Below are 72,089 nucleotides of genomic sequence, written 5' to 3'. Positions count from 1 at the left end.
ATATTCCTTTTCAGGCAAACATGTCCACCGTAAGATGAACCTAAGTAGGCTAGAATGGGGTTGCTAGGTGTAAGAATGTACAGTAGGCTTCTATGTTGTTAGCAAAACATCATCATGGGTGTTGCGGAGGATGAGAAACATTAGTTTCTCATCCTCCGCAACACCCATTCTCATACACCGCTATACTTTTAAGTATGTTGCAGTAGAGAACGTCATCATTTTGGACCATGGGCTATAGCCCATATCGTACGGCATACTATAGCACGCCGTTTTTCATCATTTTTGAGGAGTTGAAAAAAATGAAAAAATGAAAAAATCGATGGGTTATAGCCCATCGTTTTTTTAATTTTAGATTTTATTTTTTTATCCTCGTTTTTCATCATTTTGGACCATGGGCTATAGCCCATATCGTACGGCATACTATAACACGCCGTTTTTCATCATTTTTGAGGATTTGAAAAAAATTAAAAAATTAAAAAAACGATGGGTTATAGCCCATCGTTTTTTGAATTGTATTTATCCTCGTTTTTCATCATTTTGTATGTAGGACTAGTAGCATGCCAAAGATTGTGCTATTGCCATAGAGAATGCATTGGGCGTTTAAGTTAAATAACTCAGAAACTATAAAACATTTCAAAGTAAAAAAGTTCCAGCATGTGTCTCCACAGTAAGCTGAATAATAAAAAGTGTGAATGGAGTTTCTAGGTGAAAGTGATTTTTGACGTGCCAATGTCTGCCATTGAGCCCCATTGTAAATTTGAAAGCACTATATTTCTAAAACTATGAAACATTTCAAATATTCCTTTTCAGGCAAACATGTCCACCGTAAGATGAACCTAAGTAGGCTAGAATGGGGTTGCTAGGTGTAAGAATGTAGGCTTCTATGTTGTTAGCAAAACATCATCATGGGTGTTGCGGAGGAAGAGAAACATTAGTTTCTCATCCTCCGCAACACCCATTCTCATACACCGCTATATACTTTTAAGTATGTTGCGGTAGAGAACGTCATCATTTTGGACCATGGGCCCATATCGTACGGCATACTATAGCACGCCGTTTTTCATCATTTTTGAGGATTTGAAAAAAATGAAAAAAAACGATGGGTTATAGCCCATCGTTTTTTTTATTTTTGAAAAAAAAAAATCCTCGTTTTTCATCATTTTGGACCATGGGCTATAGCCCATATCGTACGGCATACTATAGCACGCCGTTTTGTATAGGACTAGTAGCATGCCAAAGTTTGTCCTATTGCCATAGAGAATGCATTGTGCGTTTAAGTTAAATAACTCAGAAACTATAAAACATTTCAAAGTAAAAAGTGTGTCTCCACAGTAAGCTGAATTATAAAAAGTTTGAATAAGACTTGAGACACCCGCTCATCTCTCTCACCACACCCCTTCCTCTCTCTCCTTGTATTAATATTTCAGACAGATCTGGATTTTTGTTTCATGGCCACCTCATTTTATTGTCCGAAACGCCCGGGGGGCACCATCGCCTACTCCCATATCCTTACTACTTACTGCGCAAGGATCATGGTCAACTGGTGGGATCAGGACATGTTAGTTAGTAGCATTATTCTTGAACCTGCGAGTGGTTCGCCCCACCACGATGCATACTTTGAAGTCAGGTGGACAGGGTTCTTTCAGACATAAGCCCCAACTGTTACATCTCGGGAAACAGGGGAAGAGAGCGCCCCTCCCGATGGTCCTCCAGCAACTTGATGACATGGGACTTGAACCTGCCAACTGTCCGTAGCAGAGGCAACCGATCAAGCGCAACACACCATTGAGCCAAGGCACCTTAGGGCATTCAGCAGATGTCTCCTCATGCTTTTGAGGGGGGGGGTTTTGAGCCTTGAAAAGTTCAAATTACTGCAGCTTTGAGCTGTAGGAGGAATGGGACTTGAACATGGAAGGTCTGTACTTAAAGCCTGATCATTAGACCACTGCGCCATCAGTCAGACACTCTCAGCCAAACTCTCCTGGTAATTTTGAAGTGATCTTTTGTTTGTTAGACTTCAGTTAGTAAGGTTAAAATAACACATACCGGTAATAATATTAATCAGGTCTATGTTTCTTAGCGCTGTTGAGGTCTTCTTTTGTATGTTAGTGTAACAGCCGGGAATCGAACCCTGGTCTCCCACGTGGAAAGCCAACATCCTAACCACTAAGACAAGTCATAGGCAATTGCTTATGACTCAGGGGAGTTATTAGAGTTTTGAGGTCGTCAGGCTGAGGCTATGAGCCGCTGCTAGAATAGCCTTCATTTAATAAAGCTGAATAACTCTAGCATTAGACTTTAGAGAGACTGGGATTTGAACAGTCTGTGCTGAGATTCTGTCTGATCATCAGACCCTACTGCACCATCACTCAGTAACAACTGCCTCTTCGTACTGTTGAAGCGATCTTTTGTATGTTAGCCTTCAGTTAGTATAAAGTTGAAAGCATCAAGTCTTGAATTGGGATTTGAACACAGAATCACATTCATCAAAGACTTTGAGAGGTGTTAAAGAGCTGTTTTGTAAGGCCTTGGCCGTGGCTCAGCGGTCCAGGCACCCTGACCGGTAGCCTGGGCCGTGGCTCAGCGGTCCAGGCACCCTGGCCGGTAGCCTGGGCCGTGGCTCAGCGGTCCAGGCACCCTGGCCGGTAGCCTGGGCCGTGGCTCAGCGGTCCAGGCACCCTGGCCGGTAGCCCGAGCCTCCAGGCACCCTGGCCGGTAGCTCGAGCCTGGCAGCGTGACTCCCTTCACTGCATCTCTCTCCCCCATTTCCTGTCAGCCTACTGTCTGTCCCTCTATAAAAAATATAAAATAAAGGTGAAAGCCACAAAAAAAAAACATTAAAGAGTTGTTTTGTACGTTAGTGTAAGACCCGGGAATCGAACCCTGGTCACCCTCACAGAAGGCCAACATCTTAACCATTTCCATTTGCACACACACACATAAATCACGTGTATATGTCAGTATAACAATCAATAAGAATGAATGAGTTGTTTTTTTAAACCATTTTATTAGATTTATTTTTCCACCAATTAGATATTTACAATCACAAACCATGAGTTTAACCAGCATCGAAAACAGATACGGTAATTGGCGACGTAACAACATTCAACTAAAGCTATTCCATTGGAGAAATAAAATAATCAGGAAACCGAGATTAACATTGAACTGTAACAAAGGAGAGGAGAGAAATTAAAAAAGAAAACACACAAAAAATTCGCTGATCAGCTGTGTGTGCGTGTGTGCGCGCGGTGTGTGTGTGTGTGTGTGTGTGTGTGTGTGTTTATCGCAGTAGTTGCCTGTGAGCCGTGATCCCGTTGTGAGCTTGTAGATCAGCTATTTCACTACTTTAATTTATTTTTAAATTTATGGAATTTCTTGAAATTACTGAAAAATCCATTGAATTTCATGAAAAGTATTGCTTTTTTGGGGAATGTTTTTTTTTCTAATGTTTTGAAATAATAATAATTAAAAACAAAATATGCACAAACCAGAAATGAAGGGACTCATTTAAATAAAAATGTGTCCCAGGTGGCGAACCCACAAATGGGTCCCGACCGACCCAGTGTTTGTGGGAAACAGTGTAGTTTAGCGGACAGGCGCCTTCAGGGCCTCGTTCACCTCCTCCTCCTGCTGCAGCATGTGCCACTGGGCCACCGGACGCCTCGGGTTGGCCAGCATGTCCGCCCAATGGCGGAGGCCGACGCCCGAGGCGCCGAAGCCGATCCAGGCCTTGCCGATGGCGTCGTTGCTGCCCAGCTTGTCGTAGTCGTACACGGTGATCAGCACCTGCACCTTCTGCATGGGGAGAGCGAGAGAGAGAGAATAACTGCGGCTTGCGTTTAAATACGGCAATCGTGCAACGGTTTCCTTTGCCAGGAAGAACTGATCTGTTTAAGCAGTGGTGGAAGTACGGGTACTTAAGTACAATTTTTTCAGTCCACTATATCTCTGAAGTATTTTACTTTTACTCCACTAAAACTTTAGTACTACGTAGTTACTTTGTAGATTTGGATTATTATTACAAAACATATACATTACCCACTTCACCCCGAGCAACACTGCCACACTACACTACAGGGCAATACCCCCGTAGTGTGGCAGTGTTGCTCGGGCTGAAGACCTGAGGTAATGGTTCTCAAAGATGTTAGTACCAAGGACCCCCATCATCATCCTTCGAGTGCCCTCGAGATCTGCGACACAAGCTGGTTCCACTGGTCTCTGTTGCTCATTAACACGCCAAGTTCATTCACAGTCAGTCCTGTGTCCCTACTCACATCTGTGTCCCTAAATGTGAGAGGTCTTGTTCCTCTTGATGGGCAGGGTAGTCTCCACAGACGAATATCCGAAATGACCTGGTCTTCCACAACAACTGAGATGTGGGGGGGGGGGGGGAGGGGGGGGGGGGGGGGGGAGGGTGCCTCCATAAATCTGAGCTTCAGTGGGATGGTCCTTCCATGAGAGGTTCTGGACACGCATGAGGAGTCCTGTGTATGTTCCGTCAAGACGATCCCGAAACTCTTGATCTTGGTAGCTCTGGAGATGTCTGACTGCCATATAAAGATGTAGCTTATTGCAAGCGCTCCAGGCCAGTCCTTTCCTTGTCAGGAAGTCCTTTCTGCTACTGACTACATATGATCCAAGATATTTGAAATCCTCAGTTTCTTTGATACGACAAGATCAAAGACGCCCAACTTGATATATATTTGACTGTTTGGACCAGAATCTGAAAAGGATTTGTGCCATGGGCTCACGTCTTTGTGCCACGCTGCGAGGTTGTACATCTGCTATTTTCGAACATCTTTGAAAAATCTTACACTTTTTATCACACAGTATCAATTGTCTAATGTAATCCTGGGTGCTACACTCCCTCTGTCAACCTGGGGAGAGCAACAGACTGACCTCATGCTTCCTCCAATGAATGAGGAGTCCCAAGCCGGACTGACCTCATGCTTCCCTCATTGCACGAGGAGGAGTCCCAAGCCGGACTGACCAGGTGGAGGCAGTATAGAGCGTCATGACGACGCCAGGCCCAGGAAATCATTCCCAATGCATTTTTCCCATAGACATTTCAAAAAGTATTTATTTAAAGACCTTTTAAGCGTCGTACGAAGCCAACTCGAGTTGTGACAAATCATGACAATAAACACAATATTTTGAACCAAACAAATAATTACAAAGAAGAAAAACAAGAAAAAAAGTGCCCGAAAGTTTTTGTTTGTTGTCATGATTTCTCACAACTCGAGTTGGCTTTGTACGAGGCTTAAAAGGTCTTTAAATAAATACTTTTTGAAATGTCTATGAGGAAAATGAACAGGGAATCATTTCCTGGGGGTGGCGGGACTGAGACGCTCTATAGACTATTCACTATTGCAGGGCCCAACCATAGGACTACTGCATTTTTTTGTGAGGGTACCTATCCTAGGGGACACGGGGAGAACATGCAAACTCCACAAAGAAAGGCCCCTTTTGAAAATTCTTTCAAGTGTATTTTTCTTACCACACTGGGGGGGGGGGTCCCTGGCACAAAACATTTTCAGATTCTGGTGCGTGGCCAAATATATATATCAATCTTTGGCACAGATGCTTTCCCGGTTTTAACCCATTCTGACCTGAGATCAGATTTATACGAGGTTTCCGCCGGACACACACTGGTCCGATGAACCCATTCTGACCTGAGATCAGATTCTAGAAATGTCAGTCGCTCTTCGATTTTTCAAAAATAGCAGACCTACAAGCTCGTATCACGCCACTCGGTGGCGCGATATGAGCTTGTAGATCTGCTATTTTTCAATAGCTAAAGCATAACATGATCCTGACACCAAAATGGGTGCCCGTTCAGAATGGGTTGGACTATTATGGGGTATTACTATGAGGTATTACGTTTGGAAGGAATTGTATAGGGGTCATAGAATACTGTAGAACCCTGGCTGGCTGGCATGCTTACCTGTATCTGGGAGAAGGGGATCTCGAAGCTGAAGCTCTCGTTGAAGTACGGGTTTAGAGTGTTCGGCTTGACCGTTGTCTTCTTCTTCTTAAGACGCTTCCCGTTGTGCTGCAACACCACCTTAACAAATGGATCTGGACACAGAAAGAGAGAGAGAGAGAGAGAGAGAGAGAGAGACCAGGGACAGAGGGAAGGACGGAGAGAAAGAGTGGAATAATTTAAATGAGGCTATGAATATGCATGCAGATTGTGTGTGTGTGTGTGTGTGTGTGTGTGTGTGTGTGTGTGTGTGTGTGTGTGTGTGTGTGTGTGTGTGTGTGTGCGTGCGTGCGTGCGTGCGTGCGTGCGTGCGTGCGTGCGTGCGTGCGTGCGTGCGTGTGTGCGTGCGTGTTCTAACCTGACAGTCCACCGACATCCATCTTTTTGAGGTTCTTGGCCTCCATGATGTTGATGGTCAGTTTTCCAGCCGTCGGAACGTAGCGCAGAGAGATACAGATGTCCCCTAACTTCTCTTGCTGTTAGGGACGGACAGACACAGACACAGACAGACAGACAGACAGACAGACAGACAGACATACAGACAGACAGACAGACAGACAGACAGACAGACAGTATATCACTTGAAATTTTTCACAATTAGAAGCTTGCAAAGTCATGGCATGAACCCAGTCAATAAATGATAGGGGAAACGTTAAAGTCTAGCATCTGTGGAAAAGCAATGGCACACATCTAAATAACATTCATAGAATTATGCTGTAACCCATTTTTATTTCATCTTTTATTTTGCAACCAACATACAGTACAACTGGATGTCATCATGAGCAACATGTTCTGTTCTAAAAAACTATTTTGCGGTATTTGTACTTTACTTGAGTATTTCCAATACATCTCAGAGTCAAATATTATACTTAAATATTGTACATTGAAGACCTGAGGCTGATTCTACAAATGTCAAAAACTATCAAATCCTAACAGTTTCCTGAAAACCCTATGGTGCTCAAACCCTTTCATGTCAAGGACACCCAAAATGATGTATTTGGCCGGAAAGTATTTTGTTCCAGGGATGCCCAGAAGCAAAGATTTGAGCAAAAAAATATTCACTTCATTTAATACCATCTACAAGCAAAGTGGCACATGTATATCTGCTATTTTTGAATAGCATAAGTATAAAGTAATGGTTGGTGGCTTGAACTGGTTTGAAATGGGTTAAAGCTCTTCCCCTCCGTACCTCCTCCTTCTCTCCTCCATCCAGATCCTTCCATTCATGGATGGCCTGAGCCAGGTCGATGGAATTCATCGGGATCCTGATCTCACCGATGACATCGTGTTTACCAAAACGGTCAAAGTCGAACACCGCCAGCACCAGAGTCTTACCTCCCAGCTCGATGTAGGGGATCTGGAGAGAGAGAGACCAATAAGTAAAGACAAGCAGACAGCAAGGAACGTAAAGATGTAATGACGAATGGTATCATGGTATCATTATAAGCGTCAATGAGTCATAACTTATGACTCATAAGTAACTTATATACAACTGTACCAGTGTTGCCAGATAGGAAATGTTAAATGATAGAACCGGAGGCTTAAAATGATCGTATTTGAATGAAAACTACCATACACAGCAATAAAAAGGAGAAATTTCACTAAGAATAGCGTATTTAGTGTAAGAAAATACCTTGTTTGAGACAAGAATGTGACAAAATCGCATCAGATATGCTGTATGGACCTTACACAAATAAAAGCCATGAACTGGACTTGAAAGATGCGACCAGTGTTTTTAATGCCTCCAAATAGCCTACAGATCTAGGGTCAGATTATGGGAAAGACCAAACCAGATCCCGAATCAGCAGGCAGGGAATTTAGAAATTTCACAAAGATTGGGCATTACAATGTTTGTAATTATTGATCATACATTGTATAGAGGGTACAATTATCGTACAAATACGCTAATTATCACGCATCTGGCAACACTGAGCTGAACAGACCTTAAAGGTGAAGCTCTCGTTCCAGACAGGGCTGAGGTTCTTGCGCTGGATCTTGGTCTCAAACTTCTTCTTCTTCTCCGGCATCAGGTATACTTTGACGTAGGGGTCAGAGGTGCCTCCGATGTCCATGGCCGGCAGGTTCTCTGCCTGCAGGATACCTACTACCAGCTGGAGTGTGTGAGAGAGAGAGAGAGAGAGAGAGAGAGAGAGAGAGAGAGAGAGAGATTTAACACATTAGGACCTGAGGCCGATTGTACCCTGAATGTAAAAAATAAAAAATAAAAAAGTACAGTATGTTGCTATATCAGTGGTGCTTAAAACTTAAAACATTTCAAAGACCCCCAAAATTATACGTATTTGTCCGTCGACCCCTCCTCCCCCCCCCAACCCTGTGTGTGTGTGTGTGTGTGTGTGTGTGTGTGTGTGTGTGTGTGTGTGTGTGTGTGTGTGTGTGCCTGTACGTGCGCACCTGATTATCAGTGAAGCTATAATCCAGGGTGTACTCCAGTCTGCCCAACTGCTCCTTCTCTTCTTCCTCCTTCCCTTCCTCGCCTTCCTGTAGCGTGTGATGATTGATATAACAAAACAAAATTAAAATACAAATAAAATGACATAACGCGAGACATCTCTAACCGACCCATGATCTAATTCACTCTCCTTGGCCCTAGTGTTTATTTTGATTGTGTTTAGTTCAGATTTAAGTAATCTGAAATGTTTTAGTGTCAGTGTATAGTTTCAGTCGAGTAAATATCAGAAGATTTTAGTAGACTAAATCTACACTTGACTTAGTCGATTAAAATGGATTTTGGCAGGCCTCGGTGGTGTTGTAACGGCTGAAAATAGCAGATCTGCTATTTTCAGGGACCATACCCGAGCACAACCAAACACAAAATGACTTGTCTTTTAGTTCTACCGGATGTCTTCTTCACTAGTCCCTCCCTGACATTTGAGTCTAGTTTTAAGTTGACAAAATTGTCAGCAGTCTTAGTCTTAGTCATCATAGCTTAGTAAAAAAGGTATAGTCGACGAACATTTATTTCGCCGTAGTTTTAGCCCGACAAAATCAACACTGCTTGGCCCTCTTTTTGTTCACCTTTCCTTCACCCTCTTCTCCCTCCTTGTCCTTCTTCCGGCGCCCTCGGCCGCCCTTCCTCTCGCGGACCTTCTTGGGTTTCTTGGTCTTGTTGATGCACTTCTTGTAGATACAGAAGCCCATGCAGCCCACCAGGGCTAGGACCACCACCACGATGGCCCCTATGGCCCACATGGGCACTAAGAGGGGGGACGGGGACGCACATACAATATGGTCAGTTAAAGAAGACATTTTTAACCACTTAAATCCGTGGTTTTCAACCAGTGGTCCCCAGCTAAATGATGACGAGTTGGCATAACCAAATCGACCCCTTATTAGATCTTTAACCCGTGAAATGGACCCGTATGGTCTCTCAAGAGTTACATTAAGTTTAGTACTTAATTTGCAAGTCTACACGATTAGAGAAGGTAGAAGAATTGTTATTTTGATCAATGTTTGCCTGTTATCTCTCCTATGCAGCATGGAAATGTGGACAAAATCGCATCTAACGACAACAAAATATCATTGGGTCTTATCTGAGAGGCTGAATCTCATCAAATGGTGGCCCGTGGCTCAAATGCTAAAACAATTATGGATAATGAAAAGGGTTCAAAATCACTGACTTGTTGTTGTGTTATAGAAAATGACAGATCTATACAAGCTCAAATCGGCAAGCGACACAATCGTACGGCAAAGTATACTATAGGGTTTAAGTGAACTTATTGAAGGTAGAATGAGAAGAACTTACTTCTGAGTTTATGATCTTCATGAGGCACAAGCCAGGTGGCAAGATGACGGGGGAAATGAAGAAATGAGACAACGTATACAAATAAGACAATGAAATGACAACATTATGGTATAGAGAGTATATGCGCGTGGCATCATCATCAAACCGGTTAAAGTTATGCAGGAATGCCTACTGTGTGGCAAAAACTACTTTCTGGCCTTGACAGCCCCATACATCCAAACAGAAAAGTCCTGTCTGATTGCATTAAACATGTTAAACTCACTTTGCCTGTTGCTTTGCCACTCGATGTGCCCTTCACTTTAAGCATGCGCATACCCTCTATTGGTAGAAGATGGATATTTAATGACAAGGGTGCCGTCTATGAGTATGTCACGCGCACACACATGCATGTGTGTGTGTGCGTGCGTGCGTGTTTGTGTACTAGTATTACTATATGGAATAGAAAATCCTCACGAGAGAAATAGTTGTTTTACGTTCAAGAAGATTGAAGTTGGGGTTATATAGGATTAGATATTAGATATTATGCCTGATTTATACATATTTACACGTGGGGTTCACACATCGTAAATAGCCGATCTACACGTTCACAAAGTGTTGCAGTACAATGCGTTGATAACTTGTAGATCAGCTATTTTCGGCTATAGCTATATGTATTTTTCCAGTTTTTCATGTGTCTATGAGGTGACAGTACTTCATTAGACACCCTGGAGTAGTTTGTATGTGCAATGGTGTATTAACTTTGTATTTAGAGTTTCTACCTGGAGGCTGAACCCTTGACAGTCAAACGGGCCAATGAAATAAACAGTAATATCAGCCCCTCCCCTAACCCCTCCCCCTTTATCATACAACTACAGCTGTGGGATCACCACCCATCACCACCCATCAGGCAAACCAGGCATACTTAATGAACTGGTGGGCGTGTCCACATAAACACATTTTGGAAAATGTTCTTCCTCCATCCATTATAATAATACCTGATGATCATGTTTTAGGGTGGGAAAAAAAACCTCCATCTTTAAAAAATGTGTATACGTGTATGTGCACTCACTTGGCAGGTGTGTGAGCTCATTGAAGAACTTGGTCTTCATGTTGTTGTACTGGTGGTGGTTCATGTGGGGGGGGAGTAGGGGGGGGCTCCCTTTTCTCCTTTTCCTCCTCTCCTCCGCTGCCCTGCGGAGCCGCGCCCCCGCCGTGCCGACCAATCGCATTGCTGCGCTGCAACCACAAAGAGGAGGAGACAAAGAAACTGTCAGAAGCGCCACTATAGAGGGTATGCGCGTGACATCATCATCAAACCCGGAAGTTATGCAGGAATACCTACTGAGTGGCAAAAAACTACTTTCTGGCCTTGACAGCCCATACATCCAAACAGAAAACTCCTATCTGATTGCATTAAACAACGTTAAACAATGTTAAACTCACTTTGCATGTTGCTTTGCCACTCGATTTGCCACTCGATGTGCCAGTCACTTTAAGCATGCGCATACCCTCTATAGATATTTACAAAAGTAACTTCTGCTTTAATCATTTCTGTTTTGGATATGAAGCAATGATGAAAATAATTTTTCATGAACACAAATCCCGCACTCTGCTCTTGTTCAGCAGCATCAGTTTTATTCAAATTGACCTTTATCAAGAGTGTTTTACAGCAACGATACCAACATCTACTCATATATAGAGCCCTTCTGTGTTCACAAACAAACAAGCAATGTGGCACATATTGACAAAAACACATACCGGTATCTACATACACATAGACTCATGTTCATACAATCCTTTTGATGAACCTCTGTCTCTCGTTTCAAGGCCCAGACCTTAAACTGAGCCTATATTTCTAACCTGCATGTGCCCTAATGTGAAAACATTGACCTGAACATGATGTGGTCTTAAAATGTGTTAATCTCTGTATATACTGTAGAGTGCATGTGGACCTCACTAGTAGAGTCAGATATTGGCATGCACACACGCATGCACGCTCACACGCGCACACACACGCACACACACACACACACACACACACACACACACACACACACACACACACACACACACACACACACACACACACACACTACAGTATACTGTACACCCCACGGGGGTTCTCTCTGTCACTCGCTGTAGAGATTTAACACGTTTAATTGCCAAAGGTAATCCAGATAATCCCCGGATTAACCAAACAGAGGGCAGCTTGCCACCAGAAGGCTCCTCCCCTTTCTCCTCCCTCCTCTCATTGTGCTTTCACACATACTCCTCCCCTCTTTCCCATCCAACATATGACCCTCCTCCCATTAGTTCACTTCCCTTTATTCCTCATCATCACCGTCGCTCGCTCCCATCTCACCCCTCCCCTGAGCTCTGTGTCCACCTTCTCATGTGTGTTATTATGACCTTCAATGATAGCAGGTATAACCCACGCAAGCACACACACACACACACACACACACACACACACACACACACACACACACACACACACACACACACACACACACGTGCGTACGTGACCAAAGACAATGCTAGTGAAAAACTATGAGGAAATACACAATACAAGTATAGAAAAGAGAGGTTCTATCTGGTAACGGTATAAAGAAAGACAGACAGGGACAGGGAGACAGACAAGACAACAGAAGACTACAGAGCAGTGGCCATGTGTATGTATGGCTAATAGGCTTCTGACATCACTATAGGCAAGGTCAAAGGTGTGTGTGTGTGTGTGTGTGTGTGTGTGTGTGTGTGTGTGTGTGTGTGTGTGTGTGTGTGTGTGTGTGTGTGTGTGTGTGTGTGTGTGTGTGTGTGTGTGTGTGTGTGTGTGTGTGTGTGTTTATGTTTGTGTGTTGGCAGCAGTATAGTGTGACCTTTCACTCCTTCCCTCTATGCCAAAGCTAAGCTCTTCTGCAGATACACAATATTGAATCTATAGCCTAAATGTCCAGGTTATTCATAGCTTTGTTATTTCTCTGTCTCAACCCCCCCGTCTGTCTGTCTGTCTGTCTGTCTGTCTGTCTGTCTGTCTGTCTGTCTCTCTCTCTCTGTCTCTCTCTCTCTCTCTCTCTCTCTCTCTCTCTCTCTCTCTCTCTCTCTCTCTCTCTCGCTCTCTCTCTCTCTCTCTCTCCCCCTTCATTAAGCTGGTGAGGCACCACAACAGGATCTGAATCACACCGGACCACCCCGAAACAACACCTCAATAACCAGAAGGTGGGTTCCCCTGGACCCCACCTTTGAGGGGAAGCTCGTCAAATCCTTCAACATTGATCTATTCACCATGTGAAACTCCGTAAACAGTTCAATAGGCTAACAAATAAGGTAACTGCCATGACCAGATCTGCACACAAAAAATACTTCGATGGTAAAGTTGACGACAACATGAACAAACCACATGAGCTTTGGAAATTACACAAAAACCAACCAGGCTGCAGTCAGAAACTGAAAACCAGATTTTCAAACAACAATATTAATGCAGACAACACTCTCATATATACAGACAAGCTGAGATGTGGCTAATTGCCTAAACATCTTGTTTTTTACAACCATATAGCCACATCAATGGTTAACAAACTGCCCTCTCACTCTGGGCTTTATGGTTTCCATTCCATTCTACAAAAGTTTCTCAGAGACTCAGCCGCCTCCATTGCTCTGGGGTGCATATTGGTTAGATATACTAACAGTCTGACAGGCATTAATCTGACAACACTGTTGCTCCCAACATGCATGCAGTTACAACTAACCTGTGGCAGGTTAAAACTAGCCCGTGGCAGGTTAAAACTAACATGAGGCTCCCGACATGCGTGGCAGATTCAAACTAACCCGTGGCTCCCGACATGCGTGGCAGATTCTAACTAACCCGTGGCTCCCGACATGCGTGGCAGATTCTAACTAACCTGTGGCTTCCAGTGAGGTTAGGTTTAGGGTTTAGGGTTTTGGGTAGGGTGTTGGGTTAATGCCTGTCGGACTGTTAGTACGTTGGACCAAACAAATGCACAATCATTGCCCACATAATAAACCTCTCCATCAAACAGGGATGCATCTCCCAAGATTTAAAACTAGCAAGAGTAACCTCCCTGTACAAAAAAGCAAGTTAGACCCTGGCAACTACCACCCTATTTCTACTCTTAGTTCCCTCTTGAAAGTTATGGAAATAAATATATGAACATTTACGGAGCTTGCTAACAAAAAACGAAAGTACAAATTCCAATGTGGTTTAGAACATCCCATTCCACTGACACATGCCTTCTCATCAGCACATCAGTGAGCTGGATGCAATCCTGTCTGCAGGAGGGGAGAGAACAGGTGGTGGGGGTGAATGGAACCCTTTCCGCCCTCTCTCTCAGTGAGCTGTGCGTTCCACAAGGAAGCATACTAGGGCCTTTACTGTTCCTATATATTAACGACATGTCATCATCATGTGACTGCAATTTTTTCCTGACTCGCCTCTGCTGTTCTCGGACAAAGACAAATTGCAGGTTGAAAAAGCCCTCACCTCTGAACTCGGTATCTGCACCTGGCTCGCTGATAACAAACTATCATTACACCTGGGTAAAACTGAATCCATTCTTTTTGGATCACAAATAAAAGTCTGCATGGTCGACAGCTTCACAGTAAAAGTGGGTGAGACAATGTGATGACAAGAAAAGAGCTTTCCAGTGAAAAAATGGCTTCTAAAGTAATCAAAAAAGTCAAGTATAAAGAACAATATTTTTGTACAGGATCTCCTTACTGGTATAAATAAGAATAGACTGAGTACTCTTGCAGGAGTCACTTTGCATGTACCTCATACATGGTACCACAGCACCACAAAGGCCTTAAAAACAAGGGTCCTATTTACATCAAAATTAAAGGGTAAAAAAGAAAAAAGAATTTGAAGCAAAAGCCTACAACAATATCACCTAACTGTGTTTAGTAGGGCAGGCACTTTACTGTTGCTTGTGTAAAAATCACCCAATTGAGCCAATGCGTTTTCTAATGTATTTTTTGTCTCAAGAAAGTGGATTTGTTCAGATACAACCCAACCACTCTACAGAAGTCATATTTTCTTTCTTTTTTTTTATTGGTGTTTAGGCCTACATGTCTGTTCATTAAGGGATTTGTCGATAAGTGCTCACGACATGAAATCTATCTTACAAAAACACAAACTAAACATAAAACTACTGACTTATTTCAAGTAGATTATAACTCACCCTTTACGGTCTCTTCTTCTCTCTTAAGTTCAGCTTTTTAATATTATTGTTATTATTTATTTTCCATATTCTGGACACATGCACAGAGGAGTTGGAGTTGCGCACAGCATAAGCACTAGCCTACTTCCCCGTCCCTATCTGTTAATCTCTGGAAGATCCCTGTATGCCAACTACTCACACAATCCACCTACTTACTGATCCTCCTGCCTTACTCTCGGATAGGCCCTAGCTGCCCTACAGTATGGTCCTATAGAAAGTCACGGGATTTTGTCATCAGAACCCTGGACAGCGACGGAGATATTTTACTATGGCATTGTGCATTTTACCGCATGCATCTTGTCCAACGTCTGTCCGACTGACCATAGCAACGCAAACTTTTGATGTCACATACGTCGTGGCGTTGTCCTATATTGATTGCACTCCATTTCTATGAAAATAACGTTTTTGTTCCTTTTTAGTGTTGTCAACTTGTCACGACTTTAGTTTGGGGAATTGGGGGTCATTCAATGGGGGAACAACTTAGAGTCGTTTATTAACACACTAGTGTACGGGGTAGCCAAAATGCTCGCTTCACGCCTGGATAGATAAAACTCATAATTGATCTCCATGTAGATATGCAACGTTTGATGCGACAGAAAATGTCTCCACCTTGTGGTTCGTAACGGAAACGCAACCAAATTGAAAAAGCTTTCCCATGGAATCAGAAAGGACTGGATTTCACGTCACATGTTTACAGGTGTAAAGAGGTGGGTGATTATTTTTTCCGTACAAGCCCTTTAGTTTACAGGGAAGTTTGGTAGACATAAGATAAAGAGAATGGTAAAAACAAGGGGCATTCCTTAACCACCTGCCTGGCAATATGGTTGGCAGGCTTTAGATGCATTTCTGCCTTCAACTTCGCTTTGCAGACAGCATCTTTTGTTTGAGACACAGCTAGAGTAGACAATACTGTGAGAATGGGCTCAAGCTTTGTAAAGAAATAGGATGTAGTACAAATTATCTGGATGTTTATGAATCAATAGCCCAGAGATGTTGCAGCTTAACCTGAGCAAAAGGCCTTCCGTGTTTGTTACAATATTTTACATAGAGAATCTTATTGCACAGCCACAAACAAAACCTACAGCACTTGTAAGTAATTTCTACAAGAATTTTCAGAGCCAAACAGACATTAAGACTCCAGCACAAAAGGTTTATTCAGACTGTTCAGAAACATTAATTCACAACCTCTTTAAGTATTAGAGAATTGGACAGTCCAAAGCAACAGAACCCCAGCCATACAACTTCTCTTCACACAATATCTTTAACCACAATATGACGGTGCCTGAACAATCATGATAATCTCAAATGCAAGACGTCATTATGAGAGAATGTGAATTCAAAACAGTGAATATCAGCATATGCAAGGTTGAGGCCAGATGTTGGGTAAGATCTTGTTTTGTTTTTCTTCTCTCCGGAGCGCGTTGCTGGCCCTGGGTTTAGCTCTTTCCTCCCAGTGTGTGCTTGTCGAACAGGTACTCTGACATCTTGTTGTTTGTGGCGTCCATGCGGGTGAGGTTGGTGACGTAGTCGCCAAGTTTCTTGATGGACTCCACCTGCTCGTTCAGATAGTGAGTCTCCAGGAAGTCGCAGAGCTGCCGGAGACAAGCAGACAATGTAACAGTTAGCCAACAGTTTTCCCGCGCTACCATCGCAAAAAGATGCCTGGGGGGGTGGGGGGAAATCAGGTCTCTGCAAAGTCATGTTGTGTTTTGGAACTATAATAAAATTGAATTTAACGTTTTAATCGGGTAAACAAAGAGCATTTTGTCAAACTCTACGTACATGTGGGTCTCCTTGCTCAGAAGCCAGTTTGTGCAGCTCCAGCAGAGCCAGGTTGACCTCTTTCTCCAGCTGCATGGCCATCTGCATGGCCTCCAGTCCACTGCCCCACTCATCACGCTGAGGCTTCTAAAAAAATAAAGAAAGGGCAACACAGTTAATTACTAAGTATATAGTGGAATAAATGGTCAGCTTTGCATGGACATTTTATATATTAATGTTAACAGGTGTTGTTGTGATCCCAAAGTGTGATTACAAAGAACGCAAGATAGTCAAATGCTAGGTTATCCTGTGATTTGGGCTGTGGCTCAATACTGCATTTGTTTTCATCTTCATTATTATTATTATTGATAAAATAGCTGGGGGAGGGGGGGGTACAGACGTTACAGCCAAAGGCTCAACACACTGGGGGTGCTTTAAGGACACAGACCTTGACGTCCTGAAAGACGATGCGTCCTCCTCGCTTGTTCTGGAAGGACAACAGTTTCTCAGCATGCTCCCTCTCCTCGTGGCTGTTTTCCTTGAAGAAACTGGAAAATCCTGGCAGGGCCACATCGTCACGGTCGAAATACATGGCCTGAGAAGGAGACCGAAAGGAAAGGCCAAGCAAATACAGGAGGCAGGAAGTTGGAAGATTGGGATGGAAGGAAGGAGGGGAAGAGCACAAAAACAATGATTAAGAAACGGTACCCGTCATTATTTGGCAAAGACGAAGCAGCTGAGCTGTGACACAAACGGTGGTTAAAACCTCGAGCAGTGGTCAAAACACGGGTCACTGTGTGAGTGTCTGACTAAATCCAGTAGTTCTTAGTCAAGCGCTAAACAATAACATGAATGCATGACACAACAGGGTGTGTACTGTGCATTGCCGTTTAGCGTCTAGTCTAGCTATGGCAGCCTACATTGATGCCGTTTCATTGTCAACAAATGGCGTCACATGCGGACGACCAGCCAAGACATTTAATTTGTTGTAAAATGCAATGAAAAGATAAAACTTCGGCCTTATTTTCACTTTGGGCTGGATTGTGTGCACCTAGTCTAGTAGAGTTTTGCTGTCCTGTCCGCAGATAAACGTACACGTCGTTACATGCTCATAATTCACGTTTTAATTATTATTATTAATTCCTTACCATTGAGGTGTAGTTGTAGGAGGCAAACAGCTCCATGTTGACCATACGGTTGATGGCAGCCTCGCAATTCTGGCTGTAGTTCTGGCGCACTTGGGAGGTCTCCATTTTGGCTGGCGTTTTCCTGGGTTTTCTTATAGAAATTCTTGTAGAAAAATATAGCTTAAATACAGCTTAATTGCAGCGGTCTTCTTGTATATGGTTTTTCAAACAACTCCGGAATGTAGGTAAATATAACGGGAGGAAGGAAGAAGTTCCGTTCAAACACTGTTGAAGCAAGAACTCCGTGAAGATTCTCCCCTTTCGTTGATGTGAAGCTGAACGGCGTCGCTGGCTGTATTTATAAGCCCACAATGCACCTTGTGACCATGCTTGTGACTGACATGACGCTGCAATAAACCATGAGCCACACATATGGTCGAGTTGGGCAGGAAGTAGGCGGGCTGTTTGTGTGAGTTGGCCAATCACACTGAGTCCGTCCTCATGAATTATGTTGCAAACATTGAACCAATGTTACATGTTTTCAGGTTGGTTTAATAGTTATCATTTTCACATTCGTTACATTTTATATAAATAAAATAAAACGCAATTATTTTCTATTTTGAAACGATAATTTGGTGCATAGGCTAATGTAATTTGGAGCTATAAAGGTTGGATCACATAAAACAGTGGTGAATCAGCAATCTTCTAATCTATGTCACTGTGGTTCTGGTGGAAAATTCTAGAAAAGTTGAGTCATTATTTTTGGGCTTGTTTATACCTTTATGAGTGGACAGTAGGCTGACAGGAAATGTGCACAGAGAGAGATGGGGATTGGGGAGCGATACTCTTTGAGTATATATGAGTGATAGGCCTACTATACGCAGCAAAGGCCGTCTGGGATCGGGACTCGAACCTGTGGCACGCCGTCAGCCTAGGTGCCCAAATGTTTCCATTATTTTAACAGATTCTCCAAAGCACCTATGCAGCAACAGAACTGGCCTCCCAGGGCCAGGCTATAAATGTAGGTATTTTTTACCTGCAAAACCTCACACCTCTGTAAACTGCTGATGAGCTGTTTCTAGTCCACACACAGTGGTTTTTATGGTATTACGCAATACCTTATGACTGTACTGTGTCTGACCAACCATTTTCCCATAGCACACCTAACTTTACCGATATTTAGGGGCCAGAAACCTCTTATATCATGGGTGTCCAAATGCGGCCCAGGGAATAATTTTATGCAGCCCGCGGCTTCATACCTGAATTATTATACATATTATAATTAATGTATTATTATATGAATGGCTAGCTCGCCCAACAGTATGGTAACAGTATAATTAGTCAGGATCCCTTTGTTCCTTCAAGGAACAAAGGAATCCTGACTAATTATACTCGGGTGAATAAAAACCCCTTGTCTCATTCTGAAGGGCTCAAAGGCTATTTTATTTCATTTTTTACCTTGCACGTCTGGTTATATTTGGTAATGTAGTTGGCCCTTGTATTGTGTGTTTTAATATTTTCTAATATGGACCCCCCTGCCTTATATGAACTATAACTACAGCTGTGCCATGGTGGCCATGCCACATGAATTATTGTATTAATTATGTAACAGAAAACAAGTAGAACCAAGCTGCCCTTATTATTGGAGCCAACCTTTAATTCATAACATAAAAAGCCTTATTGAATGTATTAATATGGTTGAAACCAACTGATAAAGTATGATTTCAAATTACAAGGCTGTTACCATAAGTATTTGTGGGTATGATTACAGGGATGTTTTAGGACTGTACACACAATACAGTAATGTTGCAAGACTACAGGGAGATTGGGAAAAACAGCCCTTGGTTATATTGTTCCTTCAGATCTATTGTCTATAACAGTGATGATTGTTTTACTATATTTAAAAGCTGTGGGCTTATAAACAATAAGTTCTTGTATACCTGAGTATTGTTGGGCAAGCTCCTCTAGTCTAGTGCAAGCTGCCTCTAACATGTAATTAAAACATTTTCTGAAACATCTGGGACTCATTCATGATGGCAAGGGCTGTTGCCCCCTGCCATGGGCACCATGAATAATCGTTTTTTCCTGCTTTATGGACAGGTTTTCTCAAGATGTTAAGGTGAATAATTGCATATGAATTATGCAATTCTGTTTAAGACACGAGAATAAATTATTGAAATGCAGTCTTGGTGTGTGCGACCCATTACCGTTATATTTTCTTGATATGATTTGAACGGGTAACGCACTTAAAAGTCAGTGCGTGGTGGTCACATGAGTAGAATGTTGAAACAGAATGTTGAATATCTACACTACATGTGCAATCTGAGATATTTATTAATTTGATGATTTCGATTCAATACTGCTTTGATACCTTACCTATTTCAGTGTGTGAAAGAACGAATGAGTTGGACAATGTGTGTGGGGATGGAATGTCTGCAGTGTCTGAATAGTTACAGATGCCTTTTGATTGCCACTGTGCTGTGTGACTAGTTGGTGCATTGTCCTCTTGAATAACAGACCAAAGACATACGAGAAAGAAATGTATCAGACGAGATTGGCATTATTATTCAGTAATTGTGGTATATTACCTGTAGTACACTTTCAGGGGTAATCTGCGTTGTCATCGTTAGGACTTGTGATTCTGACTTGTGGTCAGTTACATTCTTTCATATGACTGAGGAAAGAGGAAATAATGTTACACTATGAAACCATGAAACATTTTATGCTGTTGGAAAAGGAACATTTTATAATGTGAGACAAAAACATTGAGATGCTCCCAACTCATATGAACTGAACTGTGTTCATGCGTTGAGACTAATGTAGATTCAATATATCTAATGTAGATTCAATATAAACAGCAGGGCAGAGCTGTAGAATAAAATTAATTGTATTTAAAAACAAAAAACGAGTTATGTTCATGATTGTTCGTATGGCAACACGAGGCCCACTAGAACTTTAATCTGACATCAATAATATCCCCATGGACCAACTTAATTTAAAGCATACTTATATTTAACACAAAAAAACACTTGATGAAGATCAGGTTTTGTTTGATTGAATATTTTATTAGACAGAACACAAAAAAGTCCAATGGACTTGTTTCCATTGAGGTCCTATACAAGGTTTTATGGTATCTGTAAGTTAAATGTTTATTCTTCTTCTGTGTTTTCAGGCCGTCTCATTCTAGAACAAGTTCATTTAGGGTAAATAATGGTTGCAATATTGTTTAATGATCAACTGAAGTTGAACTTTACTGTGTTCAAAGTAAGAAAATAACTGTCACCAGTTATAAACCTGGAGATAAATAGTGTCTGTGACTGTTTTGTCATTCCTTCACTGTCATTGCGATACACTTTGTACTTCTGGTTCCATAAAAAAACAAAGGGAAATGAGATTAAATGTTCTGTATGTGTAGGTTATACAAGCACATTTCTGTTCAGAACTGCTCATTGAATATGCTCTTCAATCTTCAAACTCAACACAAAAAGGTGACTGCAGTTTAAAAGGCGATATCCTTCCCATCTGCAATAATCCTGTGCTTTGTCACAAGTTCGTCTGACTCATCGTCATACATTTCTGCACAGATGTCGAGTCAAGCTTTGCCCGCCCAAAGGATTTTGCTGTGTCATTGCCATGACTCAGCATTCTGTAGTTCCTATTTGTTTTTTCCTTTTTTTCCGCCTTTTTAATCTGCGAGTTTAGGCTTCCTTAAAGAAGGAAGAGGAACAAAGACCAGAAACTTAAAATGTATGTGAGATAACATCTGATCATTACCATTAACACCATTAAAACATTTATGCTTAGGCTACAGGAGAGAAAGAATTAATAAAGTGACTCATCATTTTAATTCGAGATTTTAGACATTTATATACCCATCCAGGTCACCATTATTTTATTCCACATCTAAGGTTTTTAAACAAAACATGGACTTTTACTACTTCCCAAATGGAATCTGGTACATTCTGGTATAGGAATGTTAATACTAAGGAATTTAACAACAAATACAGTATCACATTGCACACCTTTAAGTATGGCAGGATTAACTTAATACTTTATTATTATTATTATTATTTTACAGATATGTAAAGTCATTCCACAATGGAAGTAAGGCGTAAAAGGTTGTGGCACTGTATAGTGGAAAACATGTTTCGCAGTATAACATTTAACTTGGCTTTACGTTGGACTGAAACACCATTCTGGCAATCCCAGGTGGTCATGGTTTTTGTATATACCATTCTGTTAACCAGTTATCTGAGCACAAAGGATGATTGTGTTTAATTGTAAATCAAACAATAAGGATCTTAGGGTTAGGAAAAGACCCAAATCTGGTCTCATGACCAAGCTGACAGTAAGAAAAGAACAGTAGGAAGAGGTAGCTTTTATACAGATGTTTTGATTCCGTTTTGTTTTTGCTCTGTTGGGACTTGACAAACATGACCTCATAGAGACATCTTAAAGAGCGCAAAGACTGCCTTCATGTCGTCACCCAAGGGAGAAAAAATAAAGAAATCACCTGAGAACCTGAAAATACTAACTGAGCTGTTTAAGCTTCACACATTTCAATTCTGTTTTGGGTTGATTTTAGATGAAACATCCTTAATCGTGAGTATATTAGAAAATCCCCCCAAATCCGAAGTCTGCCTGCCCGTCTGAGTGAGTTAAGTGCACTGTGTAAGCACCCCCTCCCCCCACACACGTGCATACACCCATGCACAGTATATAAAGAATGACCTTGAATGGCTTCTCCAACAGTACTCCTGCCCAAACCCCCAATTAAATCAATACACCAAATCTCTTCCTCTCTCAATCTTTCCTTTGTGGTTTAATGTTCTCCGTTTTCAATAATTCCCTAACCGACTGCATGTAACGCCACTATATCCGCTCTGCCTCTTTTCTGTAGTTCCCTCCCAAATTCTCAAATGTACAGTAAGTATCCTTCTGATCCTGTCTACCACTGAATTGTTTACAGTATATCTATCAGTATTAAATGCATGTCTTGAATCTGTAATTGTCTTATTCTAGACATTCCAGCAATAGTATTAGATCTCCTGGTCCCTTCCTCTGCTCTCTCCGTCCATCTCACCCACCATACAGTATTTGACGCTCTACCACTCTCTCTTCATCCCTCCTTCCTTTCTAGGCAGTAGGGATCCAGACACTCTTCCACTGGACGGCATTTCTCCACATCTCCTCCAGTAGCGAGGGACGGGGGTGAGCCCAGTCCATCCCTCCATCCTTCTCATCTTTCTGGCAGTGGAGCCACAGGGTCTTCATAGGGTTGGTGCATGTGTACTGGAGGTACTGACAGCCCTGGAGGGTGGGGGAGGACGGACAGACGGACAGACAGACGAGGCAAATGAATAAAAGATAGAATGAGAGAAAAGAGAATGAGTGTGAGAAGAGAGAAATAAAGACTAAAGAGCAAACCAGAAACCAACATAAAAAGACTATCACTTGAGTGAGAAACAATACAATGTGAAATAGGATGCAGACCAAGCAGGAGAATATACATTTGAACCTGAGTCTTTACAATTTGAATTAAAAGTAACAAATTAAGGTAGGCGTGTGTGTGCGTGTGTGCGTGTGTGTGTGTGTGTGTGTGTGTGTGTTTGTGTGTGTATTCATTCAGATTTCTATTCAATTATTTAACCAGGTAAATTCCCATAACAAACTAGAACTAAACTGTGTGTACGTGTACACAGTGTGTATCTACCTATTCATTATCACTGTAGTGTATAATTACCTCCATGTGACCCCAGTACCAGATGGACTTGATGACACTATGATTGGCCAGAGCCGCAGTCAGCTGATCTTTATTTCCTGTTATGATGTTTACCAAGCCTGCAGGCAGGTCTGCAGACTGAAGCACCTGGAGGAGAGCACAGGAGAGGAAGATTGAGTAGACGAGTAAGCCAGCGATCAACACAACCATTTCAATCAGATTTTAATTTGTGAAATTGAACCACTTGAACCCTAGTATAGAGGGCATAGTAGTGGATGTGGTTTCCTGGTTCCACTCAAGGACTATCTAAAAAGGACGAGACGCGAAGACCGTACGGGCGACTTCATGTTGCTCCATGGAAGGAAAGAAACATGCGCAGTTGAGACCAGGAAGTTGTACATGCCCAAATGTGTTTCCATTTAGATTTCATCAGTGAAAAAAGGTAGTCGACGAACATTTTCCGTCATAGTATTAGTCGATGAAATCAACACTGCGGTGTGAGGTGTTATTTCAGGACATGGTGTAACTGCTAACCCTAGCCTTGTGGCAAAGAGCCTCACCTGGATGAAGTGCAAAGCGGGCAGAGGGTACCTCTGACTGGGTACCATCACTACAGCGTTGCCCATGGAGACGGCCGCCCCGAGCAGTGTCACCAGGGAGAGGAGGGGCTTGTTATCAGGGAGGACAACGCCCACCACTCCCAGAGCCCCGGGCAAGGAGAGGGCGGAGCCAGTCTGAGGGACGGGCTGGAGGAGAAGAAGAGGTATTTTTACATTCTCATACATACGCCTTTCCAAAGCCAGAGCACAGAAGTCCCAAAATGGCAATCACAACATACTTGATCCATGTAGCGATTACAAAAGAAAAGACGTAAATTTCTCATCTGGAAATACTGTCATCTCGTGAATATCATGCATCCCGTTTGTTCCCACATCAAAGGAATGAGATAATAATAATGAATTGCATTTTATAGCGCTTTTCATTCATTCATACATTGTAGGGATGCACCGAAAGGGAAATTCTTGGCCGAAACCGAATACCGAATATAGGAAACAGTTGGCCGAAAACCGAATACCGAATAGCCGAATACATATTTGTTGTAAAGCTACCTGATTATGGCAAAAGACATGATTATGGCAAAACCTAACTTAAATAAGGATCTGCCTGTGCATTGAAGCATTCCGTGACTGCTGCGACGTGTGTTGTGACTGCTGGCTGCTGCCTGCTGAGCTGATGCATAGTTAATGAGCGTCATAAGCATGCGCCCTTCCTGCGCTGAAAGTAGCAGATCTACAAGCTATCTACCCGTCGCAATGCACAGCGCGTTGGGCTTGTACATCTTTGTTTTTCCCGCAGTTTAGTTCGATTCACAACTTTAGGACCACTACTACTATTCAGTGATATTTTTCGGCTTATTTGAGCCGAAACCGAATAGGCCGAAAATACATTTTTAGCCATTTTCGGCCGAATATTTTCGGTGGCCGAATTTTCGGTGCATCCCTAATACATTGGGAGGTGAAGCGGCGAACAGTTGACGCCAGCGTCCTCACTTCCCACATTCACACACCAATGTTGGCAAGCCTCACACCGACCAACTCATTGGAGGCAATGTAGGTTTCAGTGTCTTGCCCAAGGACACTTCAACATGTGGACAGGAGGAGCCGGGATTCGAACCGCCGACCCATGGATCATTGGACGACCTGCTCTACCTCCTGAGCCACAGCCGGCTGTTTGGCTCCATCGCCTGTTTATATCCATAATCCGACCGGCTAGTTGGTCTGTTAACCAACTAGCATTCTCAAAATGCACACCTAGTTACATACAAACTATCGTTAACTAAAGATTGTCCACGAGATTGTGTGCATTTCTTTTTTTTTCTCTATAATTTTTATCCCACGATTTTGTAACCCATTTTTCACCCCTGTGTCAATTATCTAATGTGATCCTGGGCTCTACACACCCTCCGCTAACCTAGTCCCCATATATGGGGGTCATGGGGAGAGCAACGGACTTGAACTCATACTTCCTTCATGCCTGAGTGTCCAAGTTGCTCCTTTACACCTGACAGGGGGGAGTTTCCCTGGTTAGACGTAGCACGTGGAAGGAACATGTTATTCCGACCAGTTTCTTTCTCCTCCATCAGGCGCCCCGGCTGGCCAGGGGGAGGCAGTTTAGAGACCAGGATTACTGCATGTTTTTTTGTGAGGGTACCTACCCTAGGGGACACGGGGAGAACATGCAAACTCCACACAGAAAGGCCCTTTCGCCAACCCCGCCTCGGGTATGGGCACTGATGACGCGGAGGACGAAACACGCCGCCAGCGCCCACAGCGTCTCAGCGGGAATCAAACCCAGGACCTTCTAGCTGTGAGGCGACAGCACTACCAACTGTGCCACCGTGCCCCAATTGTGTGCATTTCTTCCCTGCAATCTTTGAATTGTGTGGAAAAAACACTCAATTTTGACATGCAAAAACAGTATTGTGAGACAAGTTTACTTGGAGAAGAGTAATTACACCAACTACCCCAAGACCAAACCTATTCATTGCTTTTGTAGAATAATCACACAAAAATCCTTACCGGAGCACCACCCAGGGCCTTATCGCAACGTGCGGCCCAATCAAAGAGCCTGGCGATGCTAAGCTCCACCTCCATGTCAGCCTCCTCCAATGCGAGGCCGGTTTGGGCAGTGATTGATGCGGACATGTCCCTCCTCTTTGCCTCCAGTCCCTTGGCCAGAGCATAGAGGGACTGAGCGCGTGCAGAAGGGTTTTTCTTCATCCAGCTGTAAAAGAGGAGAGTTTTAACTAGAGGAGGGTCATTAAACACATTGTGTTCCAAAAATACAATCGCATCATCCCAATAAGATTTTACATAGAATTCACAAAACCCAAACTGATGCACCGAATCAGACGATTGTACATTTTACAATGACAAATTCTTTAATGATTTCAAACAGCTTCTAATTTATGGTTTAATGACATTTTGCAGCAGAGGATGACAGGCAGAACTGCACAATGAATCTGACAAACTTGAAGAACAAACCTAAAAGTAAACGAACAGCCTTTTTTGTGCAAGCATTCGGGGACTAATGTCTTGAACAAATTCATAGAAAGTAATAGCATATTTATTAAAGACTGTTTTAATTGGGACTATGACTTTCAAGTTGCCATATATAATAACCCTTTTATAAAAGCAATGACTCACTCAAGTCAAGACCATATTGTCATTAGCCGATTCTGAGGAAGGCCAACAGGCCGAATCGTTCAAATAAATCTCTGCATATGGAACCAGAGTGTGCAAAACTTTTTTCTTCTTTTGAAAAAAAGAAGTCAGCACCTCACCTTTGGTGTGTGTTAACATTTCTGCTATATTGTCAACGGCCATAGGAGAAAATGGGTAGAGGCTGCCTGGGAAACTGGGTCCTGGGTTCAATTCCCAGCCCTGGCAATCATGTGTTGAGGTCTCCCTGAACAAGACACTTGGGGCCCTCTCTTCCCTTACGCCTTATGTCTAAACTTGGTAGGCATTTTAAAATAGTGAAAATCAATAGTATCAGTCAGATACTGTCGACAACGCTGCAATAATCGAGCTGGTGATCAGCTGATTAATGATCAGCTGCAGAGAATGACAGAGAAGATTATGTCAAGGTTGCGGACATGGGAGGGCGTGCCCATACGTGATTTATTGATTCCAAGAGTAATAACATATTGGTTAATAATTAACGACAAGGTGGCCTTACACCTGCACATGATATACTCTATAATGCATGTCTGACACAGTAGCCTATATACCCTATAGTACTAGAGACGAAGAATTGTATGTTTATCATATAGACACGTTGGACTTTGATAGCTGCCTACTTCTTATTGCAAAAGATTGTCTCCTTCTGTCTGGACAATACATGTGCAGTGCATCTGTATGCGTGCACGACTGCACGTATGCATGTACCTCTAATTCTACCCTTGAACGTCTCCATCGCAACAGAAAACGCCTAAACAACAGTAAACACATAATTTTACTAAACCTTACAACTAAAAGGCTTCATTTTGGGATAGTGTTTAGGTACAGGGTCAGGGTTAGAATTAAGGTTTTGTCAAACTCATGGTTAAGTTTGCGTAGGATTCGGACGGTAGGGTCAGCCTAAGGATAAACAGTTAAGAGAAAATGGAATTCTGTATTAGGTCCTCAAGATGTCCTCACAGACATCGTGTGTGTGTGTGTGTGTGTGTGTGTGTGTGTGTGTGTGTTTAGCATTCTTGATCTTATCTGACAACAGTTATGTATCATGTCATGTGTTTAGGGGCATTTTAAGGGCGGCAGTGGCTCATCGGTAGAGTGGCCGTTAAAGTAGCCGGATGGGAACCGCAAGGTTCCCAGTTCGATCCCGGGCTCCCCCAGAGTTAGTGTCGAAGTGTCCTTGAGCAAGACACTGAACCCCTAATTGCTCCCGGTGTGCTGGTTGGTGCCTTGCATGGTTTCCTCTGCCATCGGTGTACGAATGGGTGAATGTAACGCACAATCTATGTGAAGCACTTTGGATAAAAGAGCCATATAAATGCACCATTTACCATTTCACCTCAACTTGGACTTGAGACTCTGCCTGGCAGGAATATGTTTATATATGTCATTCCAGGTGACGATATGGTTTGAGATTACTAGCTGTGGCTGTCTGTGCAACAACTGTTTCTATTATGCAACCTTTTAACCCAGGAGTTCTCAGTGAACCCTTTCTGTCTCAAAGGTTCAACTGAAGCACCTCGTATGCTTACCTGTAAATGTTTTTGCTCAATTGGAACAAATGTTTTAATTGCAGGTTATACATGAATACTGTTTAACTCCTGCTACTATTATATTTATATATCACTACAACCGAATAATTAAAATAATAATAATAAAAAAGGTAATCTTACATTACTGGCAAGCACCCCTAGGATTTCACAAACCGAACCCCTGGTTGAAAACCCCTATTTTAATCAATTCTTCAGCAGCAACAACGCTTTATACAACTTTCTGTAAACCAATTCATATATCTGGTTATACTTTAAAATCAAAGTAGACCAACATTTCGTACGATGGAACGTCACTCTAAAACATATGCCATTATTTCACTGACTCTCATATCTCATCACCTCAGTGGAGTTTTACCAGCTCTCCACCACCACACGCCATTTTCTGGAACTCTGCAATTATTGCATCTCATCTATAATAATATAAGATGTTATGTATTGTCAATGTGTTCAGAATACATGTGATTGTAATTCTACCGGTTAAACCAAAACCAAAATTCTAAAGATTTATTATTCTTATTATTATATGTTCCACTCACTTGGAGTTGTGTGTATTGGGGTACAGTGACAGTCACAAATGAATCACCACAGAATAAGGTCTATTTCTGGGCATGTCATAACATTTGACCAGAATAGCTGATCTACATGCTCAAACCATGCCGCAACACATTGTGAGCTTGTTAATCTATTTTCGACAAAGAAATTTGGTGTAGACTCTACTGTAGAGGGACAAAAGAGGGGACCAAGTTAAGTATACAGAAGTAAGCTTAAGTATATACAGGGTTTAAATAATATAAATATTAGTCTTCTGTTCACTTCCATTCTTTGTGAGTGAAGGGGTGGAGCATATTTCCACGTCCTGCTTTGCGTGGAATGCAACTTTATAGAATGTAGACCTTTGAACGGACATCAAACAATAACAAAGAAGTGTGTGGCGTTGACCCCACTTGGCAGCTCATTTTTGTGACCAACTACCACATCCACTCAAAAGGAATGAGTGGACTCAAATCAGCAAATTAATTTCTGTGTGCATCACATTCTGCACTGCCCACGGTCAGCTCGACAAGATATCGGCAGGCGATGGTCGTTTGCATGAGCGTGTGACTGACTGTTCCTTTACAATATTGAAAAGATTCTCAAACATTTTCATGTCAAAGTAAGCCTTGCCGAGCCATGTGGCCCATAGGGCCTCATGTAGCGTGGCTGCATGAGGAAGCCTGATGTACAAGTACACCCCTTGGACATGATGACACTAGTATGTCGCAGGGACTTACACCCCATCCAACCCTTGATGCCGAGTGCCAAGCAGAAAGGCATTGGGTTCCATTTCAGTCTTTGGTATGACCCGGCCGGGGATCGAATCCCGCCCGACCTCCCAGTCCCAGTTCATGTCAAGGACCCCCAAATTGATATGTACTTGGCTATGGACCGGCTTTTGAGAAGATGGTATGCCAAGGACCCCCTTAACAGAACATTTGTAAAGATTTGTCAGCATTTTTCGAAAAGAGACGATCTACAAGCTACAATGTAACACGTTATGAGCTTGTAGATATAATCACCTATTTTAGCTGAAATAGCTGAAATAATGTGAAATGTTTAACTGTTCCTCATTTTGCCGGGGCTCCCTGGAACCCCCTCAAAGACCACTGTGAGAAGCAGTGTTGTATTGTATATAGTATTCCATTACCCAGGCTGAACTTTGATAGCAGCCTCCACTGCGTTGCGGATGTCCTTCCTGCCACCGGCTGGGCAGTAGGCCAGCACGCCAGCGCCCCCTGGTGCCCCCACCGCCACACTGCTGCCAGAGTCCGACTTGCAAGGCTTGCCCCCGACAAACTGCTGGTAGCTTTTAGGGACGCTGGGAAAGGAGAAAGAAGAGAAGAGAATGGAGAGGAGAGGAGGGAGGGGTGGTGGAAAGGGGAGCCAGCAAAAGACATACACAAAGAGGAAGAGGTCGTCGAGATTGTGATGAACATGACTCAAAATAATCTAACATATGTGATTAGGAAGAAACCTGCTGTATTGTATAAGATATGGGAGAGGTTCTTGCAGTCCATTAAACATGGTGACATCGAAGAAGCTTTAGATGAATAATAGGTTGAGTCGTCAGCTGTTGGGTTAGGAACTGTAACGACGTGGACATTGTGTATTTGTTAAATTGTATGTATTGTTTGTGTATAATAATAATTGTTATTTCTTGAAATATTTTATTTCAATATTTCCACTGCCATTTGTGTGTATGGGGTAGGGGGGAAGACACACACACACACACACACACACACACACACACAGCAGGGTCTGAATGAATGATACACACCTGGCAGGGTCTGAACCATCAGGAACGATAGTTGCGGACACAGATGTTCCAAACGTGTCATAGTCCATATCGACAGGAGAGGAACGAGGAAGAGGAGGGGAGGAAGAGCTGGACGACGTCAGGAACTGGAAGAGACCCTGGGAGACAGAGGAGAGAGAGAAGTCATTATTCACAACTTATACAATCAAATGTTAAATATATGAGTATTATTTATTCTGCATTTGATGGGCCTTGCGGACCCAAAACTAAAGAATATGTACCCATTTCCTATTTTCTATTGATACCATATAGGAGAGATAACAGGCAAATGTTGATCAAAATAACAATTCTTCTTGTAAATGAAATTAAGTAATGCAGATGTTTAACAATAATTTAACTCTTGAGAGTGTAAAATTAAACCAAATGGACCCATTTTGGTTTTAGCTGTGGACCACCTGGAACACCCTCAAGGACCACTGGTTGAGAACCACTTAAATATAGCATAAGTAAAAAACATTATGTACAACAACAAAACAATGAATTGACTATCAATCAAGTGCTTCAGTTGCAATCAATTTAATAAAAATCAATAATTATCAATTATCAACAACAAGGGCGTCCTCACCCGTTTGTTATCCTGATCATATTTTTACACCAAAGGCTGATTATCACTCTGATCACAATACATCAACAAGCAATCATTCAGCCAATCAATTAGTCAGTTAGGCGGTTCAAGCACACATGACTCATATTTTCAATATTTCTGTGTGAAAAGGCTTACTTCCTGTCCTCCGTCAACGCAAGTTCCACTTCCCTTGTGACCCGATATGGGGAGACAGGGATCCCACATGGAGTGAGAATTTATCCATACCGATCCAACAGACAGACTAGAGAGAGAGAGAGAGGCAGTAACATATGGACAGGCAGAGAGAGAGGGGGGGGGCGGGGGGAGACAGTCAGAGAATTGAAAATCTTTCAGTGGTTTGTATTAAAACAGTTTCAAAGGGAACTTAAATAATGCACATGGACTGACTGGTGGGTGCTGGTCTAAAGAGGTAAGAGCCTGGCTGCACACCAAAGACAAAAGACAAGGCTGTACCTCTTAGCAGTCTCCAAAGCCAGGGTGAGATCTTCAGTCCAGACAGAGGCTGCCTGGCCATGGGGACTGTGGTTAGCTGGGAAAACACAAATACAACTAAGATTGATTACATTACCCGAAAGCCAGATGACCTTGTGATACATCACTGAGGATACGTCCCAGGTGCATCCATGCGATGATTTTTCGTTATAATATACTATATTCATATTATAACTATTGTAACACTATAGAGATAATCGGCTACATCACTGGTTTTTCAAACATTGGGTCGGGACCCATTTTTGGGTCGTGGACACATTTCTATGGGTCCCTGAATTTTCTACATTTCCTACATTTGCTTTTTAATTGTTATTCATTCCAAAACATTTTCAAAAAACATAAAATATATATGAAAACAAAAATCATGAATTAAAAACAGAATTCAAAGGTTTGTTTTCTTCAGTAACTTCATGCAGGAAAAAAAAAAAAACGAAAGAAATCCCATGAATCAGAAAACAAATGTTTAAGAAGTACAGTAGTGAAAATGGCCCAGACGGTCTGACGGCGTGCCGCGGGCTCGACTCCCGATCCCGACGGCCTTTGCCTTTGCCCACTGGGCTACATCGTGCACAGACACACAAGTAAGTCCCTTACCCAGGGCAACTCCTTCCGTGTTGCTCCTGAACGACATGAGAGGCAGCAGTGGTCCGGGTGGAGGAGAGACCACACAGGGAGAGGAGGCGGCCACATCACACAGCACCGTGGGAGGGTACTGAGCTCCGGAAGAGGGCGCGGTGCAGGCCTGGATCAGCTGGGGCACAGAGAAACATGTCCTTGTCTTAAGCCAAATTCCAATACCCAAAGTCTCGGCCACTCGCTTCACTCACACTCGGTCACTCCAGCATGGCGGTGTTACTGTGAAATCGGTGACCTGCCGAAATTCTGGTTCATGTTTATGAACTTCTATTTATTTCATGTGCAGTAGTGGTAGCATTAACAGCAAGCTGACGTTTGCGCTACTGTATGCCGAATTGAAGTGGACTCGGCCCCGGGCTTTTTTTTTTCTCCCTGGAAATAAAAACCTCTGGGTTTCCGAGGCTAACAGTTCAGTGACTGACCGTGGCCCCCTGGTGCTGAGCCTGCTGTACGGCATCATCTACCAGGCTGCGGGTTCCATCGCTGGGCAGAGCCACACACTTCATGCCTGCCATGCGAAGCGTCAGACGGGACACCACACTGTCCCACACGCTCTCCTGCACACACAACACCCACTGGACCTGAAGACAAAAGAAACAAGAGACACTTATTAACACGCACTGGACCTGAAGACAAGAGACAAGATACACTTATTAACAGGCACTGGACCTGAAGACAAGAGATAAGAGACACACTTATTGCCGAGGCACGTTGCTGTGCCGTCGAGAAAGAAAAGCAGGTGCGCTTCCTCTGGAAACTGCCCTTGGTTGAGAACTTGAGGCAGTGGGTGCTCACTGCTCAGCGTTAAATATAACTTAACTCATGAACCAACAAAGTGGAATTAGCGGCACTCCAAAATAAAAGATGCAAGACAGGCTCAGATGTACAGGGCTCGAGATTAACGGCGTCCCGACGTCCCGGGGACTGTAAAATATCTATTTGGGACGTAAATGTATCTCATTCGGAACGGTTTCGGGACGAGAGGAGTTTTTACACTGAAAATGCGCATTTCGTGTGCAGCGATGAGCAGCATGAGAATTTGCGGTGCCGTCAGAGTCAGACAGTTGACAACAGCAACAACAACGCACACACTACATTCACCCAACGGAATCATAGGAATTATATTGCTTTTGCCCCGTGGATGGGACATTTAGATTGAAAAACTATCGGTTGGAAGCTTGGATAAAACCATGGTTGTGTGCCACAGAAAGGTTCCATATGGACATGGGGCTACACTACATCACCAACGTTTAACGTTAGCTTCCATGCTAGGCTTGCTAGCTGGCATCGACATTAAATAATATGTTGGTATATATCCTCTGAAGCAACAGATGTTTTCTAATGCTCAGATTGTTCTGGAATTGCTGCCCCAACACTGTGGAATGCACACCCCAAAACGCTCTCATTCCACAGTTTTTATTGATTGTATTTATTATTATTATTATTATTATATTGATCCTTCATCTTAGTATTCCCCCTAATAAAGTTGTTTTTATTTGTTTTCTCATGCCAACCATGTAATAGACATTTGAGTATTCATATACCTGCATTGCTGCACGTTATCTGTTGGTCTTGATCAAGTAGCCTACACCAAAGTTTTATAAGCTACTGTAGTCACTATTCATTGATTCACTGGTAGGCTACACCAAAATAACAAAATCCATTTGAAAATAAATATCACTGTTCTCAGGTCGAATATTGATATGCGATTAAAATATGATTAATTTAGATTAATTAATTACAAAGCCTAAGATTAATTCGATTAACATTTTTAACCAAGCCCTATTTTTCATCTGGGAGCATTTTGACTAAATCAGTGTATCTACAGAAGAAACATGAAGCCAAACAAATGTACTACTGTCTGCATGTATTCAATACAGTACATTATTTGTGTTTTGCTTAATTGTATTTCTATTACAATAGGAATACAGTTATTCATTTCACAATTTGAGTTGTGCTTTTTTGTACTTCTTTTCCCCGGGACGGTATACATTTACTTCGGGACGGTTCAAATTGTATTTTGGGACGGTGGTGAAAAAAGTTAGTCTGGAGCCCTGGATGTAATTTCCCATACTTTATTGAGAACGCCGACACGATTCGGCAGTAGCCTTCTTCAGAGCAGATTAAAAAGGCTGGTGTGCCATGATATTTTGTGACAACTACAAATTATTATTGCATTTTGACTATACAAAAATAATTTCCCAGCAGCACAGAGGGCAAAGGATAGCCTAAGCAAAATATATACATTTTGAATCACTTTAACTTGGAATCGTTTTTAGTTTTTTATTATCAGAAATAGGTTATTGTATCTAAATTATATGTTGTATGAACATACTGTACAAGTGACAAATTATTTACATTTCAAAACAAATGACTACCATTATGATAGGCTATTGTGTGATATCACAGAAATACTGCATTATTCAATATTACTTTTACATTATGATAGGCAGGAGATAGTTAGTTGGCCCTTGGGTGTTTTCATATTTTCTAATTTGAGCAACCTAGTCACTCTAGATAGGAGCATCAGCTAAATGTCTACCATGTCCTCTTCCGTTTGTCCTTTATATACTTCGAAATTAGCCTGGGCACCATTGCATTTCGGGTTTATGAACCGGTCGGGATTGGATGATCAATCTTGGATCAATCTTCCGGAACTTCCTTTTCCCTCAAACTGATTCTTCTCAATAAAAGCTACATAACAGGCTATGCAAGCTTTTATTATTATTCTTCCGGTTTGAGGGAAAAGGAAGCTCCGTTTGATTGTTCCTGCCTGATGACTACAAAACAATACTACAACATGACGTAACCATATCATCCGCTCCCGATCGGTTCACACGGGCACTTTTGTAACAGAGACCAGGCTTTCCTCCGAGGTGGAAAACCTGGTGAGGCGAGGTTACTTCGAAATAGATTCTTCATGACCTACTGTATGTCAACCAACCGCTGAATCGGAATGTTTGCACACGAGGGCTGCCTCTCTCACCTCTTTCCTCTTCTTGAACGCGGCCTCTATCACTCCATCCACGGCACTGTCTATGTCGGCCGACTCAAAGATAATAAATGGACAGGTGGCGCCCACAGACAGAGAGAGAGACATGGGCACTCCCATCCCTGCTGTGGCCTTGCACAGCCTCACTCCGTCCTAAAACAGGGAGAGCAAGAGAGTATTTTGTATTTTAGTTTTGTGACAGTTCGTCATCGTTTAGTTGTATCATCAATGACTGATTGTCTTCCATTTTATGTTCAAGGGCTTTTGGCGAGAAAGGAAACTTCAGAAGTCACTTCAGGTTTGCATGTTGCGGTAAGTAGCTATTGGGGATTTCTTTGTATGTTCGATTATAATTTCTTGAGTACTTATCTACTGGCAATGTTTACACACACACACACACACACACACACACACACACACACACACACACACACACACACAGGTTGATATTATAGACTGCTAGAGCTGCTTCTCAAATGTCCAAATTGACACAGCCAGTTAGTTGACCTATTATCTATCTTGGCTTGGAGCCAGGCTATATGGGGCAGCGGTTGAATTTGGACCAGACAATATATCACATTTGTGGGGAAACGTATATGTGCTTAGGAGAAATCTAAAGCCTTGTTTATACCCTGTAGTTTGAAGGCATCACTTGCAGATTTGTTAGCTTGTAGATTTACAAGCAGACCTCTCTGCCCTGGATCTTAGTTGAAATAACATTTACAGTAAGTGGGACTCATGCTTAATTTATACAGTTATACTCGTGTGACTTATGATGTGTCACTAATAGCTGGGGGCGCACTTGTAAAGATTTGGCTTTTGGTGACTAGTTTTTAGGAAAGAAAGTCTTATGCACACCTGTATACTCTGAGGCCGGTGCGTAGGCAGGGCTCCATAGCTATACGGTATCTAATGTTTGAGTCTGTGCAAACAGCCCACTAGGGGTTGCACTTAACGCGTTTGCACAGCTTTTTCAAAACCTTATACCCATACCTAACACCGCGGGCCGCCCCTGGAAGAATTTTGAAAAGAAAATAATAAGAGGGCTAATAAAAGTTACAGGTATGGTGTGTGCGATATTGTGAGATTACCATAATGACGGTAATCATTAAAGGACCACTTTTCAACCTATCTTCATATAATAGGTCCTCACTAATAATCATGATAAAATGACACGTTTTTTTCTACTCGGCCTGTGTCACATAGGAGGGCTGTGGGCAGTTCAGAAACCCACCCAACAGTGACATCAATGGAGAATCCAAGCTAATAGAAACTGCAGGCTTTCTAGTCCTGAAAAGTTGCAATGCGAAAATGGAAGCCATCATTCTCACAATAATAAACCCTGTTAGGGTCAATTTGGTTCCATTTGTACACTCTCAGAGTTACAGACCCATAAGGGTCCATTTGGTTACAAACCATTTCCCTGGGGACCCCCTGGAACTGCCTCAAGGACCCTGGGGGTCCCCGGACGCCGAACGCCACTTTGGGAATCACTGCTCTATGTAATCTGATCTTTATAGTCTGATAAACTATTCTCACGTAAATAAATCTTGTTTAAAAAACAATCTGCCTAACGATGTCACTGGTGGTCGTGGACAGGTTTCTGAACTGCCCACAGCAGAGTGAGTGTGTGTGTGTGTCCGTCCAGCTGATGGTCGTTAATGTCAAAGCAATGCTGTTTATGCACTGTCAAATAGGTCTAGGCCTACATCTATTCTAAGGTGGCATATACCTGTATAGACATTATCCTGCTCATTACTGTGCGGAAATATACATAAATCTTCGTGTTTGAGCACAAAAAACATTTTGAGAACCCACAAATTTCCACGCTTCGCACGCACACTGTGCGGCCCCCACACACAATCATTCTACAGTTGCCTAATCTAATTGAATTCCTCTGCTGTAGCACAACAAAGTCAGGCTTTAGAAATGAAACCCTTATTATTGATTATTCTGGGTTGAAGCTAATAGCAATAATCACAATCAGGCGTCAGCAATTAAAAGGTCCATACAAAAAACTAAACACACACACACACACACACACACACAACACACACACCTGCTTGTTGCCGCTGTAGGTGACATAGCTGATGTTAGAGTTCTGGGCCACTTTAGCCCCCAGAGACACATCGCTTCCCGTTAGAATATTCAGCACTCCGGGAGGAAACCCCGCCTCCATAAAGACCTGGGCCAATAGGAGAGCCGGAGAGGCAGTGGCCGAGCCAGGAACAACAACAACAGAGTTACCTTGGAGACAGTGAAAGGAGTTCACTCAGATTTGATTTATTCATTTTCAAAATTAAAGCAAATACACATCCATTAGACAACATATAGCGAAACATATTTGGGTTTTGATTAATTAATAAATGTATATTAAACCGCACATAAAATATAAAGTTTCTTGTCAAAGACGTAGCAGCTATGATGAGACTGACTCAATAAATAATTGTATAGTGTGTGTGTGTGTGTGTGTGTGTGTGTGTGTGTGTGTGTGTGTGTGTGTGTGTTACCCATGGCCAGTGCTGGAAGTACTTTGAGCATGAGTGAATATAGAGAGCAATCATCAGAGACCACCACTACCACCACACCTGAAAAACAACACATGACATCAACAACACAACATACTGTACATTTAGATTCACAATAGATTACTAATCGATTGGAGTCACGCACACACGCACACAGCTTGTCCTCACCAAGAGGAGACCAGTTGGTGAGCAGAGTGTCTCGGAGCTGGGCCCAGGTAGCGTAGTACTGGGCCAGTCTGACCAGAGACGAGGGAGAACAGGGAGCCTGGCACAGCTCACACATCTCTGACACACACTGACCATGTTGCCCCAGGACACTCACCAACCTGGGGAAAAAACACATGACAGACACTGACCATGTTGCCCCAGGACACTCACCAACCTGGGGAAAGAACACATGACACAAACTGACCATGTTGCCCCAGGACACTCACCAACCTGGGGAAAGAACACATGACACACACTGACCATGTTGCCCCAGGACACTCACCAACCTGGGGAAATAACACATGACACACACTGACCATGTTGCCCCAGGACACTCACCAACCTGGGGAAAGAACACATGACACACACTGACCATGTTGCCCCAGGACACTCACCAACCTGGGGAAAGAACACATGACACACACTGACCATGTTGCCCCAGGACACTCACCAACCTGGGGAAATAACACATGACACACACTGACCATGTTGCCCCAGGACACTCACCAACCTGGGGAAAAAACACATGACACACACTGACCATGTTGCCCCAGGACACTCACCAACCTGGGGAAGAAACACATGACACACACTGACCATGTGGCCCCAGGACACTCACCAACCTGGGGATAAAACACATTCCGCTCAAGTTCAAAACTGCATACTGTCCTAGCCCCAATATATTCCCTCAGTCCCTACGCTCATTCTGTAGCTCCGAGATGAGGTCACATCCACGCCCCCTCCCACCATGTTAAGTGCATGGTTTCAACCAGGAACGCTTCTTGCCCTTTTCTGCACATCCGAATCCAAAAAGTGAAGGTCGCCTAACATGCTAAACTAATTTAAAAAAACTTAGGAGCGGCCAAGAAAATCCAAGTTAAAACAGTTAAACGAGCGTTTAAATCGGTTGTTTAGTATGTTTTTCAAGGAAGTTGAAAAGCTTTACATACAGTGAGTAAAGCTTTAGCACCTCCCCGGTGCCTCCCCTGGTCGAATATGGAATTAGATTTCCAACTGACTCGACATGCACGAGCACACGCACAACTTCCTTGAAAAACATGGAAGCGGCTGACTAAACAACCGATTTAAACGCTTGTTTAACCGTTTAAACTTGGATTTTCTTGGCCGCTCCTGTGTTTAAATTAGTTTAGCAAGTTAGTGGCCCTTCCCTTTTTGGATTCAATGTGCAGAAAAGGGTAAGAAGCGTTCTTGGTGAAAACCATGCGCCGTTTCTGAAACGCAGTGGGAGGGGGCATGGATGTGACATCATTCTGAGCTACAGAATTAGCGTAGGGAGTAGGGACTGAGCTAGGGAACATATTGGGGCTATATACTGCCCCAGATTAGGGATGGTATGATATTTAAAAAAAATGTCACAAGTATTTTGTATGCAGTTATGTGTATGCCAATGAAGCGTCATGATCGTGACGGTCCATGTTCACTTAGATTTTTTAAAGGGACACACATGGGGAGGCCATGGGTTTGAAAGGGACACACATGGGGAGGCCATGGGTTTGTTACCTGAGCAGCACTTTGGATCTTTGGTGACATGGCAGCCCACTCCAGGCTGTACAGCCACTCATGGCAGAGGTCACACATAGTGACACATCCTCCTCCTCAGCACACACTGTACTACACACACTGCCACCTGGAAGGAGGGAATAGAATTAATATGGATTCAACATAAAAACTGAGTACAACATCATTATTTAAAAAGAGGTATTTGCATAATTGAAGAGAAACAAAGCTGTCATGTAGAAATGATTGTAAAGAAAGTATCTTTTTTTTTAACTCCTCTTCTATTATTAAAAACAGCCTCATAACAACAACAATGATGGTTGAACTTAAACATTAGTTGCAAAAATGAATCTCTTTGAGTGACGCTTTTTGAGACAACTGGTCAAGAGTCAGGTCTGCTTCTATTCGTCTGTTTGCCAGAGAAGTTGGCACTTTACAAAAAGCGAAAAAACACAATACACAATACATCCTCACACATCAGTTAGTCCAGAAGAGTAATATTGAGGCTTTAGACAAATAAAAACAAATGAAAAACAGAAGAAGTAGTACCAAAGTCATGGCTCTGCATCTTTATATGAATAATGGCTTGGCAAAACATCTCAGTACTTTAGGTACATAGGTTAAAAGTACAATGTTACATAGGCCTTTACCTTTAGTGTCATCCATGGAGCGAGTCTGTCTGCCTGCTGGACAGACAAACTTCCCATCAATGAACACACCCAGAGAACAAGAATGGTGGTCCAACCAGGCCTGATGAGAAAACAGATCAGCGATTACAACTAGAAAAGAGTTAGAACAGGCCCTACTACTACTAGCTTTCTGGTCCATAGCTTAACGCTATGGACCATAGCATAACGCCATGGAACAGAGCTAGGTCTCCACCAGATCAGAGGTTATTGTGAGCCAGCAATGTTTGAAATGAGCCAATCAGGCGAATCAATGTGAAAGATCGGGACAGATCCATCTTGATCACATGATCTGAATCTGCAGGAGTAATATAAAAAAATAGTTTAGCAAAACATAGTCTCTCAGCCATGCCTTTGACTTGGTGGGGACAATAGTAGTGTTAGACATAAACAACCAAACTTTATTTGTATGACTTTCAACTACTCAACTACCGGTCCAGAAGAATAAATATAAAAAAATAATCATCTATCTTGACTTGAAGAATGTTTATTTCACTGCAGCCAGCTGTAGTTTGGTATTAATCTTATATTTACTATTATAACACTAAAACCAGATGAAAGGCAAAGCACAACTGATATAATAATCAAAATCAACATTTCATGTTTTTTGTGTTCACCTCTCGAATAATAACGTGTGGGTTGTGAAATTCAAATTTTTACTAGCTTAGTTCTACTGAAGCTCTGAACTTTGAGACTAGGCTCACAATGCACACAAGTTACTTAGGACTCTGTTAAACTGTAGCCTAACGCAGGCTGCCATTTGATTGGCCATGAAGACTGACACCTCTGCTACAGTGACCAATGAAAGACCAAGCATGAATTGAGAGTGCATCACCCACTGACAGAGGGAACAAGGTACAGAAAGAATCAGGTTCTCCTTGAGCCCAAACACAGCTGTGCATTAAAACTGAAAGTGTATTCACCATTATGATTCATGCTATCCATCCACAGAGAGACAACGAAAAGGAAGATTTGTAAATTCACACACTCACATTGGTCCAGACAGAGGCTTTCCTTTCTAGGGCTTTCCTGTATTTGGGTCAGTAACTATAGGTCCCATACAGAAAAGGTAAACTAGGGTCCCGATTCCCGAAAGGGGCTATCAAAACACTTGCTTATTGCTGGCAGGTGAACTTTACACTGGAAAAGGTGCAGTTCTCTCCAGATTTGAACTATTCAAACTAACAAACTTGTGTGTGACTTGGAGTCAAAGTCACGTTGACCCAGAACACCTATAGTTTAACAATAGGTGATAATGGATTAGTAGTACTACTGGTATGGAAGGGTGGTTCTGAAGTGGTTTCGGATGTGCTGCAGAGAATGAAACGAATCAACGATGGAGCATCAAGAACTAATCAACGGCAATTATCAGTTATATATCAGTTGAGTATGTTACTGTACATACATTTTTACCCCCTGATAACTGCAGCATGCTTGACCTCAAAGTCAAACAGAATAACTAGCCAAATATAACTTGCATGGCCCAGGCCGTAGCGTAACGGTCTGGGCACCGGACTGGTAATCCAGTCGCAGTGTGCCGCGGGTTCGACTCCCGGACCCGACACGGCCTTTACTGCATGTCATCCCCCCATCTCTCTCCCGTTTCCTGTCAGCCTACTGTCTGTCCCTTCAAAAATCAATAAAAGGCGTAAGCCGCAAAAAATAAAAATCTTAAAAAATAAAAATATAACTTGCATGGCATGATGGGAGTGATGGCTGCCTAGGTTTTAATCCATATCCATTGCACTGCACTGCCTGTGGGTCTGTGTGTCCTGATCCCAACCACCAGGTATGTTCCACTATCTCACGTAAATAAAGACAGTAAGACACATAACTAACATGTTCCTGTCAGTCACATGGTTGCCTTGTGATGCGAGCTACAGTATACAAAAAAAAGCTAATGAACTTCACATGGTTCTAAAAAGGGGAGAAACCCTATAAGAGCACGTTATCTCTGGCACGTATTTAGCAATGCACCATTTATATTGAAACGAGTACATATCTTTATCAGACATTTGATACGATGCTGAATATCACTCGTTCAACCTCAAATCGTTGAATTACATGATGTCACCCATACAGGGGGGCGGCCAGTTATGAAATGCAGTGCTGTGAAAGTTGTATACCTGTGCAGTAGCAGTGCTAGAGCTGCTTGGTCCGTACTCCATGCTTTCAAATATGTCGTGCACTGTCTTGGTGGCGCTACCGGCCATTACAATGTCACAAAGTAACGAGCTAAAAAAGTCCCCTTAAATGTTACAAAGCGAGTAATACAGTCTCTATCCGTCGCTTTCTTTGGACTCCACGGCGAGTGCTGTGTGTGTGTGTGTGTGTGAGAAGAAGACACTGCGTGCTGTTTCGCTGTCCTGGGTTGTCTCACTACGCTGGCTAAAGAAAGAGCAGATCTACAAGCTAACAATGCGCTGCATCGCGACACCTTGTTACTAGTTGTTAGCTTGTAGATCTGTTGTTTTTGGCAAGCAAATAGTACTTGTCCCGCCCACTTTTTATAGTTTTAACGAATCAAATCTCTAGTGCTGTAGTAGTCTAGCTCGTCTTCCTTATCCGGGTCTTGATTCTTGAAGTGCACGCGCGCACGCAAACACACGCGAGCGCGCACACACACACGCTAACCTAGACTCGGGCCGGAACGTTACAGTTTTCACCACAGACTGTGGTTTTCACCACGGACATATTTTGCAACCGGACCTTGAGATCGACTGCGCATGCGTTGTAAAGCACAGGGAAGTGCGGAGGGAGAATTGTTGCGCTTTTTTTATTTTTTTGTAGCTGAGTTGACTAAAGGACACAACTCTATTTTCTTTTGGGCAGTTATTAATTAAACATACACAACGTGCGGTTGTCCCCGCACCGTGGAATAGTGTTCTATCAAAAGGCGAACCACTGCACAAGTTAAACATGCCTAGGAGGAAGGTAAGCTAAATGTTTTGCAGGAGGACAGAATGCACACCAACAGCATAACGTCATGGCTAATGTTAGCAGGCGCTACGCAGAGAACAGAGCTTGTGTGGAAACTTCCGAGCAGAAAAATCAAATACCAGTATTTGGTACGATTAATGGCTTGCTTTGAGTTGTGATTACCCTAAACATCTACCCACACACATAATTTAATTGTTTCATTAATGTGGGTTTATAATTAGTTAGTTGGTGTTTTAGTAACGTTTCGTGGGAGTACAACGCGAAAGTGAGAAAAAAATGTGTTTTAAAAAAATGGTGAATGTGGAGCTTGATGCTGTAGCTTCAGATTGTCAGTTGGAAACGGGAACAATCTGTTCTTTGGGGCGGGGAAGGGTCCGTACCATAACAACGCTGTGATTGGATCAGTCCGGGACACGCTCTTCGGCCATTGGCTTAGCAGTCACTCGCCACGCCCCGTCTCCAATATGACTGGTCGTATGCTAATTAGGGGCCTCCGCTCTTGTTATTGTTGTGAAGTTTGTCTTTATACCATTTATATATGTATCATGCTGCTTTATGGAGCCTTTATAATAGTTGGTGGCCACTTGTTTATTCGTGCAATGCATTCCCATGCGTATACTTGTGAGAATATTAGGCTAAAGCTAAATATAAAGTCTGCTCAGTGAGTGTCGCGTATCAAGAAGTCTGATCTACAAGCTAAAGGCGCCCCGTCGGCCGTCGCGCCGCGTTTTTCTCTTGTAGATCAGTTCTTTTTGGCGCAAGTACACTAATGCGTGTATACGATTGCAAGTCAAGACTTATTATATTTGGCTAGTAAAGATTATTTCAGTGTACTAATTAGGGAACAGCTACACGCTGGTGCTTGTTTATTCATTCAGCTTAACAGGGTTGTCAAAAGCTGGTGGGAGAGGGGATGGTCGTTCCCCCTACACACCCCACCTCCCTATAGAGCGGCGCAGTCCCCCCCCCTTTCAGAACAACGAACGGCCCAGGAAATGAAAACGCAATGCATTTCCCCATAGGCAGTTTTTATTTAATTTATTTAAAGCCCTTTTAAGCGTCGTACGAAGCCAACTCTTGTCGTGACAAATCATGACAACACACACAATATTTCGGGCCAAACAAAGAATTAGAAAGTAGAAAAAAACGGCAGGTTACAACACTTTTTTTTGTTGTTTTTCTTCTTTGTAATTATTTGTTTGGTCCAAAATATTGTGTGTGTTGTCATGATTTGTCACGACAAGAGTTGGCTTCGTATGACGCTTAAAAGGTCTTTAAATAAATTAAATAAAAACTGCCTATGGGGAAATGCATTGCGTTTTCATTTCCTGGGCCGTTCGTTGTTCTGAAAGGGGGAGGGACTGCGCCGCTCTATATGGGATTTTGTTGATAACAATGGTAATAATAGATTTAAGACATGTTTTGTGGGTAAAAAAAAAACAAAGGACAACTTACCTGAAAATGTATTAAACAAATCTTAATTGATCCAACACTCACTTGAACTTGGTTCATTCTTTATCTGATTTATCTTATCTGGTTATGCTGCCAGAGGACCGCAGGGAGCAGCTCAGAAGGGACGGAAGACTCCGATTTCTCAGCTGACCAGGAGCCAGTTGAGGGTTCAGAGACTAACCAGGCACACAGACGGAGAAACACGCGGCTCACCCGAGCTTCGCTGCGACTTAGTCAAAGCTCACAAGGTACCCCTTCACGGTTATTAGTCAATTTGTAGTACACTCTCTAACTTACAAATGGAATGGAATTAACACTGAAGATTTTTGCTGTGCATGTTTTAATTATATTTTGTACTTTTAGATTGTCCTATTACTCTGCTGTGCAATTTAGTATTTCTTTCTCCACTTATTCTGTAGTGAACTCAAGCTTGCTTTTGATCCTACCTTACTTACACATTCTTTTGCTAGCTCATTTGCTAAAAACGACTGTTGTGCAATTAATAGCTTAATAACAAACAACCCTAACACAGATGGCTTGACATAATTTATAGTCTCAAGTATACAATTTGATAGTGATTTACAAACATCCGGAGAGTAATGCTCCTCCACAGCAGGGGTTTAAAACCTGACTTCAAAGCAGAAGCCATTGTATACAGGCAGGCATGCAGCATGAATGAACAGAGGCAACCTGACCATCGCCCACGTGACCCCTTTAGGCTCTGGCTGTCAGAGGAGATTTACAAATGTCCAGTGACAAGGTTTCCTTTTCCTTTTGTTATTGAACGAAGCTGGCTTGCTCTGGTGGTCTTTATAAAGTGGGATCATTATAAGCAGTAGTACACACACACACCCCCCTAGTTTAGTGGTTGTTTTTCTCTACACTGTCTTCATAACTCTTGCCGTAGCTTGCAAAACGGGAGCATGTGCTGCTGTCTCTGCTTAGTTGGAATGGCTAATGGCCGGGCTAGGGCTACACCAGGCTTTTCGTGCACGTTTTGTAGGCGTTTACCCTAAAACGCGAACCCCGTGTACGCGCACTTAAAATGTTAAGCTAACTCTTCGTTTTGCATTTGTGCAATCCTACAAGCAATTTAGGAAAGAAAATATTATCACGACATCACTCCATGGTGATGAACTCTGTGAAAATCAACAGGCACTGCCTGCTAAAAGTAGCAGAGCATAGTTGACTGCCTACCAAATTTGTGGCTCGTAGATTAGACATTAGACAAACTTAACCAGCCTCACTCGGCTGGTGGCTGCTGTACAATTTACAATTTAGGCATTTAGCAGACGCTCTTAATCCAGAGCTGTCTCTCAAACCTGACTGATGATGTGCAACAAACTATCAATTTCACACACAAACAAGAATTTAGAAAAACCAATTTCAGAACTCTGTGATTTCACGCTCATTCAAGCACTCTTTACTTTACTGCCAGTTTACACAATGTATGATACAGTATGAAACAAAAGAATAAATCAGAACAAATAATATAACAAGACAAGGAAAAACATAAGCAACATGACATTGATCTAATCATTGTGGTAGACTTATAGTGTTCACCCATTGTCCCTCAATTAGGCTGATACATTTGCTGCCAACCTGGAACATTCGGCTTTCTCACCTAATAAGTAGGCTGGATAGAGTCAAACTCTATCCTTGTTTTTGTTATTTCTGTGAATTTAGGGTAGTATTCTTCTAATCTTCTCTAATGTGTTCATATTTGTCACATGCAGTCAAGAAGTGGTCTCTCTCTCTTTCTCTCTCGTATAATGTGTGCTAATTATAATCTGTGTGTTTAATCCATCTTCCTAGACGCCTGCAGCCCAGTGCAGGAGACCAGCTCACCGGTGACTTTAGGTCCAGAGGAAGGAGTGAACTCGGCACCAGAAGCAACAGCAGCAGCCACTACTGCAGCGTCTGTGTTCTCCTCAGGCCGCAGGGTCACACGCAGCCAACAGGGGGCACCAAACACCACACCCAAGAAATACCCTCTCAGACAGAGCAGGTCATCTGGATCCGACACCGAGAATAATGGTGAGGGGTAGAGAAATGAATTAAGGGGAAGACCATCTTACATGATATAAAGCAGTGGTTCCCAAACTTTTTCTGACAAGGACCCCCAAATTGACACTAATGAGCCCGTGGACCCCATTTGAAAAAGATATGCCAGGGACCCCCATGAGAGAAGATTTCGTCGGCTCTAGCAGTGATTCACAAGCCGTTTAATTTCAAGGACCCCCAGTTTGACATGCATATTAGTCTACAGACCCCCATCTAATGGCATTTCCATCTCTGGGACCCCCAATTTATATTGTAAAATCAATGTTAATGTAACTCGTTGAGTGGTGGAAAGGCTGTGTGGACGAAGGAGAGGAACAACGACATTGTACGACTTTTAAAATAAATCACATTTCGCCAGGATCAACATTTGACCATTTATTAGATTATTATTAATCCAGAATTGCCAGTCTTATATTTTCCAGTTCTGTCGCCTGGCAACGCTTTGCTTCCGTGTCAATGAAGGTTTTTGCCCCGTCCACTCGCACTAAAAGCACGATCTTTAGCTGAGTTTTTCTCGGAATTGAAGCGATCATACAGAACATCAATGTTTCAGGAGCTCAATAAAAGATTCCCAGGACTTTGTGGTTGCTATATTAGCATTTCTGACGAAAGAACAATGAATTACTAGCACTCGCCCCGGAAATGACCAGATTATTACTTCCGGTTCACCGGATCAGCTTTTGGGCTCTTTAAAATAAGACCTCGTGGCTGAAAAGCTTGGCGTGACAGACCTAACCTTGAACTTAACCGTGGCAGAGAGAGAGAGTTCAATTACTTTCCTTTTGTATTGTCCCGTTTTTTATTCGAAAACGTAATTTAATTTTTATTTATATTGTGTGTGGAAGGGAAGTGGAGAAAAAAGACCGGGATGAAAGCCCCAAGCTCAGTTGATCCTGAAATTAAAGATATAAATGGGGTGAGACAGATAGGAGTGTCCATGACGATCCCCAGAGATCCTCTGCATCGGTTTGCTTAAGTCACTTCTGTTGACCATTACTTTCTCGCCCTGTGCTACTGTGCTGCTCAATGTTATTAGGTCTATCAGTTATCCCCTCGCGTCCAGATCAAGACTAATGGGTCTACATTCCATCCTGGATGGACCTGTGTCCTGTTCTACCTCCACGCCTGGAGAATCGTGTTACTTATTTGCTGACATCCTAAACATAGTATCTGTATTAAATTAAATGTCAGGACATTTTCGGACCAGAGGAGAGTTAAAGCTTTTGTTTTCTCCTTACTGTGGAACTGAATGTTAGCAATAATGCCTGAAACAGTGGGTTTTGCTGTGATAATGGATACAGCAGTGATGCAATAAGTGTGAGACACTGTTGACTGGGTACAGTTAGTATCGCAGAATTACCCATTATCACTGTAAAGCATGTCCTCTGAACACTTGAACAGCTTTCTTCAAAGTACAAACAAATAAGAACTGGATGGAACAAATATAGCTCCCAGGCTACTCAAGTCTTCCCTCCACATATTATAGCCATTTTTACAGGAATGTAATGTTTGACTGTTAAGTCATAACACCTTATGACGCCTCCCCCAAGTTATAACTACCTGGCTGTTACCATGATTTGAGATAATAGTGTTGCCAAGCAGCAGTGGTTTCTTCAAAATAAGAAATATGTGGTGGTCATTGCATGAATTTAAGGAAACATGTGCCGGCACGATGTTTCATTCTATGCCTGTTAGTTTTTGTCTAAGCTAAATCAGTGCCTACAAGGACTAGCATGGAAACACTACATTAGATTAACAGTATGAACATTCGTCCCTCCCTTCCTTATTGGCATATCAGATTTGAAACAAGGGGCGGAGCAGGACGAGACCCCGCCCCGCACGCCAACGGGCAACGCCCCGTCCTCCGAGTCCGACATCGAGGTGTCCAGCCCTGGCAACGACCTCGCCTCTCCCAGCAACGACGTGGTCGTTTCCCAGGAGGAGGACGAGCGCTTGGCCAAGGAGCTGTCCCTCAAAGAGGCCGCCGCCCACGACCTCTCCCACAGGCCCAAGCGCCGCCGCTTCCATGAAAGCTACAACTTCAACATGAAGTGTCCCACGCCGGGATGCAACTCCCTGGGTAAGGAACATATTAACAAAAGCTTGTAACTAAATAACTGCATTGGTATTGTCAATCTCCTTGAAAGTAACAGCTTTGGACATGCAAGGCTTCTGCCCAACAGGAACAATATACTGTATCGGCATGTTTCCAGTCATTATAGGCCTTGTTACAGATGAGACATCTAAGAATTTCAAAGGGCCTGCCATTGGCACTTCTATGGAAAGTCAGTGGGAGGTAAAAGTCAGAAGGCTTGGATTTCCCACTGAAGTGCTTCCACTGAATAGAGCGCCGCAGTCCCACCCCCTGCGAGGGCAACAGGAAATAATTCCCCATTTGTTTTCCCCATAGACATTTTAAAAAGTATTTATTTAAAGACCTTTAAAACCTCTGACAAAACCAACTCGACAGGTGACAACTCATGACATTAAACAAATTTTGTGGGCCGAACAGATAATTAGAAAGACGAAAAAAAGGTCAGGGTACAACACATTATTTATTCGGCCCAAAAAAAATTGTTTATTGTCATGAGTGAAAAATGAGGGGGATATCAATTGGGAATTATTTCCTGGTGCCCTCGTTGTTCTGAAAGGGGGCGGGACTGCAACGCTCTATTGCCACCCAGATGTGAATTGCCCCCCCCATGGAGAAATGATGATCGAAATTACTCACTCTGAATGTAGTCTCTCGAGACAGACTGTTGACTCACTGTCAATTTCAAAGGAAAAGAGGGCGTTGTTTTTCCTTTATTTGCCGATGGGTTCTCAGATTGCTCTGAATGAAACAGTGGTTAATGGTGAAATACTATGCTGTTGTGGTTGGTGGTCTCTCTCTCTCTCTCTCTCTCCCTCTCTCCATCTTCTCCCTCTCAGGTCATCTAACAGGTAGACATGAGAGACATTTCTCCATATCCGGCTGTCCTCTCTACCACAACCTGTCTGTAGATGAATGCAAGGTAACCACCCACCCCCCCCACACACACACTCTTCAATGGCAATGTTATGTGACTGACATCAAGTACTATTGATGCTTAACAGTTACAGGCAGACAACTTGGAACTTGAATTTAAAGTGTATTGCCTTTATTCGACAGACACTTTGATTGCAACAATAGAGGACACAGAAATAGTTCCCGTACTCTGCCCAAAAGCTATTCTTAAAACAACAGACACTTTGAAATTAGTACAAAAATAGTTCCTTCCTGCACTCTATCCATAAGCTATTCTTAACCGCTAGAGGCCAGTTAGCTGTGCTGGGCAGAAGAATAAGGCATTACCATGTTTTCACATCCAGGTTGGGTATCCGTTGGTTTGAATGGCCAATGCTACTGTTGCGAAGAATAGTTACTACACACAAAATTAAGCTCTTAACTGCAGATATGAGACGGGCCATTGGGTCAAAATGTGTAAATGTCAGAGTGGCAACAATGGCCAGGTAGAAGTTTGTTAACCCATTCTGGGCGGGAACCCATTTTGGTGTTAGCATCATGTCGTGCTTTAGCTATTTAAAAATAGCAGATCTACAAGCTCATATCGCGCCACCGAGTGGCGTGATACGAGCTTGTAGGTCTGCTATTTTTGAAAAATCTAAGAACGACTGACATTTTTAGAATCTGATCTCAGGTCAGAATGGATTCATCAGACCAGTGTGTGTCCAGTGGAAACCTCGTATGAATCTGATCTCAGGTCAGAATGGGTTTATGCTGGGGGGTAAATGTTGTGTGACTCGGAGGTGTGGCGTGCATTGAAACGTGTCGCTGTTTGGACAGGGCAAGGCATCATCGCGAGAGAAACAGGTGGAAGAGAGGACGCTGTCGCACCGCCAGGACGAGAACAGACACGCCACACGAAACCAGGTAATGCACACACACACACACACACATGCAGTACATGAAGAGCACACATTTATGAACACACATTCTATACACCTGCCACTGTACGAGTACACAAATAGATGCATTACAGAGTACAGACATACACCGAAACCTAAATCTATAAATAAACATGGCTCCATGTTGACAGAAAAAAATGCCTCCACATACCCGCACACACAAATAATAACCGATCATGCACCCAGCTTACACAGAATCTCAAACGTGACATACTGTATATACCGACACACACGCTGAGAGTATGGAAGATTAGGGGCACCCGTTCTGCGCAAGAATTAAACCGACGAGGATTCAACTTGTTAGCTCTACCTTAGAGGGATTGTAAGAACAATGTAATATCAGGAATGCCTCTCACTTCAAGGCAATGGCTCTCCCGACTCAAGGACAGTCTGGAAGAGTTCAGGCATATACTGGGTGCAGATACTTTATAATTATTAAACAAGACTCAGAGAGTGACCTCAAATGATCTGCAAGGTAGCCCATTCCTTATTCTTGTTTCGGACACACACACACAGACACACACTTAATGCTTAAAAGATTTGTATTGCACATGCTTCCATGCGTTGTCAGGCCCCTACAGAGCGTCAGCTGCGCTACAAGGAGAAGGTGACGGAGCTGAGGAGGAAGAGAAACACTGGTCTGAACAAAGAGCAGAAGGAGTCATACATGGTGAGTGGAAGGAGAGGGAACACAATGCTGCTCAGAGATAACTCCTAATCATGTGACCCAGAGGCTCCAGTGGCTGCACGGTTCCTTCCAACCCAACACTGTCCTTGTTGGCTTGGAATGAAACCTTGCACCTGCACGGGATAGCCACACAAGTGGCTGTGTTCAAGGGAGGGAAGCCGAACGGGGGAGGGCAATCTTTGTCGTTGTGCTAGTGACTAGTAGTGAGTACTATGGACTGAGCACCTGTCAACGGGGGGTTGGATGGGAGGAGGAGGCCGGAGGTGCTTCGTCCACCCAGGTGAGGCAGTAGGGTACAACAGCAGTGCCAAAACACAGTGTTATAATAGAAGAAACCCAGCAGCTAACGATTACTACTGTTGGTGTTCCATCCTGTCAGACCTCTGTTCACCTGGCCCCGGTGCATAGTGAAATCCTGAGTGTCAGGATTTTACAGTGTGTCGTGCTAGCAATCACCAACCGGTGTCATGCCAGATGTGTTTTTGTAGGACAACTTGGAAGTTACTCCCACTGCAGGTTCCAAAAGTATTGCATTGGTTTAGGATAAATCTTGAAAATAATTATGAATTACTGTAATAAAGGAGGCTTACTACAATTATTACTACAAAACAAGCATTATTATTAACATGTTTAGGTCTCAAAACACGTGATTTAGTTTAAGAAGTTGATTTAGTTTTGTTTAATGAGTTTCAAATGTTAAATAAAAAAGCAATTATTTATTTCATAAACTAGGGATGTGCTGATGAGACATTTTGGCCGATATCGATATAATTAATTGCCGTTATGGCCGATAACGATATCTCATTCTGTGTTGAAAAATTATAATAATTTTGTCCATTCTGAAAAATACATAGATTTAACTTTAATACCTTATTGTGAGCTTGTAGATCTGTTCAAGCTGTTACTTTGGGCTTGTTTTTCTGTTAAAACAGACAGATTAATCGGACAGATTAATTAATCCGTCTGATTGATTAATCGAACAGATGATGATTAATCTAAAAACTAAAATAGTCCGATACCGATGCGTTTGCTGATTCATCTCCCATCACAATCATAAACACATCACCGTCCAGCGTTTCCTTCCTTCACGTCCTGTGTGTTGTTGTGTCATTCTGCACCTGTCCACCAGGAGCACCGTCAGAGCCACGGAACGAGCCGGGAGCCTCTTCTGGAGAACATCACCAGCGATTATGACCTGGAGCTGTTCAGGAAAGCCCAGGCACGTGCCTCGGACGACCTTGTAAGAGAGAAAACTCATCTCCATCCTCATCCTTCCCTCCGGCTCTTCTCTCACCCCTTCCTCGTTTCCTCTTTGTCTCCCTCCTGCCCGTTCTTCTTCTTCTCTCTGCCCTACTTCCCTCTTCTCTTCTGCATTTGCATCCATTTTAGGCATTTGTCTGCTCCGGTCGGGAGCGACGTGCGATGAGCAGGTAGGGGCTGGAGTGTCTTGCTCAAGGGCACATCCGGCGGGACACTTCTTTCAGCCATTGGGGGATTGAAACCATAAGCATCTTTTTTCCCCTTCAGTTCTTCAGCAGTATAGTTCATTTCTCTCTCCAGTATAGAGGGTATGCACATGACATCATCGTACCTGGAAGTTATGCGGGAACGCCCACTGAGTGGCAAAAAACTACTTTCTGGCCTTGACAGCCCATTCATCCAAACAGAAAAGTCCTGTCTGATTGCATTAAACAATGTTAAACTCACCAACATTGCAGCTGTACGAAAATCTTGAATTATCCTCTTTCTATCTGCAATTTTTTGTTTCATAAAAAATGCACCATAGAAACGTTATGAGCTACTTTCTGTCAAGAAATTCCCTGCATTTGATTATTTTTCTGTGTCAGAGTTTTGAAGTGCTTGTTTTCAATAACACAACAGCAGGACGGTTGAGTGATTTCCAACGAGCGCTCCCAAACTCCCAACACTCCATGCTGCTCAATGTTTTGCCACTCAGTCTAGATGAGGGGGGCGTGTCCTGATGTGAAAATCATGCATGTGCATACTCTATTCACTCATCTGTCGTTCCACGTACCTAAAATATGTTTCATATTCGATCATTTATTCATGTGCATGTGCATGCTTCATCTAGTGTCATGCCAGTTCTGTATATTTTAACTTGTCAAGTGTTGTTTTTTGGTTCTGTGAGTGGCTACAGTGATTTATTGTCTTTGTGGATGGTTTTACCCGTTTCCACCGGTAATGCCATTTTCTCCACACCTTCCCTGCCACCATTTTACATATTAAAGCTGCTATAAGCAATAATATGTCAACAGTTTAATGACCTTTTTATTCTTTTTGGTATTCAGACAGCCAGCAATGGGTAAAACGCTCCCAAAACAAATGTAGTCTCTGTGACACATCTAGGGGCCACAATCTGCATTCAAAGATTTTACTAGAAGCTTTGTCATTGGTCGATTTGCCTGTGTAATTCTTTTGGGGAGCGTTCATTAAAATTTGACATTATTGCTTATAGAAGCTTTAACATTTACTACATTACTATCACAGTGTGACAAGCAGTAATCCAAATGTGTGTGTTACTGTTGTGTTGCTTGCTGAAAATAATCTTGAAAATCTTGAAAAAAGTTATTTCATGGTGATCCCATAGTGCAAATAAACATTAGGATTTACGTTTCTACTTCCTACCTCCGGCGAGGTTCTACTTCCGGTAAGGTTTTAGTTCTGCCTTCACTAGTTAATACCTTCGCTCTGGTTTGGGTTCCCGATGCCCTACAAGTGTACTAGGGTCTTATGGACCATTTTTGTTTTCTCATTCTCATCATCGTGTTCTCTCCTTTTCCTCCCCTGCCTTTCGTACCCTCTTCATTAACCCCTCATCCTCTTTCCTCTCCCGTGGTCATTATTCACCCCCCTTTCCCCCTTCACTCCTCTCTCCCTCTCATCTGTCCCATATGTACCTGTACCAACTCCTCTTTGTCGTCCTCCCACCTCCCTATAATCCCTTCTCCTCGCTCCTGCTTTGCTGTCCCCTTCATCGCGCACTACTCCTACCACCACTCTTTACAGGATAAGCTTCGTCTGACAGGCCAGGTGGCGGAGGGCAGCAACATGATCAAGACCATCGTGTTTGGACGCTATGAGCTGGACACGTGGTATCACTCCCCGTACCCAGAGGAGTACGCCCGCCTGGGGAGGCTCTACATGTGCGAGTTCTGTCTCAAGTACATGAAGAGCCAAACCATTCTTCGCAGACACATGGTGAGACAGCCTTTTAATATTTGCAATCACAATCTCAGTTTTCTTTTTTTATACATACTTGGCTGTTAATGTCATGTTCTATGATGCATATAGTGTGATTTCAATTACACAGGCTGTTTTCACTACACCGGCAGTTTCCACTTGGGTAGCATATGAAAAAACTGGCCAATAGTTTCCAGAGTCCGAGAAAGAAGAAGGGATCACATGTGACTCTACAAGGTTTCCATACAGACAACATTTAGAGAGCCATACAGACAACATTTAGAGAGCCGTAGTGTTTTTCTACGCATGCCTTGATGCCTAATTTATGATCCGTCCGGCATCGCAGACCGAAAATAAATAAGCGGACACTCAGAACCGTGACAAGTTGTTGTGACTGCGTGAGCTTATAGACACACATTCTGTTCATTTCCCCTCAAGGCCAAGTGTGTGTGGAAACACCCTCCAGGAGATGAGATCTACCGGAAGAGCAACATCTCTGTCTTTGAAGTGGATGGCAAGAAGAACAAGGTGAGAGCACTGTAATGAATACTATACAGTAATGTACTGCAGCCTTCTGATTCAATTGGTCTGAATAAATGAGAAAATATTGATAGGTATTTGATATAAAAAAAAAATAGCATAGTATTAAACGGCAGAAGGATATCTTATTTTAGATTATGTAGGGCCATAATCCCAGTTCCTGCATGGGCATGACACTCTATTTCAGCCTATTCCTTATCTGAGTTGACATGGCTGTTAGGGGCCGTCCACATCAAGCACTGATATTATAAATATTATTTTCCAAATCAGTTTGAACTCAAATGGATGGCAATGTCCACATAACTGATACTCTGATACAGTGCTAGGTGTGGACGGCTCTATGATACCCTATCGTTTGTCCATAGATCTATTGTCAGAACCTGTGCCTGTTGGCCAAACTCTTCTTGGACCACAAGACCCTGTATTATGACGTGGAACCTTTCCTATTCTATGTCATGACTGAGGCCGACAACACTGGATGCCACCTGGTCGGCTACTTCTCCAAGGTAGAAACACACACTTTAGTTTATTGTGTAGACTATAGATATAAATGAGGGGTAAGAGTGGCTGTTCAAAATAACTTAATGTGTGTGTTTTCTGTAGGAGAAGAACTCCTTCCTCAACTACAATGTTTCCTGTATCCTCACCATGCCACAGTACATGAGACAGGGCTACGGGAAGATGCTCATAGATTTCAGTAAGTATCCTGTACCCTCACCATGCCACAGTACATGAGACAGGGCTACGGGAAGATGCTCATAGATTTCAGTAAGTATCCTGTACCCTCACCATGCCACAGTACATGAGACAGGGCTACGGGAAGATGCTCATAGATTTCAGTAAGTAGAAGAAGCACTGTATTTTACCCCATTTGGACCTGAGGCGGATTCTACAAATGCATTCTAAATCAGCAGTTCTCTCACACTTTCGCGATTTTTCACGAATGTTCAAAAATAGATTATGTACAAGCTAGCAGCGCGGCACAAAGAGCTTGTGTATCTGCTTTTTTCTGAATAGCCTATGCTAAAATGTAAAATGAGACAGATAAGTTCCCGATTTTAATGGATTAAAGTGTTGGTACAAGTCTCTCTGGATTATTTGGCATCCTTGGAGCGTGTTTGCCAATTTTGCTGTTAAATGTTTACATTTTAGATAATCACGATGTTAAAAAATGATCCGGGGCTATATCCGATCTCTCCTCCTAGGTGAAGGAAAGGGACGAGAACAAAATGAAAATATAATAAAACATTAACGACTGTTTATGGACCCAATCGAATCCAAAACCCTATTGCCTCATCGTGTGCTTTCCGTCCTGCCAGGTTATCTGCTGTCCAAGGTGGAGGAGAAGGTCGGCTCGCCTGAAAGACCCCTGTCTGACCTGGGCCTCATCAGCTACCGTAGTTACTGGAAGGAAGTGCTTCTACGTTACCTCAACAACTTCCAGGGCAAAGAGATCTCCATCAAAGGTCCGTCAATACATGAAAGAGACTTTGGTTGTCAGGTGGCGTCTGTCTGACTGTCCGACTGGGTGTCATTCAGAAGTGGCACGCAGCCTTCCGTTTTAGACTGACCAACATCTCGCCTCTTGTCCGTTGTAACGTACACTTTCCTCCAGAAGCCTTGAAGTCCACTAACGAGTTTCTCATAACCATAACATGACAGCCGAGTCCAAGTATAGGAATCAATGTGACAGCCATGTTCGCAACATTGTCTCCATGTTTAGTATTGGCGATAGATTGTCTTGCCAGGGTAGACACTTGTGATGCCATGCCGTCAAATATAATTGGCCGCAGCAGCGTGGCCCACAGTGATTCACTGACGTCAAACACAGGGCGAGGATCCGTCGTGGCGGGATAGAGCGTAAGTGGTGAGACACAGATAAAGATGAAGAGGCCTCCAAAATGTACAGTATATAGGGCTGAAGTGGTTAATGTATGTGTTAATAATCAAAATCTACAAAGTAACTACATTGTTCAAATAAATGTAGTGGAGTAAAAGTACAATATTTAGGTCTGAAAGTAAAAGTGTAGAAGTAAAAGTAGTAAAAGAAATACCCAAGTACAAATACCTCAACATTGTACATGTTACTTTCTACCACTGGGAATGGGATGAGCCAGGATGGGGAGATGCACGTTCACTGAACAAATGGTTGGAGGAATGCTGTATTTATGTTTGCTTTCGGATGTGTGTATTTGGAATTGTATTTATTTTTGTGTGGGGGTGGGGGTGTCTGCCTGAGGCTAGTGAAAGGAAGTAGCTCTCTAGCCACAGTGCTTTTCTTTCATCGTTGTAATTCCTTTCTTCTTCCCTTCTCTGTCGCCATCTCTATGCCAACTCAAAAGAAAATGGCACGTGATGTCTCTTGAACTTGCTCCTCAACACCTACTCGGTCTCTTTCACTCCTCTCTCATCTACTTTGTAGCCTACAGTATGTATCTCCCTGCAAGCCACGACTCTTCCAGGCAGGCACTCTGTGCCTTGTTTTGAAATGTGTTGCGGTCTTAAAAAAGTTTTAATAAAAAGCGTTGAATCGGACGTTAGAAAGGGTGCAATAACCCTGATATTAAACGAGAGACAGAAAACAGGGAGAGAGAGAGAGAGCTTTATTTGCCATACATGTTAGAGAGAATGCCATGTGGTTGTAAGTTGGATTGCAACTTTTGAAACCAATGACATGGCAAGATAACATTTGGGCTGCAACTCTATTGTGTATATACTGTATCAACAAATCAAGGTGGAAAAATTCTAATATATTTTTATTTTGATCATAAATTGGCTAACACCATTAGTCTATCTCTTTCGACGTATTTTATACTTCATCATACAATGGTGTCTTGCTATTTTCCCTATTTTTGTTGAAACTGTTAAAAGATAAATTAAATATTTTATAATCGATTAACCATTGCACCCCTGGATGACATCGTGCTAGTGCATTCCATACGCCTGTCAGTCCATTCAAACATCTCCCTAAAATATAACAAAAGACAGGAAATGGAAAAATACACTAATTAGTAGCTACGCAATGCTGCGATTTGCAAAAGACACAGCCTTCTATTCAGTGGATACAGCCAGCATTCTAAACGAGTTGCAACTCTACTAATCTGATTCCGTGCCATCATCATCAGACTCGGACTAGAAGGACACCACACACTACTCAGCCGCTGGAGCCAGAAACGTAAAGTTGTAGAATACTGTTCCAACTTAATCTACGCCAGGGGTTCCCAAACTGTGGTGCGTGCACCCCTTGTGGTGAGCGCACTCCCTCTAGGGGTTGCGTGACATGAAAATGGTAATGGCGGTTTTATGGTGTTATTTAGCATAAACGGCTAAATCTGGTAAAACACTGTTGTAAGGAGATGTATAGAGCTGCTGCGGGAGTATACAGTAGCTGCATGTCTTTCAGTGCAGTGACATTCTGTGATCATTTGCCATAATCATATTAAAAAATGTATAATTTTCGGCAAATACGAGGGGTGTACGTCAGCTAGGTCAGGAGGTAACAGGGGGTGCACGGCCAAAAAGGTTTGGGGACCGCTGATCTACGCCATTGTGCCACGTTCGACCTGTAGAGGTTAGGCAAAGAAATGTATTTTGTATTTAGTTGTGATCCTAACGCCATAAACCATAGATATAAAAGTTAGGTTACGAAGAGCCCTACTTCTGTCTTTACTGCCATTTACTTTGATGCTGTTTTGTATTGCTATGGATAGTATAGCATAACCAATGCATTGCTGTTGAGCAGAAACCCTTGTATTGTATTTCCATATTTATTTATCACCCCATAAGTTAATGCCCTATTTTCTACTTTGTTGTAGGACGGTGTTGTGCAAAAGTAGCAATAATAGCCTGCTATTTGAGCTATTTTTGAAAGTCATTGTCTTCCAATGAACTAATAAACTATTAACAAGAACTTACTAATGTTTTATTTCCAGTTTTGGAACAGCCTTCAGTCCTCTCCATAATTGACGCGCAAGCACATTATTGCCGTCAATGGAAATGTCCATTCCATCCATACTGTTCAATTCTATGCCGTCAATATTGTCTCCTCAGTGAATACAACCCTCTGACAACATTCATTCAAATGGTTCCAGTTCCATCAGCCTGATTTCCAGCCTGAGGTCCTCATGTTCTTGTGTCTGGTGTTTCCTCAGAGATCAGCCAGGAGACGGCAGTGAACCCAGTGGACATCGTCAGCACACTGCAGTCCCTACAGATGCTCAAATACTGGAAGGGAAAGCACCTGGTCTTAAAGAGACAGGTAGGAAAGGCAGGATAACACCATTTACACCATACCTTTAACTAGAGCCCGACCGAAGACAGATCTTTGCGTCTGATCTGATCGGAAATGTTCAAATTTGAGTAGAGTTTCTATATCACATTTAACAGCTTTAATCCTGTGATTAAACATTCGTGTTCTAGATCTCCCTGCCGTGTTTTGACTAACCTTTGAAACACCACTGCGCCAACTTCATAGTTGCTTGTCATTAAAACGGTGTTATCGCTTGTCGTAGTGTGCCAAAGTGCCGACCACAACAACAGAGTGGAGAAGGCAGCACCGCGGCCATTGTAATGCATTGGACTCAATTTCCCATAACTGATAAGCAATTGAATATTTAAACCAATTTGTGTCCAATTCAAAGAGAAGCTCACAACGTGTCTCATTGTGAGCAATTTTTTAATACTTTTTTTTAATAAAACCTTTGAAAATGTTCGCCTGTAATGACCCAAAATAGGGACTGTGACAAAAGTCATAACAAATCAGCACACATACTCTTATAACGGGAATAAGTCGGCCTGAAATGCAAGTAAATCATTACTTCTCCAGGACCTCATCGACGACTGGAAAGCCAAGGAGACCAAGCGTGGCAAGAGCAAGACCATCGACCCTGCAGCATTGAAATGGACGCCGCCTAAAGGAACGTAGGGTCCTAGCCCCAACACACACAAAACAACACACACTCGTGCGCACACCGTTTGATCCTAACTCACTCCACCCACAACTCGCACGTCTTCTTGGCAACTACTGCTGTCAAACACTTTCCAACAAAAGGTGGCCTGGGTTCAACGCTACAACCAATGACTACTGCTTTAGCTCAACCAACATTATATGTCCAATAACTTTGTTCTTCTGGTGATTTATTAGACAGATAATTGAGAAGTGTTTTAATATGCATACGTACAGTATGACTGGAATATCGGACTGATCCATATTGTATTTAATATGTAACATTGCTGCTGGGCAGAAACCTTGTGGCTCCATATTTAAACTAGTTATGTTTTATTTTTAAAGTCATGCCCTACTATCAGGGCAACACGCAAAAAATAGCAGAGCTACAAGCTCACATGTGAGCTTTTGCTATTTTTATTTTATGTTATTGAAGATAAAAAGGACAAGTCTGATATTGGGTTTTATGCATTTTCTTAACCTTTGAAAAAGAGCTTGTGACTCAATCACAATTATATTGGATTAATTGGAACAACACAGCTTATTCTTTTAATTCCCTGAAAAGTAACCGTTTTAGACATGCAAGGTTTCCACCCGACAGCAACGTGGTATGTAAAGTCGGCAGTATACTAGCTGTTCAATGTGGGATGTCTTCCCAGTACATAATATGGGCTAGTTAATGTAGCTAGAGTATAGTGTTGGAGATCATCAGTACATAATATGGGCTAGTTAATGTAGCTAGAGTATAGTGTTGGAGATCATCAGTACATAATATGGGCTAGTTAATGTAGCTAGAGTATAGTGTTGGAGACCCAGGGAGCATCATTACAAGGAGAGATCAAAGTGAAGTCATGTTACGCAACACACATGAAAGTGTTCCATGACACGTCTGATGTGGAAGACTGGCATTTGGGAAATAATCCAGTATTTGATGAATACTGTTTCAATGTGGCTTATCCAGTCGCTTGACTCGCTAATATGGTTTCATACTAGGGATGCACCATATTGACAACCGATATCTGGTTATTTGCATGGTCAAGTTGACCAATACGGATAACGATTTTGCATCGCAACAGTTTACTTTACACTTACTGTGAATTAAACCTACCAATGCAAATATTAGTTAAAACGTTCTTCTCCATAAGTGTATCTGCAACCTTCATCATCAGCTTTTTCAAGCATAAATATTATCAAATCAAATATCGGGTAAACCGATATTATTTGGGAGGCATTACAGATATTGCCGATGCCAATATACGGCTGATATATCGGTGCACCCCTATTTTAAACCATCACTTTTAAATGAACATAACACAAACGCGTCTAGTATTTCTATGTGATGTCAGATTTCCTACATCAGGTCCCATTCACTCCTGCGATTCCACTTCCGTGTACATTTAAAACAACTCTTTGACCTCTCCATCTCGGTTACCATCCAAATGATGTGTGTAGAACCACCAATGTGGTCCGAGACTCTCGTTTGTTATCATAATGAGCCAAGCTAATTTGACATAGCAGCACACCCTATTATTCTGAGACACTTTATTAAGCCAGAGCAGCACCAGACTGCAGTCTGTAATCCAATCTCCGACAGCCGACGTCGAGAAACCGGCTCACTTCATTGTGTTGTCAAAACGCAGGTCGACTGGCAGCGTTGACTCAGAGACGTGTGTTTTGACACACTGAGCAGCTGGCTTGTGATTAAATGACCCATTAAGGGTACATTTTTAAACTCTCCCAAATTTATATTCATATATTATTTCCCGAGAATAATACATGCTTATTGTGTATGGTCAGGACACAATATGAGTACAATATCTAGACTTGTATCACTATAATTTTTGATATATTGCCCAGCTGTCCAGTTGTTTCAAAGAATCCCGTCCTGAGGGTCAACCAGTTAGTGCTCGTAACACACAGGCACACAAACCCAGTCGTGGCTCTTAGTCCAGCACTGAGGGAAGCGTCCCACAAAGTGATGTTCTAATATATTTTAAAATAGTTGAGTATTGATGGTTTGTCTGAACCCAGAGCAAATAACAGTTCAGCTTTTCTCTTGTGTGACACACATAAGGTATATTATATTAACAGTGTTAACCCAGTTCTGTAAGTCATTCATTCATTCATTCAGTTTAGCCCGTCAGAAAACAGGAAGCTACAGCTGCCACTGGTCCTATTGGGTGAGTGTTTTTGTCATCAGGAAATGACCCCCAGCTGGTTTTGATTTACAGTATCTCTTTTGTTATTTGCACTGTCTGTCCTGTTCTGAGTTCTGCAACATAGTGTGACAATATTTTTGTTTTGTTATTTTAGACGTGTACAATCAATAGCTTATTTGCAAAGCTTTTAAAGGAAAGCATACTCTTTTTTCTTTTTTTTTTCTCCTTCTCTTGACTGACTTTTTTCTTGATTGAAAGAAGTGACCAAACAATCACAAGATTAATGTCTTAGGGAAGAGTCATAGTCGCCATTCATTTGGGTTTTTCATGGTGGTTTTGTTTCTATTCATATTTGATCCTGTTTTTCTACCTCTGTTTTACCACTGTTTTTATTTTGTATTTTAAGCTACAATGCCCATGTTTAAGCTTGTTTTCATTTGTTTTGTTTAAATCATTTTGTGTCAAGTGTAAAAAAAAATACATGCTATAGTTACATTAAAATACAGCTAAATGTTAACTTCTTTTAAGTAAGTTATTTATATTCTTATATGGTACTGAACTGGTTGGAACATAAGAGAGATTGTATTAGACATGTCTGCTCTGTGAATCTAAAACAAATAATCCTATCATTTTAGGGCTAATCATTATTCTAAGAGACTCTTTCTAAAACAAATGCCAGAAATCCAAGACAGCCCAACAGCAGACCCACAAATCTACCACTACGTGGTTTTCAATATGACCTGTAGTGCTACTGAATGAAGAGGTCTGACAATGATATTATCACTCATTTAATTTGTTCACAGCTTTGTTAGATTTTTGTCCTTCATTCCTAACTTCATAGTCGGAAACGACATTGCCTTCAAATATCAAAATGTTGAGAATGTATGCCGAATGCTTCTTTTATGTACATTTACATGTTGTTTAGTTTATGTGTGAGTTTATTAACATTGTTCTCGTTCTAATTAAGTGGTCATTTCATCCATCTGTAAATGTGAATGTGTTTGAAGTTGGGGCAAAAAACCTGTGGAAATTAGAATACTGTCACGTCACTGAAATGTTGATTTCAAATCAAACGAATAGTTCACAGGTGATACATTTTAATTAATTGTATTGGTTTTATTTTTGTTCGTTTTAAAGAGTATCAATTTCCTTACTACAGTTAGTGTAAGCACTTGCAGTATGTTTACTTGGAGTTTACAGAATGCTGCTGCCATTTAATAAGTGCTTTTTGCAAGGAGTGCGTCAAAGCATCGGCTTACTGCAGATATTGTTCTAATACAGTATGTGTCTGTCAATCAAAATATATTTCTCTTCTGGGAAGAGAAAACAGTTTCATTCCAAAGCAAATCAAAACCTGACTTAACATTTAAAATGTTGAAAAATATGTAGAACCCAATCTGTAAAGTTATTTGTCACATTCTATTCTTCTTATCTACTAAAAAGAAAACCTAATGGAGCGTCACAGTCCCGCCCCAGTTCATGACGACGAAAGACCCAGAAGTGAAGCCAACTCGGCTCGTGACAATGACAAATAAACAATGTTTTGGGCAAAACAAAAGTGTTGCACCCTGCCTTTTCTTTCTTCTAATTATTTGATCTGCCCAAAACATTGTGTTGATTTGTCACGAGCCGAGTTGGCTTTTTCTGCGGCATAAATGTCTTTAAATAAATACATTTTGAAAAGCCTATGGGGAAAATGAATGGGCCTCGTCGTTCTGAAACGGGGCAGGACTGCGACGCTCAGGATTTTGTGCCGCTCTTGCATAACCTGTAAACTCCACAACTGTTAAGAAAATACATATGTATGTGGACCGCTTTCACGGATCCGTTTAAGTTGTCTTTTTGACTTCTACTTTGATACAACACATTGTTTGTGTTGTACAATCCTTCCCTGCTCCAGTGGCAGCTATAGATTCACGGCTCTGATTCCAGGTCAGCCTTGAGCAGGTGTTCAGGAATGGCCTTCCCATGTTCGCTGCACACTCCAGAATAGGATTTGACAGTTTTGACACCATTCTAGAATAACAAGGCATTTCGTTGTGTTCCATGAGCTACGAGTGAACTGTTGTAGAGTACTTGTAGTACTGCTATGCTTCTTATCGTACCTATACTGTGCACAGTGAGCACCAGCTGACCAAGAGTAGTGCAATATTGACTATTGAATCATGTAGCTCAGTTGTGCACCTGCTTTTGTATTCGCCTCCCCACATATACTTCTTCCTTCAATAAATGCAAACAATGAAGCAAACCTGTTTGTTTTGTTTGTGTTTGTTTACCCTAGCAACAGCAGGTGGCTCACATTCATTCATCAAGAGAGCATTGTGTGCAGGTATACATTGTTTCTACTATAGGGCTGACCTCGATTAGTCGAATCATCGATCGGAATGAGTCTTAGTCGACTACCAATCTCTTAGTCGATGGTCAATGTTTTTGCATGATTCGACTTAAGAGATTGGCCTAATTTGTTATACTATTTAACAAATATAAAAAAAAAAAAAGAGGTTATATGATCATGATTTATCGGGAGAAACCAAGCAAGTATATGCTAAATCAGACATTAACCCATTCTTTTGGTGTTTTAACTAAGCATTGTTATACTTTAGCTATTGAAAAATAGCAGATCTACAAACTCGTAGAGCACCAGTAAAAATGCGGCACAAATCTTTGAATATATATTCTTTCAGAGCGAACCTTTTTTTTATTTCGACGTTGGGTTAAGCACCCCCATAGCCCACATTTTATGATTCTCTTTTGCAGGGTTCCCCAATTAGTTTTCCCCCCAAGAGCCAAATTATGTCTAGGGTGACATGCTAACTTGCTAAGTGCCACGAAAATGTTATTTTATTAGTTAGAAATAGAATACATGTAGAAGACCTATTTGACAGTTGCAGAAACATAATTGCCTTCCTTGACACATTAACAAGCGTCAATGAGCTGGACACAGAGTCAGACACACACCTCCTGCAGTAAAGTGAATGGCGTTACATTTCTCTACGAGAGGCTGTAGAATATGATGAAATAATATGACTACGGATCCCTGTGATTATGGTAAATTAAGCTCACATTTAATATCACAGACACCGTACCTGTAACTTTCACCAGCCCCCACAAAAACAAAAATAAATAAAAAGCCTAGTCGACTAATGACATTCCTAGTCGAATCCTAGTCTACTATAAAAATCCTTAGTCGGGGACAGCCCTAGTTTCTACACACATTTTATATGAAGAAAAAGGAAAACGCATTCCTAATGTCTTAAAAACAAGTCATGTCCCTTATTCACCATCACAAAATTGTCCTCCAGCCTGGCAGTGAAAGCCTGGCACCTTCCTGAAAGAAGCTAATGTTGCAGCTCGGCCAGAAAAGAAAATCCTTTTGTGGGGATTTTAATGGGTTCCTGGTGTTGTATCATGCAACCATGAGGCATTTCTGCCACCATGGATTCAGGCTCCTTTCACGACTCCTTTCACGCCCTGTCCATGTACTTTCAGCCAGGAAATCTGTTCATAGAATACCGTACAATCTGGGACAAAGCTAATGGGAACAGCAATTCTTTATAGTCTTTATAGTGTGTCACCCAGTGTGACTTTGAATGAGTGACACATTAGAATAAGTTCACCTTGATGGATGACCACAAGGACCCAATAGATAATACTGCCAACACGACAGCTGTAAGTGCTCTGAAAATAAATACGGTGGGCAAGGTCATCTTCAAGAATGGTGATTGAAAAGGAGTAGAACTTAAGGAGAAGGCAATGTAACATAGGTTGGAGAGGAGAGTGAGGAGTGAGACTTCACTTGTAGTTGATTCATAGTGGAAGAAATAGCGACCCAGTAAAACACTACTGTTACTCCTCTGTAACACATGATGCATTTTCAATTCATATCAATACCAGAAACACATACAGTAAATGACCCATTCACCCACACATTCATGAGCAATTAGGCGTTCAGGTGTCTTGCTCAAGGCCACTTTGACAATTGACACCAACTGACGCAGCCCGGGATCGAACAGGGAAACCTTGGGTTGCCAAGCGGCCACTCTACCACTGTACAGTACACTGCACAGGGAACAGACATTTGGTGTGGTAAATGGCTAATCTAGGGGAAAACTAATTGAAAAGAGCACCAATCCACACATCTGACAGCGATTTGAACAAAATATGTTTTTCTTTTATTGAAGAAATTGCAACAATATTCCATGTTCTCACATTGAGGTGTTAATACAACACAGATGGACATTCCCAAATTAGCAATGATATGAACTATTAGTAAACCACCTCCATAATGTTCTGAATAACATTTGGTCTACAGTTAAGCACATTTCTCACTTCCAAACAGCAGATTCCAGGATGCATCGTTACACACACCTGCCTTCAATATAAATTAAGGATTATAGTTACACAGCAATGATTGAGGCTATATAATTCATTTCAGTTATCTTCAGCATTTTTACTACCGTGTATGATTCAAGTTGAAATTGAAATACGTTTTTGCAATCAATAAGGCATTGTCATTAACTCATTATCGTGTATCTCTACATGAATACTGATTGTACAGTAGGATCACTGGGGCCAATGATTAGAGAGGAAATTACAGTTCAATAGGAGCGTTAGTCATGGTGGGGTGAATATCATTTTAATCTCTTTCATGTTAGTCTCTCCTCTTTCTAATAGTACTCTGGTTTCCATTCCTCCGAGTCTGAAAAGGTAAAGAGAAACAAAAATCATTAGAAGGAAGTGTTTTTACAATATTCGCAAAATTGGGTTCTGCAGAATTTCCAGTTAAACAGTCGGTTGATTGATTCCTTACATATTCTTTCACTCTGTCTTTTGCTTTCTTGTCTCAATGTCTTGCAGTCCTAAAAAGCCCAAACCACACCAAAGGCTTGGGTCGGGACAAAACGTTTTTTAAGGTCAACCACACCAATGCAACTCCTTGCAACTCAATGAGTTGCATTGGTGTGGTTTACCTTAAAAACCTGTTTTGTCCCGACCCGACCCTTTGGTGTGGTTTGGGCTTTAGTGTCCACAAACACTAAAATGTTAGATGAGACTCCCCTCTGTCCCTCCACTCCCCTGTCTCTATTCCATGCAAACATTACAATATAAAATACATAGTGTTAAAGTGTAAAAATTGGCCTCGGTGTCACAGTTATCTCAGGTGAAAAGGGTTTAACGACTAATGGGTTTTGACAAAGATGATTGATATAGTAAACTCTACCTCTATCAGAGCTCCTTCTCCCCATGAGTCCAACAAACATCTCCCCTCCTTTATTTCCTAAGAGCGATAGTGAAAGAAAGAAAAGATAATGGCTTTGGATAAAATACTCAAATTGCAAAAAAAAGAGTTCAAAGTGAGTATTCATGTTTACCACTTGATTACTTACTTTTCCCTCCCAATCTCACAGGCTGGGAGGACCCTAAAAAAAGAAAAAAATTGTTTAGTTTAGTTAGATTAGTACAGTAAAGAGAGAGAGAGAGAGAGAGAGATCAAATGGAACACAACCACCCTAAAGACTAATCATTGTGTATATTCCTGCACTATACCTGCATTGAGTGACCTTGGTACATAGAATTTGATCTATTGAAGATTCTGACCTTCAAATGTACATCATTTGTTTCGATTGTATTGCTGTATTGTTCTTTCTGCTTTGGCAATGTAAACGTATGTTTTCTCATGCCAATAAAGCACTTTGAATTGGAGTGAGTGAGTGAGTGAGTGAGTGAGTGAGTGAGTGAGTGAGTGTGTGTGTGTGTGTGTGTGTGTGTGTGTGTGTGTGTGTGTGTGTGTGTGTGTGTGTGTGTGTGTGTGTGTGTGTGTGTGTACTTTACCTGTGCTCCGTCCCATCAGACCATGGAACTGCTGTGCTTTGGACCGCTTGATGAAGTCTGCCAGCCTGATGGTCAGACCCCCCTCTGGTGGGTAGCCCTAGGAGCACAAAACACACAATAAAGGCAGTTTTTGTTTGTTTTTTAAATGATCTTGAATGAACCGCGCATTGTAATGAATTTAAAAAAGTAAAATGGGATGCAAATTTCCCCAATTACACTAGCCTTAAAGTCGTTAATATTGCTTAGACAAAATGATGAATAAATAATGCATTAATATACATGTTAGGATATTGGAATCAAATGCTCGGGAATCTATAACAAAAAATAGTAAACATTTGCAATGATTAAAAATACCCCACTGAAAATAATAAATCTCATATTCTTGATACGAATGGCTGAATGAAAGCCTATAGGTGCAGCTTTTCGGTCGCTGTCCGCGGTGCTGACTGTGACTGCAGAACGTGGTTGCACGCGCCGAGGAAACGGTGCTCAGCAAATTAATCGAGTGCATGTGTGAATAAAATATACTAGGATTTAGCGATTCAACTTGGGTTATACTTTCTCAACGTTTGCTATCCAAGTTGTGCAATGTAATTTCACTTGAGAAAGTAGCAGTAGACAAACCGAAAATCGGGGTAAATTTCAGTAGCCTACACAACAAGAAGTATGGCTATGAGCTGTAAAGATAATGTCACTTTTTTTTAGTGACATATAAAATATAAAATAAGAAATTGCTTTCTCGGCAGAGACTCATGAAACCTAGGCAGCATTTATGCGGAGCAGAACTCATACTGAGATCCCAAAGTGGTTTCTGTCCATGACAGCAGTTCGATAACTGCACAATTAGTAGGCTAATCAGTTTTAAAGTGATCTCACCTGCCAGTTCTCGAGGGTCCAGATTTCTCCGTCCTCTTCGCCGGAGATAGGAGTCCCCAGTGCGCCGTACACCAAGGCGAACAACGCCACAAGCACCAGTACCACAAACTTCACGATCTCCATCTTCTTCTACACAAAAGTGTTAATAAAGTCAGCCAAAGGTCTCCAAACCGCTATGAATGAAAACGCCGGCTTGCTCTATCCGGACGCATGCAGATGTTGGCCTGTGTAGCCTAACCTACTTTCTGCGCTTAATTGTTTCTGGGATCTGGAGACCTCCTGCTTCGGTGTTTGTTTTAAGGTCGGGTTGCCCTTTTTATAAATGCCTTGCCACGCTCCTCCCTACTTCCAAAACATATCTAAAAGCCATCTAGGCTACATGACGCAGACACGCCGGCGTGTGAGTAAACGTCTCTGTCTAATGCCATCTGACCGTTTCCCAAACTGTGACTGATGGATGTGGAGCTCACCATGTTCTCCAGGATGTTTCTATGTTGCTCACACATGGTTATCTATCTCGGTATCCATGCGGGTGTGTGACGGTGTCTGACGCAATTAAATGCAGCTCACCGCCGCACCCATTCAGTATGGTTGCACTTGCATACAAGGAAAATGATTAGATTTTTTAGGGGGCACTTTAATTAATAGGCGACTGTTTGGGGCCGGTGGTGACCGCTATAATTGGTATTCCGAATTTAAATAGGCCTATAAGTTTTTATGATCAATTGTGATGAGACAACCCAAATTGTATTTTCAATAAATATGAACCACATTGTATATACCTTCTGGCTTTAAAATATTAATCATGGCGTGTGTGTGTGTGTGTGTGTGTGTGTGTGTGTGTGTGTGTGTGTGTGTGAGTGAGAGAGAGACAACATGATACTACTTTATAGGACTACTGTCCTATAAGTAACTGTCCTTATAGTAACCTATAAGTATTTTACAAAAATAATAAATATATAAAAGTAGAAAGGTGCACTCAGTAGAGCGCAAATGTCCTGCACCTAAATCTTTCTGTCCGTCTGGATCATGTGATGACAATGGTTTGGCATAGGCCCCTACGTGACAAGGCAGGGCAATATGGGGGAAGGGGTCAAATAAAAGACTGTCATCATGGGCGCGTTCGGAAATGCGCCCTGAACGCACTGGTGTGCTCTCTTGTCGTTCGTTTATTCAGTGCACTCAGTGCGTTGCCGTTCGAAAATCCAGTGTGCTGCGCACCGGGTGTGCCGAGTGCACGCACTGAGCAACCCTACCCTCAGGGTAGGGTTGCTCAGTGTGAATGGTGTGTTGTAACTGGTCGTTCGTAAATAAGGCACACTGAACGCACTCTGGGACGTCACCGCCCACCACACTCAACAAACTGACCACATTCCCGGTGCGCATAGCCGAACGCGCCCTACATCACTAAGATATACTGTGTACAACCAGAGTGACAGGCTGTGTATGGACAAACTTTGGACAATTCACTTGTCAAAAAGTACATACATGATGCTTGTGTCATATTATAACTGGACAATTCATATAGTCCAAATGCTGAATACAGACCAGTCCACTATGGGTCTGCACAGACAAACGATAAAATAGCAGACCCTCTGCATACAATATGTCTACCTGCGGGCACCTATACCTAACTAGCATTCATGTGCCGAAAACGGCAACTTATTGTCTCCACCAGCCGAAGGCATGGGGGAGAGTATGTTTTGCACTCCGTCCGCGTGTCCGTCCGTCCGTGTGTCCGTCCGTGTGTCCGTCCGTGAGCAGCTAATCTCGGCCACCGTTAACCCGGTCGATGCCAAATTTTGCACACACACTCCCTGGATGCCAACCATGAACCTCTGCCCCAAACTTTCCAGAACGGCCTGTTATAGCGCCACCAGGAGGCCGCTTTGTGCAAAACAAGTTTTTGCACAGTACACCTACAGATTTTGTCCAAACATTGCGCAAATTGGTACACAGTCTCTCTAGAGCCATTCAACCAAACCGGTCTTTCAGATTTCTCAGACTCCATCCTGATTGGTTAAGATTGGCTTCCAAAATTCACAGGAGTGCTCAGTTTCAAACAAAATGCTGCAAATCATGAGCACATCGCGTGATTTCCGTGAAATTGTGCACCCACATTCCCACTAGGCCGAGGACGAAATGCCACATGAACAATTTCAACTCAGCCTCAAGGTGGCGCTATAACTGGCCGAAAAGTGTTTTTACCTCTAACTGCACGGATCTGTGGATAACTTTGTATGCCAACTCCCTAGAGGCCAAGGAAAAACCTTTGCCTGGAATTTTTCACATCTGCTCTTTATAGCGCCACCAGGAGGCCCACATATCTAAAACACATTTTCTATTATTACTCCTTCACATTTTATCCAAATTTCACGCAAATCGGTACACATGATCTCCATAGTCATGTGATCAAGACAGGTTTGTTTGATTTCTCATATTCCATCCTGATTGGCCACGATTGCCTCCTACAGTTTTCAGGAGTAGCCCGCTTTTTACAAATCGCCACAACTCCTCAACGCAGCGTCCGATTGCGATTAAACTGTGCACGCATATTCCCACTAGGCTGAGGAAGAATCCTGGTGGAGACCTGTGCCGATTGGCACTTTATCTAGTTTTTAAATACTTTTTTGCTTTTTCTGCCTTTATTGATATAGGTTGAGTCCAGAAGAAGCACCTGCCATGTTCCACATTGACAATGTTATTGTCTCCACCAGCCGAAGGCATGGGGGAGAGTATGTTTTGCACTCCGTCCGTCCGTGTGTCCGTCCGTCCGTGTGTCCGTCCATCCGTGTGTCCGTCCGTCCGTCCGTGAGCAGCTAATCTCGTCCACCGTTAACCCGGTCCATGCCAAATTTTGCACACACACTCCCTGGATGCCAACCATGAACCTCTGCCCCAAACTTTCCAGAACGGCCTGTTATAGCGCCACCAGGAGGCCGCTTTGTGCAAAACAAGTTTTTGCACAGTACACCTACAGATTTTGTCCAAACATCACGCAAATTGGTACACAGTCTCTCTACAGCCATTCAACGAAAGCGGTCTTTCAGATTTCTCACACTCCATCCTGATTGGTTAAGATTGG

At 42.4% G+C, this 72,089-nt stretch overlaps 4 protein-coding genes across 7 annotated transcripts; 1 reads left to right on the top strand and 3 right to left on the bottom strand.

Moving 5' to 3' along the window:
* Window positions 1-3,585: 3,585 nt before the first annotated feature.
* syt5a (synaptotagmin Va) lies at window positions 3,586-10,954 on the bottom strand (the record flags this gene model as incomplete). The annotated part of the gene is given in 10 exon segments (XM_083780502.1): window positions 3,586-3,795; window positions 5,945-6,078; window positions 6,342-6,459; window positions 7,173-7,340; window positions 7,927-8,094; window positions 8,396-8,482; window positions 9,020-9,198; window positions 10,795-10,856; window positions 10,858-10,907; window positions 10,910-10,954. Coding segments are annotated over 10 exon segments (1,221 nt in total).
* A 5,134-nt stretch (window positions 10,955-16,088) lies between these two features.
* Window positions 16,089-18,197, bottom strand: LOC310868861 (ferritin, middle subunit-like). The gene is made up of 4 exons (XM_083779333.1): window positions 17,869-18,197; window positions 17,169-17,315; window positions 16,742-16,867; window positions 16,089-16,551 (listed from the first exon to the last, which is right to left on the bottom strand). The coding sequence occupies exons 1-4, from the start codon at window positions 17,971-17,973 to the stop codon at window positions 16,396-16,398; spliced, it is 534 nt and encodes a 177-aa protein (XP_083635459.1). The 5' UTR covers window positions 17,974-18,197; the 3' UTR covers window positions 16,089-16,395.
* A 2,250-nt stretch (window positions 18,198-20,447) lies between these two features.
* aldh16a1 (aldehyde dehydrogenase 16 family, member A1) lies at window positions 20,448-42,676 on the bottom strand. 2 transcript variants are annotated; one of them, XM_083779934.1, is made up of 18 exons: window positions 42,486-42,676; window positions 40,324-40,423; window positions 39,677-39,803; window positions 38,117-38,274; window positions 37,931-38,008; window positions 37,480-37,667; window positions 35,415-35,573; window positions 32,851-33,009; window positions 32,387-32,543; window positions 31,754-31,829; window positions 31,436-31,541; window positions 30,676-30,812; window positions 30,046-30,216; window positions 26,149-26,353; window positions 24,130-24,315; window positions 23,591-23,716; window positions 22,935-23,157; window positions 20,448-20,521 (listed from the first exon to the last, which is right to left on the bottom strand). In XM_083779934.1, the coding sequence occupies exons 1-17, from the start codon at window positions 42,570-42,572 to the stop codon at window positions 22,984-22,986; spliced, it is 2,394 nt and encodes a 797-aa protein (XP_083636060.1). In that variant the 5' UTR covers window positions 42,573-42,676; the 3' UTR covers window positions 20,448-20,521; window positions 22,935-22,983. The 2 variants fall into 2 exon arrangements, with proteins under 2 accessions (XP_083636060.1, XP_083636059.1); XM_083779933.1 differs by lacking the exon at window positions 20,448-20,521 and having other exon boundaries at window positions 21,871-23,157.
* Window positions 42,677-43,104: 428 nt separating this feature from the next.
* Window positions 43,105-64,527, top strand: LOC310869000 (histone acetyltransferase KAT7-like). 3 transcript variants are annotated; one of them, XM_083779553.1, is made up of 15 exons: window positions 43,105-43,293; window positions 44,849-44,999; window positions 46,567-46,788; window positions 48,614-48,895; window positions 49,747-49,829; window positions 50,642-50,728; window positions 51,335-51,433; window positions 52,593-52,691; window positions 54,479-54,670; window positions 55,091-55,180; window positions 55,558-55,698; window positions 55,796-55,889; window positions 56,512-56,658; window positions 59,344-59,450; window positions 60,018-64,527. In XM_083779553.1, exons 1-15 carry the CDS (start codon window positions 43,279-43,281, stop codon window positions 60,114-60,116), a joined length of 1,908 nt encoding a protein of 635 aa, XP_083635679.1. In that variant the 5' UTR covers window positions 43,105-43,278; the 3' UTR covers window positions 60,117-64,527. The 3 variants fall into 3 exon arrangements, with proteins under 3 accessions (XP_083635679.1, XP_083635680.1, XP_083635678.1); XM_083779554.1 differs by having other exon boundaries at window positions 52,581-52,670; XM_083779552.1 differs by having other exon boundaries at window positions 52,581-52,691.
* Window positions 64,528-72,089: the final 7,562 nt, after the last annotated feature.

Source organism: Protomyctophum parallelum (assembly GCF_964188405.1).
Source record: "Protomyctophum parallelum genome assembly, chromosome: 13".
Lineage (NCBI taxonomy): Eukaryota > Metazoa > Chordata > Actinopteri > Myctophiformes > Myctophidae > Protomyctophum > Protomyctophum parallelum.
The sequence above is the reverse complement of the archived record's forward strand: the minus strand, read 5'-3'. Positions and strand labels throughout refer to the sequence as shown.

Bases quoted from the DNA above. Each gene is read 5' to 3' on its own strand.
- LOC310869000 (XM_083779552.1), top strand. The intron at 52,692-54,478 runs GTAAGAGAGAAA...CACTCTTTACAG, and splicing joins CACGTGCCTCGGACGACCTT to GATAAGCTTCGTCTGACAGG. The intron at 55,699-55,795 runs GTAGAAACACAC...TGTTTTCTGTAG, and splicing joins TGGTCGGCTACTTCTCCAAG to GAGAAGAACTCCTTCCTCAA.
- aldh16a1 (XM_083779934.1), bottom strand. From the start codon at position 42,572: ATGGCCGGTAGCGCCACCAAGACAGTGCACGACATATTTGAAAGCATG. The intron at 38,009-38,116 runs GTGAGGACAAGC...GTTGTTTTTCAG, and splicing joins CACCAACTGGTCTCCTCTTG to GTGTGGTGGTAGTGGTGGTC. The intron at 30,217-30,675 runs GTGTGTATCATT...CTCCTTTCCCAG, and splicing joins GATGGTTCAGACCCTGCCAG to CGTCCCTAAAAGCTACCAGC.
- LOC310868861 (XM_083779333.1), bottom strand. From the start codon at position 17,973: ATGGAGACCTCCCAAGTGCGCCAGAACTACAGCCAGAATTGCGAGGCT. The intron at 17,316-17,868 runs GTAAGGAATTAA...TCTCCTTCTCAG, and splicing joins CCTACAACTACACCTCAATG to GCCATGTATTTCGACCGTGA. The intron at 16,868-17,168 runs GTCTGTGTCCTT...TTATTTTTTTAG, and splicing joins TCGTCTTTCAGGACGTCAAG to AAGCCTCAGCGTGATGAGTG.